We start from the raw sequence: 61,837 nt of genomic DNA, 5'->3' as shown, positions 1-61,837 counted from the left end.
CACACACACACACACACACACACACACACACACACACACACACACACTTTCAGACAACAACCCCGGTACAACCAGGTCAACTATGCAAAGCAGCTTGTTTTGTTAGGATGTGTATAGGAAGGTGCCTACCTTTTGTTCTGGGTTCTGATACACTGAATTCAGCAGTGGACAGGCTCAACACTACCATCCAAAAGATCCCAGTATCCCCTTAGGGCCTCAGTTAAGGACTGGAGTCTCTGGTCCTAGATAGGCCTAGAGAAAGTAGCCATTTCCAAACCCAGTGTGAGTTTTCCTGGGACTTCTTCAGGCTGCCGAGGGTGCCCTTGGTGCTAGATTAGGCCACATAAACTCTGTCCCCTTAAATTGAACCTTCCACGACTCTTTGTCAAGCGCCAAAGGCCACAGATAAATCACCTTGCAGCTCTTCCCCGCCTGTCAGCAATTTGGTTCCGAGGGGAGTCCTACTTAAAAAGAAACATCTTCTAAGAAGGTATCGGAACTACTGAAGGTGGGTGGCAGGAAACTAAACGCAGAGGCCCCTCAAAGAAAACTTAGCTGTCTCCTGCTCTCACCCAGATCTCCGTTGCCCCTTCTGGCCCCCTGCAAACGCAATGGATCAGGGCAGGCACCCGGGGAAGCGGGTTCCAGCCGAGAAGTCTTCCTGCCCTCAGGGTAAGAAGGTGGGAACGTTATACTTCTCCCACCCAGCCACAGTCTTCCAGCACCTGCCACAACAGAGCGGACAAGAGGTTTTCTGGCCCCAAACCATGGATGCTGAAGATATCTGGAAGAACCCAACCCCACCTCCCTCCTGCAACCAGGCTGATCACCTGAGAAGGGTCACCACGGACACAGAATGGCTCTAGTCACAGTTCCCTGCCCAGACTGATTTCCAAGGCTCTTTCAGGGAAGCTGGTTGTTTTCGATGTGTCGAAGACGGCCTCGACTCCTGGCTTCAGAAAGTTCGCTGGGGACATCAGGGAAGACCAGAGACAGGGAAAAGCAGGAACTAGGAGTAGGGGAGCCCCAGTGCTCCGGAACTACTGCGGCTCCTTTCCCCAACACTAAGGCCGCGTTTCCGAAGCCGAGACTGAGTTGGGTCAGAGGAACTTAAGACAGGTAGTACTCGACTTGTTCAGTCGCCTCACCTAGTCCGGGGCCTCCTTAGGCGCTGGGCTCTTCAGAGAAGTCGTAGAAGTACAGAGACCTGCCGGCCTTAAACATGGTGGCATATATCCGTAACCCCAATCTCTGGTCCGAGGCCACAGGCAGCACCAAAGATCCTATAGCGGGGAGGTAAAAACTAGGAGTGAACTCTGCCGCATAGAGCTTGAGAAGGTCATTGCGATCGGCCCCCTTCCACTCCAGTCCCAAGGCTCACCAGACTCAGTAAAGCGCTTGCCCGCCTGCCTCATGTAGCACATCCGCTCCTCTCTCGAATTTCTGGAGCCTTTGGAAAGGGTCTAACTATGGATTTCTCTTTCGTAGGACCCCTCATACCCAAGTGCTTCCATATAGCCACTGCGAACTGAAAGGATTACTTTGAGGAGACTACTTTGAGGAAACTCAAGGCTAGTGGTGCTCAGTGGCCCTCAGAATTCTCCCCACCCTGTATAGGGATGCTGTGACTGGGCCAAGTTTATCTCAAACACATTCACTGGAAATTGAGAAAATGTCTGTAATGTCCCCTTATCCAAAACATCAGAAACCTTAGTTCTAAAATTAAAATTAAAGTAAGAGAGTTCAGAGAGCTGGATACTATTTAAAACTTCCAGAAAATGGCCAAGTTTTCCCCCCATTTTCTCCCTAGTTTCTTATTTCGCTTAGCAGAGCCTCTAAGGTATTTTCCCCCTAAGAATACGTTATTAATGATGATCCTTTGTTCATTAATTTAACCTTCATAATTAAGTCTGTAAAGGGAACCGAAAGGAAATTTGAAAATAAGTCGAAGCAGCGAGACATAAAGAAAAAGAGAACGGAATCACTCCTCGAAGTCTTCAAGGGTTCTCTTCCCGAATTTTCCCTCGAAGAAAAAAGCACTTGGATAGGACTGAGCTCTTGGAAATGATTGAGGAGAAAGCAAAAGACATCTCCAGCATTCTCACCTTCTTTCCCATCCTGTCACCAGGAGGAGCAGGGAGAGATTGTGCAATTTCTTTTTAAACACATCTGGAATGTGCTTGCGCCGCATCCAAGATCCAGGGATTTTTTTACAGAGAGTTTATGACTGTGACAGAAAATTGCTCTTTTAACGACTTTACAAGCAGTAATCACGGGGCCTTTTTACAGTACCAGGGCAGCTCCACTGCTCTGCAGATTGCCTGGCATTTCCAAGACTCACCAACTGAGGGAGCAGAAGACGAACATTTAGCTGTTTGTCAAGAAGTCACAGGGAGCATCCCAGCTACTAAAATTATACCGAGCTAAGCTGAAAGAAAGTGGGAGAAGCAGGAGGAGAGGCGGAGGAAAGGGCATGTAAAAAATTAAAGTAATTAGCCCTTCCTTATTTTCCAGGGAGATTTCCGCGGTGTCCTTTGAAGTTGGTCTGGGTCATTTAAAGCTATCTTTGTGCTGGGTATTTGTTTTTTTCGGGGGGTGAATGTAAAGAATATAGGGAGATGTCCTTGTTAGAGTCCCTCCTGAAGAGGGTGGCATTTCTCCGTGGCCCAAGACCTGGAGAATAAACACCCTAGTGACTTAAATAAACAGTAACTTAATGATCCAAAACGCTAACAAGGGATATTGGGACCAGGAGCTTCCGATCCGAATGAACCTCTATGAATAAACTATGGATCTGTAATAGAAAAATGATTTCATAGATAAAAGTTACTATAACATGAAACGATTAAGAAAGACCCTTTTCCTCAACTACAAATAAATCATTTTCAGCTTCCAAAGAACTAGTTAGAATAAGAAGCTTTCATTTTTCATTTCCCCAAATTCATAGGAGTATAGATCTAGAGCTAGACAGAATCTTAAAGTTCATATCCTTCCATCCCTTCATTTTAGAGATGAAAGACAGAGGGGTCAAACTGGGTGCCCCAAATGATACAGTTAAGAGAACAGTAGAGTCTGGAGTTAAAGCCAGGTTCTCTGACTGCAAATTTAGCATTCCCTCCATTCACTGTTCTGCTACTCCCTTGGATTGCCCTCAAAGTCGGGAAGAAAACATACTAAATGAATATGTAAATGGTATTGTTTATGGAAGGGGGGATTGAGATTATGAAACTCAGGTCAGAGAACAAATAGGCAGTCCTTGAAGAACAATATTTTACAAATCAAGAACCAGCCAATCCAGTAATCTTGAGGATAATTTTAATAAATAATGCCACTCACTAAAATTTAAAACAGTATAAAGGCTGTATCATTTTTCCTCCAAATAAAAATAATCAAGAGCCTATATAATTACTGGTATTTTTCCAAGCATAGTCTTATAGTAAGCGCAAAAAGGTTTCTGCTCAGTGAACTTGCATACCATTCTTAGTAGATACATGATATTTCATACAGATTGATTTCTTAATTTTGTCGGATAAATTTTGGTACTGTCAGTCTTGCCAACAGGTCTGTTGACAAAAAGTGGCTGCATTAACACATGAATATTCTCAAGAAGAGCACTCCAGAAGCATTATTTCCAAATACTTTAAATAGACTATCTAAAAAGCTATGTTTACCTTTTTTTCTGTCATATGACAAAACCAGACCCTACAACTGCTTCAGATAATGACCTTTAAAGTGCTCTACAATCCAAACAATCAGGAGTAAGAAAGGCAAAAATTGTATGTTAAAAATTAGGATGACAGCAACACAGAAACTCACCTTTGAAAAAGAGAACCATACTCCTGATGCTCTGCTACGTTTTAATTTAGGCTGCTTTAGGTACAATAGAAAAGAACCCTGAAAAACACATGCCATTTTGGGTAACAAATACCAGGTCACCAGATTTATGGGAATACTTTTGCAAGCTAAAAACTAGGAATAGGAGAAACATTTAGCAAGAGTATACTACTAGATATGAAAGCATTGAAAGTATAAGAAGAAACATCCAGAAAACTGTGATACTTCACATAGATGCATTTCAAAAGTCCATCAAAAAAGAAAGAAAATCAGCAACTCCCCCCCCCCCCAAATACCTAAAAGTCCAACAAAAATGCAATGGTCACTTTCTATTTCTAACTGCCTTGTATATGTGCATTAAGACATTTAGGCACTTGATTTTCTAATACTTTTTTTTTATTTTAAACTAAATAGAAATCATTTAACACTAGATATGAAAAATGTAAACTTAATTTCCTCCCTCAAAAAAAAAGGTTTTGAGTATTTTTTCCCCTCTATTCAGCTTAAGAATTCAACCAAATTCCCCCAAAGGTAGAGACTCTTGTTTGCCTCAGACTTGTCTTTTTCCTCTCTCCTTTGAAAATGAATCATAAATAAATTAAAGAATTGAAATCCAACTAGTTTGTAATTCCTGTGGTTTTTTTTAACTTAATTTAAGATGATGGAATCAGTAGCATAAACTGGTAGGTCATTGAAGTTTTGTTAGTTTGGGGGTTTGCACCGGCACTTAGGGACAAGGAGGTAAAGGTAAAAGTAATAAGAATCAGGAAGGAGAGATCATTTCTTGAAAGCAGTGTTGTTTCTGTTACCCTTTTTAAAAAGGGTATTTGTGAAAGTCCATGTTTCCTTGATGCATTAAGTTCCCCAGATATGCACTGTAAAATTGTTCCTGTTCTATATTTACAAACATCTCTAGTTGCTGATCAGTGGATGCTTCAACTAGTTCTCCATGGGCCAGAACTACTTTTGCTTTAGGAGCCTAAGTCCACCAGGCTAGAGGTGAGGGGTCCGAGCAGGGAGTCCTGGAGCTGATGCTGGTGCCCCTGGAGGCTGTGGGCTGTCTGAGAAGCAGTTAAGCCGGTCAAGGAATAGTTTGAGCTTCTGGCATGGCTCAGGTTGCCTTGGAGTAGGAGCACTGAGTTCTGATCTGGACTTTGGGGAGGTGAGAATTCCTCTTCTGAGCTGGACATGAGTGGCTTTCCCCCATCCAGGGGAGAGAGCTGATTCTGCTTGTTGGAAGAAGTGTTATTGTTTTCAGTGTTCTCCCTGAGAAACAGAAAACAGTAGCATGTGGTTAGATAGAAAGATGGAGAAAGGAAAAGAATGAAAAATGAAAGAGGAAAGGAACAAGAAGAGGGAAAGGAAAGGAAGGGAAGGGAACCAAAGGGAATGCAGAAAGAGAATATGAAAAAGAAAAAGAATAATTGCATAAAGGAGGTCTTCCTTCACCCACCCCTTATCAGAAGTCATGAAAGAAACAAGAGGAAAAACATAGTGGAATCAGAGATGTAAGAACAATTCGAATACCCTACAAGGCCCTACATAGCCCTTGCTTTCCAAATCTTGCAGATTTCAGAAGGAAAATATTTGTGTAGATTAAAAAAAAAACTTTAAAAAAAAGTCTATCACAAGCTGATCTTCTGAAATAAACACTCACTGGTACCACATTTAAATAACGCTTAACTTAAACAATTTTAAGCCTTTCAAAGTTAGAAGGGAAAGAAAGAAAAAAATAGAGAACCTATAACCCAAGAAAGGTTTGTTGGTAAAGTCAGATACCCATTTTCCATAGTGCAGAAGAGAGATGTATATTACTAAATAACTACTTTTAGTATTCCTTTCTGGTGATTGTCATTAAAAGGGACAGGTCATGGGGAAGTAGTGCCCAAGGCACTTCAGTGACCTGAGTAAACAAAGGGACCCAGGCCAGTATTGCTGATTTCATCAGGGAGTGGGCCCTGAGGCCTGACTTAGAGGATTTTGTAACTTCAGCCTAACTGGAATCACAGAGTTTTTGTCCCCATGCCATCTCCCTCAGGCCCCACTGAAAATTCTCAATCCTTCCTCTCTCATCCCTCAAGAAAACCAGAGAGGTCATGTCAAGAAGTCATCACTAAGAATCGAGAATCAAGACCTGTGTGACTTCAGTGTGCGATGGGTGGACCTGTCCCAAGTCCTGTTTATAAGCTTGTTTAAGTTCATTATTTCACTGCTTCCTCTCACTTCCGACTTTCTGGTGTTCCCCCCCCCCCCCCCTTTATTTCCTCCTTCTTCCTGCCCTGCTGACCTCTTCCAACTGAACTTATATTGCTTCTACAAAGAAAAATAACCAGTCGAAGTGATCTGGTTTCCTAAAAAATACTGAAGGCTCACTAAACTCTCTGCTCCAGGTCGGAGTTATTCCGGCTGCCTCCCAGTTCTGAAGCTCAGCTCGAAACTCCGAAAAGAAAGGATGAGGGAAAGAGGTCAGGGGGTGAGTGGTATTGGCGGGGGGGCAGTTGCGGGAAGACCATAAAAAACGCGTTTCTGCTCTCTGGCTCAAGCACAGAGTGAGACTGCTGAGCTCGTAGTCTCCGAATGGCGGTGCCGACAGATACACAGCTTCCCTGGCTGTGGAAGTGCGAAAGGAAGGATGCAGCTTTGTTTCTGGGTTGTGATTAGAGTGGACTCCGACTTTCCACATAGCTCTCTCAGGATTTGTTTTAAAGCTCCACCCTCCTAACATCTAGAAATTTACAAGTGTGATATGAAACCGCCCGACCTTTCCCCCAAAGAACTTACTGGAGACTGAATGGTCTTAATGGGATTGTGTGAAAGTGAAGACATAGGGACCCAAGAAGTCAGCCCCATTCAACAAGGAAGGGAAGAGGAAAAGGTAGTAGTACCAGGGGTCTCTGCCACTCAGTAAAACACCCCCTCCTCCCAAATCTCTGGCTCTCTCCTTATTACTAATCTTGAAAAAAAAAAAATACACTCCCTTTCTAGTTCTCTCTCTGTCCTTTCCTTTCATTTCCCTTATCTTCTCGACTCTTCTCCCAGACACACTCCAGCCACTCATTCACAAGGGGATGAGAGGAGAGTGGGTCAGGGGTGAGAGAAGCAAACTGGCCGCAAATAATTCCTGAGACTCACACCCACTGAACACAATCTTGCAGAGGAAAAACAGCTAAAATTAGTCTGTCTCCTTCTTGACTACGCGGCAGGCTAAATGCAAGTTCATGAACTTTTTTTTATCTACCTCAGCTCGGAGAATGAGGTTCCTGACAGCAATGCTCTGACAAAAGGGTGTAAGGGTAGGGGCTGAGCGGGGTTGAAGAGGGCAGAAGGGTTAAAAGAGCAAAGAGAAACGCCCTGTGTACCTTTCCTTGGCTTCCGCTGCTCTGTCTCTTTGCCTCCGGTTTTTAAACCAGTTGCTGACCTGTGTGGTGGTCAGCCCAGTAGCCTCAGCAAGCTCCCGCTTCTCCCGTGGTGAGGGATAAGGGTTGTGTGCGTACCACTCTCGCAGTACACCTCGAGACTTTTCTTTGAAGCAATAGCTCGTCTCTTCCCCGTCCCAAATGGTCCTCGGCAGAGGGAATTTTCGGCGGACCCGGTACTTCCCCACTGCCCCGAGGGGTCGGCCCCGAAGCTTCTCTGCTTCCACGTAGTGAGCCTTTAGCCACAGCTGCTGCAGCTTCGGGTGGTTGTGGGGAGAGAACTGATGACTCTCCAAAATCTTGTAGAGCTCACGGAAATTGCCCCGGTGGAAGGCGACCACGGCCTTGGCCTTGAGGACGCTCTCGTTCTTGTGCAGATGGTCGCAGGCAGGAAGGGACCAGAGAAACCTCCCCAATCGCTCCAAGTTCCCCCCTTGCTGGAGAACCTCGCAAACGCAGGCCACTTGCTCCTGGGTGAAGCCAAAAGACGGCAACATAGACATGGCTGGCGCTTGGCCCGAGTGAGCAACCTGGGGCACAGTGGAGAGCGAAACGGAAAATGGGGGAGGGGGGAGCAACCAGAGCTAGAGATAGGGGGTGGAGGGGAGGCTTCCGACCCCCTCCCTCTTCTAGAAGTTCTCTTTCTTTCTCAGTTGCAGATGATGGGGTGTAGGGGGAGCTCAGCCGAGGAGTTTTGAGCGGATAGGAAGAAGGATGGGCAAGGAGAAGGAAAAGGAGGAGGAGGGAGAGAAGGTGGGGTGGATGGGTGGGAGCGCCGGGCACAGAGCCGCCGGCGTGGAGCAGCCTCCCCGGGCTCTCTCCGGGTGGATGCTGATTGTTGCTGGGGAACTTGGTTTCTGTTCTCCCTGCAACCAGCCTTAAAGCGCGGAGCGGACAGGGCGCGCTGATTGGCTGCCTGTGGCGCCTATCCCAATCTAGCCAGCCTCAGAGCTCGGCCAGGCAAGACAGGGGTGCTGGGAGGCCGAGCCTCCTCTGCAGGGGAAGAGAGGCCGGGACTGGGGGGTTGGAAAGGAGAAGAGGGGGAGGAGGAGGAGTGGAGAATGAGAAGGAGGGAAGAGGAGGAAGAGAGGGGGAAGAAAAAAAAGAGTAGGGAGAGAGGGGAAGAAAGAAGAGAGAGGAGGGAAAGGGAGGGATGAAAGAGAGAGATGGGAAGGGAGGGCGCGCGAGAGTGAGACTGACTCCTTGGCCCAGAGGTGGGGGGGTGGGGAGACACTTCAAGACCCTGCAACTTGAGCCCCTTCTCAAGTGTCAGCTAAGGGGAACCAGGCTCATCTCTGTACAAATCAATTATTACAGACCTTTTAAACCACCGCCCCCCCCCCCCCATCTCCTCTGTCCCTTCCAGACCTGCCCTTTGCCGGTGAGCTCATATTTAATTACATTAACATTGGGATGAATAAATAATGGTTTGATGAATAGCTTATGAAGAACGATAAATAATACAAGAGGAGAACCATAATTCCATGCTGCTGATGGTGCCGAAGCTTCGCTCTCCGGCCTTCATGTATGGGCTGCACTAAGCCTGTCCCTCTACCCTACTACTCACTCTGGAGACTTCAGCCACGACATTCTTCTGCTTTAGAGGGTAGAAGCAATTTAACTTTGGAGTAGGTAAATGTTATGTGCAGAGAAGAAGAGTTAGTTAGTCCAAGATGGGGGTGGGGCAGCCGGGGTTAATTTCTGACTAGGCTTATCCCTAGGTGGCTTAGGTTGACCCTTAGGGACTCAATGTACTTTTTTGCTCATAGTTTCTTACTAATACCTTCCTACCAAGGAATGATGAGAAATTTATTTAATTGATGTTAACAAAAATGCTTTGGAGACCTCAGATGAAAGGCACTAGAGGGGTGTAAATTAAATAAAACTGTACCCATCTCCAATAACCGGCCGGGTGTAATATAATCCTTGCCCAGCTATGCGAAGGACATTTCTCTCAAAACTAGAACGGTAGCGGCTCCAAGAAGATTAAATATGGAGTGGTGGGTTTGTGTGTGTGTGTGTGTGTGTGTGTGTGTGTGTGTGTGTGTAGACTGTAATGCAAGCTTGCTTTTACTGCTAGTGGAATTGAGAAGTGTTCTGCAATTTAAAGTCCCTCCTTTACTTTTTCTTGTAGGTGTGGGGAATGCTTGAACAAATTGCACAAACGAAACTATAATTATCTTAATCCTCATTTGCACACCTTGAGCTGAAGCAATTATTAAAAAGATTTTTGAAAACAATTAGCCTTCCTAAACAAAGATAATCTATTGACAGTAGCTGGGACAAGGCCAATGATAAGAACAATAAGTTGAGATAAGGGAAATGGAATGGTGGAATGGGAGTAACTTTATGACTATGCTTATCTTTGATTAGATAAGTTCAAAACAGAATTTTAAGTACACTTCAAAAATGCTTTTGATTTAAGTGAACCCTCTTAGTGGACGCTTAGGAGATCCCAAGGTTCATTAGAACCTGCTTGTCTTCATTAAACATGTCTTAGTTCATTCAGGTAAATGACCCACCAGAACTAAACTGCTCAGATGTTTAAATTTAAATAACAGCCACTGTGAGAGGGAATTGAATGTGTGTGGATTTCTCTTATTTTCTTTATAAACTAACAATATACACACTAATTACTACCTCAGATACTCTAAGAATTATCATCCTGCTTTGAAGAACTGGTTGAATCTCCCAGTTCTCTGAGAATTTCTAGTCTAGTTCTCTATACATTTTGCATCCCCAAGACTCCTCTGTATCTTTTACACATGCAATTAAATACTGGGAGCAGATGTTGAGATTGTCTTACCTTTAGGTTTTAAAAATGTTTTTAATGAATATGTGCAATTTAAAATAAGCCATTGCCACGTAGTCTGTACAATGACTTATTTTCTAAACTGGATGCCTGGCACTTTTGCATCCCATGACCATGTGTCTGGTAATTTTCCCTAGCCATTTTATTTTAGTACTTATGATGTTTCAGATGAAGTCTTAAAGAGCTGCAATGTCCTGCCAGAAGGAATGTGTCTACTTGGAACAGATCCTTATTGACAAGGCAGCTGTGTGGGGACCGGAACGGAGTCTTAAAGCCAGGTCTAAAAATCAACTAATACCCTAAAGTCTGGAGCAAGTGCGCATAATTATAATGTGTATGGGGGCGGGGGGGGGGACAGAACGTGGGTCGAAACTGCTAGGGAGGGTCTCTTAAAATAGAATGTTTGCATTCGAATACTCGTTTACTAAGTGAAGGCTTTTGAACTAATTAATTTACATGAGGAGGTGAGGGAGAGCTCTTATACATAAAAGCAGATATAGATTAAGAGGGAGCTGAGCAGAAATATCAATTTAGATTAATGCCACCATCTTTTTTTCATGTTTCTTATATTCTCTTCTTTCTCCTCCCTCTCTGCTTCTCTCCCCACCTCCGACCCCCATCTCTTCCAAGCGGAGCATACCGAAAGGGGTCTACAAGGAAGAAGATAGCACTGAAGATGTTGCCATTGGCACCGAATCTTACCAGAAGGATCCAGCATTCACTACTAAACACTTCAAAGCCCCAGTCCCAACTAACTGCTCTTCTGCTATATAATACACAAAGTTGCATAAATGGAAAAGAAAAAAAAATGGTTTTGCTCTGTAACAGAGAGGATACCTGCTATTTCGATCCCGGAAAAGGGAACCAATTGTTATAACAATGTTCATTATTGGCCCGGATATATAAGGTTTCCCAAAATGGAACCTTTCACTTTAAACCACTAAAAGAGGTAAAATATCATGAATTTACCAACCACGTAAACCAAATTATCTATTTTAACTCACAGAGAAAGGTCTTCTCTGTTCTGGTAACACAAAACCTTTCCTGTCAATGCAAATCACAAATTAGATACATTTTGGGTTGAGTTTTTGTTTTTGCATTTAAAGAAGGAAAAACTGTTTCTTTCCGACTCCCTCCCCCGTTGCTGTAAAGGCTTTGTGGGAGGCGCAGGCAAAATGGATTAATATGGCTATCGTGCATTAACTCCAGTTTCAGCTCATCTATGCAGGTAATTGATCGTGTCCTTTACTATTTGCAGAGGTGGAAAATGAATACTGGGGCGCAGGAATGGAAGGAAATGTCGACAGATGTTTGAAATGTTGACATAAAAGCCTTTCACTATGCAGTAAATAATTTCAATCTCCTCTACGGAGAGATGCTGATATCGTTTTTGAAGGACTAGGTTCGTTATGTCTCTGCCATCCAGACTAACTACTCCATGCTACAGATCCTCAGAGAGGCACCCTACTGTATGGAATTATTTTGAGGTTAGAGGGGGTCAAGTCAGACGCTTCTTCTCTAGTCTACTTTATGTGGTTATACAGGGTCCCCTCAATTCTATCATTCTAGAATAAAACCACGACCAAACACTGCAGCAAACCTCATGGCAAAACTGTCACAGACAAGTTAGGTCCAAAACTTAGATTCTTCTCTCTGGAAAGGAGCTCTCAGAGGTATGAATAAGATGAACCCTCAGTCAAAGAGATTTTTTACAGTGAGTGGGGAAACCCGAAACCAGTCCATTAGTAAATGAGTTTTGTGTTGTAAAGGTTCTTTCCCATCTACTTGCTGTTCTGAAAAAAATAGATCACATTTCGTTATCTTTAGTGGGAATCTGCAACGTGACACCGGATCTGCTCAGCTCTCCCTCCCACTGCAGGGCATAGGGGAGCCGGCCAGCTTCCTCGGTTTATTTCTAAACAATAAGGATTTGTATTTGTATTTTCTTCTAAAATAGCCCAGTTCCCCAACCTGGAGGAACCGGAAGAGGACTAGAGCAAGCCTACTTCCTAGGTGCAAATAAACAGCCTCCGGGCACCAAGACCCCCTGGAGGCATTTAATTCCTCCTATGAATTGCTCCCCCTTCCCCCCCCCCCACACCTGTAAAAACAAAGCTGGTTTGAGAAGCATCTAGGAGGGGCGGAGAGATTCTTTAAATCTGCTAGGTTTGTCTCCTGAAAATATGGTCTCTACCCTTTGTCTTGGATACACTTCGAGGCACCAGAAAAAAAAAAAAAACTTAACAAGGAAGAGAGAAGTTGAAGGAAAGATAGATTCCTGAGAGTTGGAAAAGAAAGAGGCTTCTGGGTGTCTATATGCGGGTGCTGTTTTTTAAACTTGGCTTTTAAAAAGTCTTCTTTCCTTTTTGATATTAGGTTGCTGTTTTACCTATCCGGGTCACGAGTATGTGTACCTGTGTTAAGTACTTCGGCGAGGAGTCAGGGGAATGGCTGGTGCTAGGTTTGAGCTCCTAGGTTTGAGATGAAGGCTCCTGCTTTAGTATTGCTTTCTAGTTGGGGAATGTTGCTTCCAATTAGGTAGGCTGGGCTGTTCTAGCGAAGGAAGATCTATAGGATCAAAGATTTGGATCTAGAAGGGACGTTAGATGTCATATAGTTCAAACTTCTCATCGTGAATGAACCCTAATCCCAAAGCCTATGGGACTCTCTCCTGAGAAAACTGTGGCCCAGAGAAGTAACGTGACTTGTCCAAGGTTATACAGGTAGCGACTAAGCTGGGATTTTTTACTCTTTGAATCCAAACACAGATCTCTTTCCGCTATACTACACCAACTAGGGAAGGAAAAAGGTCGCGTTCCCCTGAAGTTCTCCAACTGGAAATGAAAATGAAGAGAAGGGAAGGACGGACTTTAGAGGAGATTAGTAAAGATCTTGCCCATTCATGAAGTGCTAGGTTTTGACCTGGTTGACCATTCTACACATTTAAATACAAAGGGCCCTTTCTCGAGTTAGTTTACGGGAATAATTTCCCAAGGATTAGAGACACTATGAGTCGGACTTTATTGCACTTCTCTCTCTTCCTTACCCTTCCCTTTCTCCGCACCCCACCCCGCAGCTCCTGCCGCTTCCCAGGTTGGCAAGTTTGCAAAATGAAACTTTTCACATGTCTTTATCTTCCACAGTTTCCAATTAAAAAAATTTTTTTAAACTATTATACTTCCTGCACTCTGAATCTGTCTAAGCTAAAAAGAATTTCCTTTTTGGAGGTGAAAGCCTGCAGCTCCTCCTTCTCAGAGGAAAGTGCTAGTGATGATAATACAGGGTGACACTAAATAAACAGTTAAGTTGGGCTGGAAAGATGGAGTTAATTATCCAGTGAGCTGCATTTAAACCTAGACCATCAGGGGCCGATTTGTTTTGGCTCATAGTTCGAGGAAGGAGACGAACCACTCTCTCCTTGTCTCTTTGGGATCCCAGTCTTTAACGTCTTTTTTTTTTAATGGGATGCCAAGAAATAAAAATTTAAAAACTCCCAACAATCCTAACCAGGGTATCACATCTTTCATAAAAACTAGATTTCAGAATGTTCAGTGCCTCTGCCCACCAGACTGTCCCCAAATTCACACCCTGTTACCCCTAAGGCACAGAGCAAAGAAAAGAAAGTTAGAAAAATGTATCCTAAAGTGAAAATGTAGTGACTGAAGGGGAAAATCCTTCTTTGGGTCCTAATGGCTAGGAAACTAAATTATTCAGTCATTCACTCCATCTGTTCCTTACTTTCCACAGTCTTTGTCCACAGCAAACTTTGGTTATAAAGTCTGAGATAAATGATGGGCTGGATTTCCTTGTGACCTGTATTTTAATCACAGTTAAATTTTTATTCTCTACGCCCCTCCCACTTTTTTCCCTTTAAATAAGGCTCCATGAAATTTTAGATTCAATTAGATTTATTGTTTGTGTGATTCACTGACTATCCAGTTTCCTTAGGTAAACCTGCACTCATATATAAATCCTAGTAACATAAAACTTCTCTTTCCCCAACCCCCAACGTTCTGATATTAATAATCCCTGGCTGCCCCTCTTTCCGGGTCATTACGGTACCGATGGTCTCTAATCAATCCTAATGCGATGGCAATTGGAGTCCCTGATGAATGCATCTCAGGTTTCTTGTAATGGCTCTACCACATTTTCCTGGACCTCCTTCTTTAACCTGAGATGCCAGGGGAACGAGTCCCTTCTCAGCTGCTGATTACTTCAAGATGTGGAGGTCTAGTTTGAGCAAAAGGAGAGAGACACGCTCATAAGCACAGTGTGCCGGCCACTGTACAATCAGGAACGGGCTAGAATAGGTAGCCATTTAAACACTGTGGCCCTGACATCTTTGAACAACTCTCTTCTTTTTTCTCTTCCCTCTTTCTCCATCCCTTTCTTCCATTCCCACTCCTTTCCTCTTCGACAGGGTTGCATTTTCTGAGTGAGTTCTCCCTTCGAAGAGACTTTTGTTGACCCACCATCAACAATAGGTGGGCATCTACAACTCTAGCAAGTCAGGTCCTGCCATTTTCAAATGGATCTAAGCCATTTCTCCAGGGCCCACTCATTTCTGCAGCCTACTTTCACTCTATCCAACTTAAAGAACCTTTTCCACAGGGCATGCTTAAAGTTCCAGAATGATGGAAACTCACCCCACTCCCTTCTAGGGGGATCTCTCTTCCCTATCTTTACTAGAGACTCTTGTTCTTTTCTTAGGGAAGTATACACCAACTAAAGATGTAATTTTCATTCTTTCTTTCACCTCAACCAAAAAGTCAAAACGCCCAAATAGTATCCCAGATAAGAGAAGATTTCATTTGGGGATTTGATATGCCTTCCCAGAAGTCCCGTGGCTATGAAATATCACTGACCATTGACTTTTCTTTCAAAACCTTTAGTGCAGGGATTCTTAACTTTTTTTGTGTGTCAGTGACACCTCTGGCAGTCTGGTGAACTCTTTCTCCATAGATCCCATCTCAGATAATGCTTTTAAATGCATTAAAATGAAATACGTACGTCAAAAAAGAAACAAAATATATTGAAAGTTATACACACATATGCATATTTAAATTTTCATTGAACATCACATTATGAACCCCTAATTCAATGCCAGGGACAAAAACCAAACCACGGCTCAGAAAGAGCCTGCTCTCCCGAGTTTCCCTCAGAATATCTAGCGGCTGAATCCTGTGTCAGATTGTACCTGCTCTCAGACAGAGCATTTCACAGCCTGCCTGTTTCTGCACCCAGCATAGGCCAGGCCAGGCCAGTAAGATCCATTCGTTCAAAGCATTTGTATTCTTCCATTTCTCAGCATAATGCCATTTAGCATAACCGGAGACAATGGTAATTGCAGCGTCTCTGCCTCCAATACTTTTCAAATGAGATAATGTATCTGAATTGCGGAAGAAAGTGCTGCAGACAAATCAGGCTATGGGCTGCTAAAACAGAGGGCTCTCAGCGTTATGTGACTCAATTAGTGCATTTCAGAGGCCGGCCTTCACTATCCAGTGGTGTCAGCTAAAGCAGATAGAAACCTTGATGGTGTGGAGAGGCTGGGTTCGGAGGTAGTGAGTACCCCTCTAGTGTTTTCTATGTGTCCCATACATATTCCTTCGCCGTATTTGGAACCTTTCCTACACCCCCAAGGTGCAATATTTGAACATACTCCAAATAAATTGGATTTTCAGTGGTCCTTGGCTTTGGATTCAGGGTATCATGCATCCTCATAGTATATGTGGGAAATTCCCAGCAGAATGCACGGTCAAGGCTACAACCAGGTACCTCTGGGGTCCTGGTTGAGAATAGGTTGGGGTGGCATACTCCTGCCACTCACTCCACCCCATCTACTTTCATTCAGCTAACTCTCTCCATGGAATTTGGAACAAAATTTGAAACAAATGTGAACTAACAAATGGCATTCTCAGAACCTCAGTTCTGCAACAACTAGAGTCCTGGAAGCCAAAGAGTTTTTCTTCACCTAAAGCATCATTGGCAGCCATCAAGCTCTCTCTTCCCATTTGGTACAGGAAAACCCCCCATACCCCACATAAACACCAGCCCCCTTCTTCTACAAGGCGGGTCATTCCACCGCTCCTCTCTGATTTTTTTTTTTTGCAGGGGGGAGGGGAGGGCAATTGGGGTTAAGTGACTTGCCCAAGGTCACACGGCTAGTAAGTGTTAATTGTCTGAGGTCGGATTTGAACTCAGGTCCTCCTGACTCCAGGGCCGTGCTCTACCCACTGTACCACCTAGCCGCCCCCTCTCTTACTTTTGTTAATCTCAGCTCAGGCCTCGGATCCTCAATTCCAGCCTTCTGGAAAGAGGCCTCACCACTAAGCAAACCTAAGACCCCAACTTGATCTTAGGGGCTAGAAGCCAGCAGTCCCAATGCCTCCCAAGTTACTGTTTTATAGACTCATCCTGGCCTCTACGAGGTCGTTGGCTCTGCAGAGAGTTAGACCTAGGATAGGAGTGGGGAAGGAGAAGCGACTTCTTGCTTTCCCCTTTGGGGAGATTGGTCTGGACTAAGAAGAAAGAAGCATGGTTAGCTAAGGGGCAGAGAGACAGAAAGACGATCCGTGGGTGGAGTAGGGGGAGGGGGCAGTGGAGGTGAAGGACGGAGGCCATTCTACGAGGTTGAAAAGCTGGAAGGTAAGACTGGGAGAGGGCTGGGGCCGGGGCTGGGGGAAGGAGCTTTGAGGGAGAAGCCAGCAACCTGAACAATAAAGCGGGAAGAGGAGAGAGAGAGGAAGAGGGCGCTCTCTTACTGGCAGAAAGAACCAGGTCAGGCCAGTCAGATCAAAACTTGGAAAATCTTGCCCTGGAACACAAATGGGGGTGGGGAGGTGGGAAAAGAAGGAGGTGGTGTCGCGGCGGGGAGAGGTTCGGATGCGATAGGACTCACTCTCCTCCAACCTCCGGAAATCTGACAGGCTGAAGATCCAGAGCTTTTCTGCCTACTGGATCCCACTTCTCCTTCTTGAGCCCCAGAAGCTTGGCTCAACTCCGACTCCTGCAGCCGGGAAGATACAGGAAAGGACCCTCTCTTCCTTTCAACTCCCCTACAGTCTCTTTCTCCTCCCCCACAGTCTCTTTCTCCTCCCCCCCCCCTTCCCTCTTCTCTTGTAATACTTCCCTCCGTATAAGAAGCGAAGGCTTTTGGATCTAATTCGGAGAAAGGAATGTGGAGCACAAATTTCTACTTGTTGGTGATCTGCCCCGACGAGGGTGAGGGGAGGTGACAGCTGAGGGGTGAGTGAGAGGCGAGTCCCCCATAGCACCTGTTTTTACTGCCCTACTTAGAAACAGAGCACCCAGCACCCTCCTAGGTTCACTGGGGCGCAAAGGCAAGAAATCCCTGCCTCATATTTATACAGATCCTGAACACACCCAGTGTATCCATATCAGAAAGACGAGAGAAGAAATACCTTCATCTGGTTTGGTTATTGCCTCACCCAGGAAGAATTGTAAAGGTTTATATAAATATATATGTTTGTATAAGGTCACGGACTCACTCATACTTAAGTCCATACAGACACACCCTAATATCATGCAAATAATATTTACCGTTAATCCCTTCCCCCGAAAGGATGGGTTTTAACTAGGGAAAAATATCCCCCATCATAAATGAGCTCATCTTGAGACAACCCCCCCCCCCCAAAAAAAAGGTAGAATATGCCCTATTTCATCCAAAAAAAAAGAAAGGGGGGAAAAACCGGGTTGGAGTCATCCAACTTGATTTATAAATAGGAAGTTCAAGATTTAATACATATAGTAGTAACTCAGATCTTTGTACACAATAACTACCAGCGCACGCTACCCACATATTTTTAATATTCACATTTCCTGAAAAATCTTGATTCCTCAGTGTTGTCTCCAGTAAAGACCCTCACTTCCACGTTTGAAGGGAATGTGTTCTACAGCTCTGCCTGCAAGGACCTCCCCTCTACCTTTTACAATGACTCTCTTGTGAGAAAGTCTGTTTCTAGTCATCTATTTTTCTAATTTCTTAATGATCACTCTAAATATTTCTTTAGGAAGAAAATTGTTGGTGCCATGAAGTAACTGCAAAAGTTATCTCGATACCATTTCAAATACGTGAAAAAGATACAAGGAGTTTGCTTTAGAGGACGTTTATTATATTTCCCCAGCACATGTCCTATGTCAAGCTGTTATGTAAAAGGCAGTGAAGCTACCAGGAATCGCTTTGTCACGAACACTTTTCTATCCAAATGAAGCTTTTTTTTTTTTTTTTATCCCTTTAAGAAAGAAATACACACCTGGTTGGCTCAGTCTTTGATATATTTTGTAAACCAGGAAGAAATAAGTTGAATAGAGCCTCTGCAGAAAGACAAGTTTAATATAATACTCTGCTAATCCCTTTACCTTTTGAATTAGAGTTTGTTCTCCTATATCATTTGATTGTACATCCTGCCATTTGACTGGAGCAATATGCAAAATGACCTGTAATAAAAGTGTTTTGAAGCTGTGTATTAAATGCAATTAGCCTAGAAAAAAAAAACAAGTATGTGTGTGTGAAGGAGGGAGAATCCTTACAACACAGAGTTGGTGGGTTTCTGAAAAAGCTGCAAGAAAAGGACCTTTCACCTCTCATTAGTGATGCCATCGGTGCTTTGGCAAAGTGGAGCTGAGGTCATGTTACATATGGCGCACAGTCTGTTCAGCCCGTGAAACGTCAGCTTTGAAATTTTAGAGAGGGTAAAGGTCATCTTTAATAAGCTAAAGTCTGGGGGTTCCCAGTGCTCTTGTTGCAAACTGTGTGGGTGTCCATATGCTTCAAACTGCTGCACAACTTTTATTCCTCATTTAGTTTGCAATGTTTTAGCTGTTTTGTGCATTTCATCTCTTGAATTTATTTTTAATTATAGATTCTAACACACTGAAAGGGATCATCCTTACCCCCAGCAATGCTATCATCTTTTTTCCTTTTATGCAATCATAAAACTGTCTGTTCTGAATGATACCTTTTTATAACTCAGCTTCCCGGGAGAAATTAAGTCTATCTGTCTATCTGCATACATGAACCAGACATGCAGGATATAGGGTTTCCATTCTGAGTGGGTAAATTAGACCTCACTGTTGTACACTAGATCATTTAGTGGCCCTTCAAAACTTTTAATACTTCCATGCGTAATAAAGGTTCTTTGTCTGAAACTTCCTGGACAACGCTCAGAATTTCATTCTGGTTATTGAAATTTCACGACTTATTTTCTCCATGTGGAACAAACCTCCAGATCAGAATACATTTACTATTCTATAATGTTGAGGATTACTGACAGATGTGATGGCCATAATTTTCTTTTTAGTTTTAATGAAGTACTTTCTTGCTTAGAAATATTAAGAACATTTGTGAACAGCTAATCCTCAAAGTTGTTGAAAAAGTGAAACCAACCAAAGCCCAAGCCACTGCACAATTCTTAGGTTCCTTCACAGTCACTTAGAAATTTAGTAAATACATTTTTTTATGTAACTCTAAAATAAATTTCTCATCATTGAGTTGTCAGTTACTAAACTTTAGAGGATTTTTCTTTTAAAAATATTTTTATTGTGAACTCCATCTTCAATAAAAACAAACATTTCAATATACAAAAATAAAAGACATAAGCTGTGACTGTTTGCTACTGACATATTTTTTATAGAGGACTTTTTTTCCATATAGTCCTAGAGGAATAGTTTCAGCTAAGGTATTTCATACTTTCCTCCTGTAATTTTCTTCATATCCATCAATCTATTTATCTATTTTTAGTTATAAAACTAATTTTCATTTTTATTCAATTTTAACTGCTTTTTACAATAAAGGGCTATATTCCATTCATATTATCCAATATACAAAGTAATTTTAAAAAGATGCTTACCTTTAGAAATGAGACAAAAAAATCTGTTAAATTATATACAAACACAATATCAGATGGAAAAGATTGTCTGGAAAAATATTTGTTTCCTTTTATTTAAAATGAATGATAAGTGATTCAATATTATAACAGTTTTCCAACACATGTATTGGACCAACAAGATGTGTTTTTAAAAAAAAATTTATCACGTAATAGGTGATATTTAGATAGTGTCCATTTTTCCTTCATTTCAAGCAAGGATTTCAGAATCCTTTATTCTAATTTAATTTTTTTCATCAAGGATTTATTAAATGCCTACCAAATGGAGCCATATGTGTGTATTGGCCAGTGGGACAGACTACAATGATTCTACCACCAAGCATGACATTACCTAAATAATTCATATCCAAACACTTTTCCTACATTAAGGCTGGCTGCTAATGAGTTAGTGGACTTTGTGGGACTACAGACATCACAAAGCACTTGACATTTTTGATGATCCAAATGGAGAGTATGTCCAGTAGATTTAGTAGGTAGGGATCTTACTAAATAAGGATGGATTCTGTAGTCTTGAGATGTGTGTGCTGGTATAAAAAGAAAAAGGAGAGTAGTGGCACTGATGATTTTTTTAAAATGTACAAACATAAAAAAGCTTTTGAATCTTTTTAAAAATTTCCAAATAGATTAAATGAGGACTTGGTCCAGAAGGAGTATCATGCAGCAAGTCTGCAAGAATAAAAAGCATTTCAGAAAACTCAATTCATCACTGACAACCGGGTAACTAATTAAGCACCCATAAAAGGAATACTAATAATTTGGTCTTCTTATAACAACCTTTAAGAATGAACTTTGAACTTTTATAAGCATGAACTAATCTACACAGTAATGAAGTAGCAAGTAATATTGTCCTTATAACAAATACATAGCCAAGATATATAGTAATTTGCCCGTGGAAATAAACAGTAGAGGCAAGAGGGTGGGTAGAATCTTGTAAGTTTGACTGCTTTGCAATTGTTGTAAACAGTAGGAATCAATTGTTTACATGGGGCTCATTAGAGAAGGATTTAGTGGATCCTTATAAATTTCTTATCCTTTCTGAGTTATACATTATTTATAATTCAAAGTTAAGATTTGTGACACCACAAAAAAAATGCCTTTAAAGGCTGCCAAGGTATAGTGGAAAGAAAACCAGATTTAGAGGAAGATTAGGATTTGAGCTGAGTTCCAGAATTTTCTAACTGCATGACCTAGGACAAGTTGATCAACCTCTCTCCGAGTTAAACAGAACTATTTTCTCATCTATAAAACTAGGACAATAACCTTTGGACTACATGCCTCCAAATTGGTGGGAACATCTAATAAGATAACTGTGTTAAGCTATTACTATTTAAATCATTAAGGAATAGAGAAAGTAACATGGTGTGGTATAAATCCATTTAGTATTATATTTGTATAGTCTCCATTCTGTCTAGTAACAAGATATAGATGGTAGAAAGCACCATGTGGGGGGAAATACAAAGATCTTAATACTGCAGGGTAATTACTATAGCTTACCTGTCCTAGAAAGAAGCTATTAGCTGTTAATAAATATTATTACAATATAATGACACAAGTTTTCAGGTACATTGACCTTTCTGAATGTACTCAAAATTTCCTTTGGTTTAGAAAATATTGGAAGGAGGGAGGGAAAGGAATAAGGAGATGAAAGGACAAGAAGGGTTATAAAATACCAGATTGGTAGTATGTTGTGACAAAAGAGAACATTTATTAATAGAGTTTGTACCTCTTAGGCTGACACATAAAAAAGAAGAATGTACAGTATTCACTATGAAGTTTAATTTTCTAACTTGTTTATCTTTGCTCTGCTTTCAAAAAAAAAGCTTTTACTGTTTATTTCTTAAGTAGGAAAGAGTCTCTGAGCCTCTGAACAACTCTGGGATTTCAGTATTTACCTAGAAAGAAATTGTCCACAAATTGTCTTAATTTAATGACATGATTGCTGCATCTAAACTGATTTTACAGATTAGAGAAAGTGCATTAGCATATGTAGATGCTCATGGCAGCAAGACTTAAAAAAACTTCTGATGAGAACTCAAGCACCACTTATAAGAACTAAGCAAGTCACATGAATCAGAGTGGATATAGGTCATAAACAGAAGATAAGACATTGACTGCTGGATGTTCAGAAATTTATCATTGAACTGTACTTACCAATGGTTTTTTGCTGTTGTTGTTGTTGAGTCATGTCTGATTCTTCATGACCCCATTTGGGGTTTTCTTGGCAAAGACACTGGAATGGTTTGCCATTTCCTTCTCCAGCTCATTTTCTCAATGAGGAAGCTAAGGCAAAGAGGGTTAAGTGACTTGTCCAAGGTCACAAAACTAGTAAATGTGTGAATCTGGATTTAAACTCATGAAGATGAGTCTTCCTGATTCCAAGTCCAGTGCTTTATCTACTGTGCTACCTAGCTGCCCCTGCCAATGATTAGATCTCTTTTAATTTATTATTTAATTTAGATTAAGCTTATTATTTGTGAAATGATGGATGAGCAACAAGATGATTTAAGGGATAGAAAATGGAATCTAGCAATAAAAGTTAAACAGAACTATTTAACCTGGGAAGGGAAAGGAATTAATAACTATTTTTAATATGAATGAGTGTCATTATTTTCTATTTCTCGACAGGACAGAACAATAAAAAAACTTGATTGTAAAAGTGGTTTAATTCTAGAAAAGATTACTGTTGAGGTCTGTTTTTAAAATACTGTGAAATTACAGGGATGCCAATTATTTGGGAAATGGCTAAACAAGTTGCAGTATATGATTGTGATGGAATACTACTATGCTATGAGAAATGATGAACTCAATAATCTTGAAAAAACATGGAAAGACTTGCATGAAATAATAAACAGCAAAATGAGCAGAATCAAGAGAACATTGTTTACAGTAATGGCTACATTGTTTTAAGAACGACTTTGAATGAATAAGTCATTTTGTCTATTATATATATATATATATATATATGTATATATCCAGATTAACACTGTAGGACATATGAAGATGTTGTCTGCATCCAGAAAAAGAACTGATAAATAGAAGTATAAATAGAATAATTATGTATATGTACTTGTATATGTGCGTATATATATATTTGTGTCTAACAGTAGGCATCTCTAGGGTGGGGGGAGAGGAGAGAAGAAAAAAAGAAATTTACACGATAACTTTATTATATATTTAAAAGGTATAGCAAGTTATACATAATAGATTTTCAGTTTCATGTGCAATCATCTTTTTTTAGTTTTTTTATACTATCTTATGGAAATGCTTCTTTTATTCCATAAATTAAAAAATATTGTGGTCTGGAATGAAGGAACTTGGTTTTGGATCCTGGCCCTGGCACCTGTTGCTTCTGTGACCCTGGGCAAGTCATTTAATGTCATCACATACCACATACAGTTGTTATGAGAAAAGTACTCTGTGAACCTTAAAGCTCTATGTAAGTATAATTTATCTTTATTCCCTTTCTTCTCCCACCACTCAATATTTCAAATATTAAAAATATAAATTCCACACTTAAATAATTAAGATTGGTTAGGAATAGACTTACTAGAAGCAAGGGAGTAGACTAGATGATTTCTGGTCCTTTTATTTCTCAGATTCCAGAATAAGAAGGCCCAGACATGGATGGGGAGCCCAAATCACTATTCCTAGAGGATGGAAGACAGATGACATCCACTATACTGTATAAGTTAGATAGAGAGTGAGAAGAACTTTGAGGGGATCTTCTAATTACTTGTAGGTCAAATAGAAAGTTAAGAGTAAACTGTACCAGCTAAACTGCCTTCTCAAGTTTCCATTTTAGGCTGTTCTACTGTTTGCCCACTGCCTACTAGGCTGCTGGAGTTCACTATAGGAAAAGTAAATATTGTCATTTCAAATAAAGAACTGTTTATTATATAACAGAACAGAGGCTGCCTTCTATTTTTGAGACTAGGCTAAGTTAATTGGGGACAGTAGCCAAAGCAGCTGCCTAGGAGGCTGCACTTTTCAACAGTGACAAACCTTAAAGCCAAAATGACTTGATGTTTGTCCACAAAATGGCAAACACATTGTTCTTCTCAAGGAGTGATCTTTGGAACCCTATTATTCTTAAGTAAATGGAGGGATACTATCTCTACTGTATCTTTGTACCACAGGGCAGGAAGAAAAGTACAGGACTTAGAGTCAAGAGGGACATGGTTGATATTCTTAGTTCTGTCACTTACAAACTCTGTGACATAGAGAGAAGTCTCCCGAAATGATAATAAAAATAACAATAATGATACTTGAACTGTGTATCCCCACAGGATTGTTACAAACCTTAACTTACTATAAACACCATGAGCTACAGTTGTAGAGACAAAGAGATGGGTTAAGAAGAAAAAAAAGACTATAAGCCAATACCAACATGACTACATCACTCACCCCAGTGAAGAGCCTTCAATGGATCCTTATCACCTCTAGCTTAAAATATACACTCTTTTTTTTTTTTTAAGCAATCGGGGTTAAGTAACTTGCTCAAGGTTACACAGCCAGTTATTTCTGGGTGTAGCGCTGAGTATCTGAGCCCAGATTTGATCTCCAGGTCATCCCAACACTGGAGCCGGTGCTCTTACTCTCTGAGCCACCTGGCTGCCCCTAAGAAATTGGGGTTAAGTAACTTGCTCAAGGTTACATGGCCCAGGTGTTTCTGGGTGGGTGCTAAGTGTCTGAGCCTGGGATTTGATCTCCAGGTCTTCTCAACACTGGAGCCGGTGCTCTTACTCGATGTGCTACCTGGCCGCCCCAATATAGGCTCTTCTTGACACTTAAAACCCTTCCCAGCCTACCTTTTCTGGTGTATTTCATATTACTATCCTACAACATGTTCTACTTTCCAACCAAATCACCCAACTTCTTGCTGAGCTTGGCATTTCATCTCCTACCTTTGCACAGGTTTTCTCCTATGCATGAAATTCATTCTCTCCTTATTTCTACTTCTGTTTTTTTGTTTGTTTGTTTGTTTGTTTTGCTTTTTGGAGGGGGAATGGCAGGGCAGTTGGGGTTAAGTGACTTGCCCAAGATCACACAGCTAGTGTTAAGTGTCTGAGGTTGGATTTGAACTCTGGTCCTCCTGACTCCAGGGCCAGTGCTCTATTCACTGTGCCACCTAGCTGCCCCTTTATTTCCACTTCTTAAAATTTCTGACTTCCTTCCCGATTCAGCTTATGTGCCACCTCCTATGAGGGATCCTTTCCTGATTCCCCTAAGTCATCAATGAACTCTCCCTCCTCAAATACATATGATTACATTTTCACTTATCTGCTCATATGTTAAATCCACAGTGATAATAATAATATTAATCATAACTAACATTAATGTAAGGCTTACTTTGTGCCAGGTACTATAGTAAATGCTTTTAAATTATCATCTCACTGGGGCCTCACAACAACCTTGAGAGGTAGATGCTATTATTATGCCCATTTTACAGATTTGGAAATAGACAAACAGAGGTTAAGTGACTTGCCCAGGGTCACACAGCTAGGAAGTATCTAAGGTCAAATTTGAACTTGGGTGTTCCTGACTCCAGGCTTAGTGCTTTATCCACTCCACCTTCTAGCTGCCAATAAGAAAATAAATTCTTTGAAAACAATGGCTGTTTTTTTTTGTTTTGTCTGCATATTGCCAGTGCCTTATTAATTTTGGTACATGTGATGACCTTAGAGGCAGGAAAAGCTGGGTTCAAGTCCTGCCTTTGACCCATACTGCCTGAGTTACCCTAAACAAGTCACATGGCCTCTCTGTATCTCCATCCTTTTTCCCCCTCACCTCCTAGGCTCTGAACTCTCTAAAACTATAAATTCCAGAGCCATTACTGATTTGCATTGGTAAAGGGAGTTCTCCCGTATTACCAGCAAAATTACAGGTCAGGTCTTACATTTAGTGGATACTTAATAAGTGCTTATTGTGCTGAATTGGACAGATATAACTGAGTACAGAGTATAGAATATAGCACAGAAGGTTTTCATTCAGATTGTTTTTATTCACCAGAAAGAATAAGAAAATGATATCTAGGATGACAAGTTATTTGGGATTGAGCAGCAAAAAAAAAAAAAGATCTGGTTAATGAAAATATTTAACAGGACTACACATGATAATAGTGATAATACCTTACCTTTTCTATAGTGTCTTGTGCTTTTCAGTCCTAGAAGTCAAATAAGACAAATAGTGGGAGTTAGTTATCTCATGAGACCACATATTGCCATGAGCTTTTATTAAAACTGAGAGTGAAAGTATCTGCAGATCCTATACCTGATTGTATGCTGCCATGGGGGGGGGGGGGGGGGGGGGGAAGGGGAGAAAATTTGAAACTCAAAGAACCGGCGAACCTAATCTTGTAAACTCAAAATGAACCAACAAATTAATAAAGAAAAAAAAAGTAATGATACTTTGTGCATTGAAATTAACTAAATGAAATGTGAATACTTATTATGCAAGTTTAGTTGGTTGTATTGATGTTTCATATCGTCTTTAATAAAACATTTAATTAAAAAAAATAAAACTGAGAGAGAGGATTATCTTCCAAACTGCTTTATAAGCATGTGGCTGACCCATTGAGAAAATGATTTTTGACAGGGTAGAAATGTTCAAACCAATTCATAGATCCCGGTGGTGTTCATTTATTTCTACTATAGTTAGGGTAGTTAATTCTTTTCCCTCTCACCAAAGTATTTTTTTTTCCAGAGCACTATTTACCACTGGTTTCCTATCCTACTCTGATCCTTCTACTTTTAAATATCTCTGTTACATAGCTATAGTAGTTGGTTGGTTTGTAAGAGTGAAGCGATGTCTTGTGGCTAGATATTCTCAAAATCCTCTCCATATTTTGTTGGCCGGCTTCAGGCTTAAGCATTATTGGACTGTTTTAGTATATGAGATTCAGAATCCTCAAATAAATGACAGGATGAAATCTAACATCAATATGAAGCAAAGGTGCAAAAACTTGATGGGAAATGACATGTCAATGGAATTTGATGGCTTTGTTTTTCTTAGATTTTGTAAGTTCCTTGAGGGCAGGAACTGTTTTCACCCTTCTTTGTATCCCCATAATTTTACACATTGCCTAGCACATAATAAGTTTTTGATGGATATTTTCATGACAAGAGATACCATCCCTATTTTACAGATAAGAAAATGTTGGGTGGCTAGGTGGCTCAGTGAATAGAGTACTGGCCCTGGAGTCAGGAGGACCTGGGTTCGGATCCAGCCTCAGACACTTAAGACAAAAACTAGCCCTGTGACCTTGGGCAAGTCACAACCCCAATTGCCCTCCAAAAACAAAAAAAAGGGGGGGGAAATGTTAACATAGGTTAACTAAAGCATAGACTTTTTCCCAGTCACACAGCTAGTTAGGGATGAAACTAGCATCCCCAAAATTTGATATGAGAAGGAACAAATGATACATGACATATTTACATAATTCTCTATGGTTTAAAGAATGTTGTATCACAAAGGAGACTGCAAGTCTAAGTTTCAAAAACATCTGAAGATATGGGAAAAGCAAAAAAACAACTTTATCCATTGAGACATGCCAGAAAACATTATAAGGAGGGAAACCTTCCTAACATAGAAGATGGAATTAAACCAATTAACAACTGTACTGTTATGTGGAATACAATATTCCATCACAAAAAATGAGTCTGCATAGAGTACTGTACCCCAATTATCTGTCTGTAGCACTTAAAATCAAGATTTGGGTACAAGTAGGACAGATTGTGAGAGAAACATCCACTTTGCCTTATTCCCCACTATTGCCTCCTTTATTCCAGGTGTAGGTGGTTAAGTGAATAAAAGCCCTGGGCCTAGAATCAAGAGGATCTCAATTAAAATCTGGCCTTACACACTTAGTAGCTATGTGACCTTGGGCAAGTCTCTTAATTTCTGTTTGTCTCAGTTTCCTCAATTGTAAAGTTATTGTTCATTTTTTTTCAATCATGTCTGAGTCTTCATGACCCCATTTGGGATTTTCTTGGTAAAAATACTGGAGTGGTTTGCCATTTCCTTCTCCAGTTGATTTTACACATGAAGAAACACTCCCCCTTCCAATCAATTGTAAAATGAAGACATTAATATAACATCTTAGCACAGTTCCCTAGCACTCAGTAGGTGCTTATATAAATGCTTACTATTACTATTCTAGACTCTGAAAAAGAGATACTCCTTGTTCTCAACAAGACCAGCTACTCTACATGTACTCTTGACCTCATTCTCTCCCATCTTCTTCAGCAGATGATTCCCAATATCATCCCTTCTCTGTCTAATCTTCAATCTCTCCCCATGTACTTGCTCCCTTCCCTAGTTGCCTATAAGCTTAAGCAAGTCTCCTCCATCTTTAAAAATATTGTACCATTCCTGCTAGATAAATCTCTTCCTCAATCATACTCCTTGAAGTAGCCAGTTACACTTGATGCCTCCACTTCCCTGTCCTGTCATTGTTTCTAAGCCCTCTGTAATCTAGCTTTGACTTAATCACTAAAATGATACTGTTCCCTTCAAAATTTCTGATGACCTCTTAAGTGCCAAAATTAATACCTCTTCTCTGTCTTCATCCTTCTAGACCTCTTTGCAGTATTTAACACTTGTAACAAGATAGAATTGTTGCTAGACTCAGAAGGGTCAAGTTCTTTTTCTTCCAACTCTAGCTTTTTATGAGCCCACTCTGGAGCTTAAAGCTTAGGTATAGTTTATGTCTGGATTTCCCCAAAAGGGAGTAGGACAGTATTTAACATATAGTAAATCGGGTATAGGACAGCTATTTATTTCCTCCACATAAAATAAAAGTCAAAAACAAGAAAAGACTCATAAATATGTTTTTTAAACATTCAGCAGTAACTTGAAAGTATTCTTAATATCTCTGAGAGGTTAATACTTAAAACATCAGAACAAGAAGCATTTTCCTGGACTGCTGAATCACCATTTTAGCTTCAGTTCATCTCTACAGTGTCTCTCTCAGGATCCACATCTTCTGGTAAGTCAGGCCAGGGGTTGGGCTTCTTCTCCTGTCTTGAAGGGGTCATTTCTCCCTTCCAAAAGTGCTATCGTCATTGGCAGGCACCTCCTATGGCGTGCTGGCTGAGTGACCCAAGAACTCAAAACTTCTTAAACTCACAAGACTCAGGATTATCATTTAATCATCTATGCTCAAGGAAATAAATATAAACCAGATGAAGCAACTGAAGACCTAAGGCCTAGACTCAAGCTTACCTAGCTGAGCCTCTAATCTAAATTCTACATGCAAGCAGTTACCATTTAAGCTGAGGGTTGGGAAGAAAACAGAGAGATAGATAGACAGAGACAGAGATTGCTGTCATATACTATATGATTGGAAGGTAAATAGGAAAAAAGAGCCCAGAGGGCAGAGACACTCCTTTTTAGGTCTACTTGATAGATAGGTATCTTTTCCTGGCTCAGTGACCAAGCCTTTCTAACTCAGCTTTGATGCAACCCTCCCACTCATACAGAATGAAGGAGAACAAGGATTTTCTGTCATTCTAAAGTAAATCAGGGATAGGACAGCTATTTAAAACCTTTGACACTGGACCAGAACACACATAGCCCACCAGAAGTTACCCCAGATCCCACAGATCAGAAGCAACTAATCTGTTTGCCCTTGGTAGATCACACCCTCCTGCATATTGTCTCATTTCTGGATTTTCTTTACATTGCTCTCTCCTTGTTCTTTTCCTATTTGCCTGGCAACTCCTTCTCAGTCTTCTTTTCATGGCTTATCCATGTTATACCCAATATGACACATGGTTCTAACCTGGTTTCTCTTTTCTATACTCTTTCAGTTCCCATCACTTCAATCTTCACTTGATGACCTCATCAGTTCCCATGACCTCAATTATCATCTCTCTGCGAATGATCTCCAAACCTCTACATCTAGTCTTAGTTTTTCATCTGAATACCAGTTCTAAATCACCAATTGCCCTTTAGATACATCAAAATGGATAACCTGTTGGCCTTTTAAACTCAATATGTCCAACAAAAAATCCATTATCTTTTTACCAAAACCTATTTTTTTTTACCTTCTTCCAAAATTCCTCAGCACTCTCAAGGGCCACCATTCTATGAGTCATTCAGATTCACAATCTCAGTATTATCCTTGACTCCTTAGGCTTACTCACCCCACACATCCGACCAGTTCCCAAATCTTGTTGCTTCTGTCTCCACAGCATCTCGCATACATTACCTTTCTCTCTTTTCACATAGCTGTGACCCCAATTCAGTCCTTTATCACTTTTTGTCTAGACCTACTGCAATAGCCTCTTTGCACAACAAATAAATAAATAAACAAATAAAATTACCTCTTAGTCTCCCTGCTTCAAGTCATTTTCCATGCCAATCCATCCTTCACACAGCCACCAAAATGACTGTCTCAAAACACAGTTTCATCTCCACCTTTGACTCAGCAAAATGGAGTTTTCCAGTGGGTCTTTATTGCCTCTAAGATCAAATATAAACTCCTGTGTTTGGCATTGAAAGCCCTGGATTTTTCCTCCTTTCTAATCTTCTTAAATATTACTCCCTTCAGCAGATTCTCCTATCCAACCACATGGACCTATTTGCTATTCCTCACATACAGCATTCCAATTACCTAAGGTACTGATGTTCTTGCCCCCTGCCCCAATTAACTTGTATTCATTTTGTACACTTGTATGTATTCTATGTACAAGTTTAACTTGTATATAATTTGAATATTCTTATATATTCACATGTTGTCCTTCCCATTAAGGGCAAGGTCTATTTAACTTTTAGCTTTGAATCCCCAATGGTTAATACTGTGCTTAGTACAGAGCAAGTGCTTAATGAATGTTTGTTGATTTCTGGATTGATTAGAGGTCTAAGCAAATCTTCTCATATACCAGGATCCTGCGGAAGCTGCCAAGGATTGTAAACACCTTTCTCACTCTGGTCCATTTTCTTATCTAGCTTTGGGATCTGACATATAAATACTTAGTATATTTTTTAATATCAAATCTCTCTCTTTTTTAAAAAAAGCATAATAAAATTCTGAGGAAATAATAATAATTGCATGCATGACTTCTTAAATGTTTCCAAAGCACTGTATGTATATCATCTCATTGGACATGATGTCTCTATGAGGTAAGCACTTACTGGTATTATTATCCCTGTTTTAAAGAGAAAGAACCTGAAGCTTAGAGAAGTGTGAAGTGGCCTGCCCATAGTCCCATAACTATGTATCAGGTGAAGGGTTTTATCCAGATATAGTGAATGCCTCTCTGGCATCACTTGCTCTTCTACCCTATGGTGGGAGTGGGAAGGTGAGGGGGTTGTTTATAGAATGCTCTGTCGATAAAAAAGAAAAAACAATGTCTGTCATAAATTCTCTTTCTTCACATTGAAAAATGGAGAGAAGCTGGCCCTCTCTGCAGCATCATGACAGCTGGCACGTGGCAATTAATGAAACTGGAATTAAATGGTGGCCATGTTTACATCCAAGTCCCTGACTGACTTTTCTACTTTTGTTTTTATTCTTTTTTGATCTCAGATAGTTGTACCGGGTTTTCTCCATCCCCCTACCTCAAAGAAGTGAGCAGACTGGCCGGTTAGCTCCGCCCTCTCCCACTGGGTCTCCGCCCTTTCCCAGTCAGCTCACCTGCATAGAGGTGGGCAGGCTTCTGGGTCAGGCGAGGGAATTTCAAGGTGTGTACTGACCAATCACTGTTTTAGCCTCTGCAAGTTTCTGCTTACGTAATACCTAACTGTTGGCCGAGTGGGCTCCCTTTATAAACTGAGGTTTTACCTGAGATCGTTGCTGTTGCTGGCTGCTGCTGATACTGCTGTACCTGGGGGGGTGGGGAAGGTACCTGCTCAGCCTGCCATGTGGCCTGATCAGCCAACATAGCGTTTTAATAAAAAGGTCCATTCTAAAATTGTTACTTGGGTCTTGCGTTATTCAAGGTACAGCAAGATAAACAAATATCTATCCCAAGATGGTCATGTCTAGGGCTAGGGGCCACTATGTGAGTTCAAGAGGTCCAGAGGTCTTAGGTCTCATCGTGTCAGAGCTAAGCAGTATTAAAAGAGGGGTACCCACCAATTTGAAGAGGAAATCCAGATTGGCCCAAACCTGGACAGTTTGCCAGCAGACAAGTACTATCACTGTTTGGACTGTAATGTGAAGGGTAAAAATGTAAAATACCTTTTTTTTTTTTTTGCCTTTTTGGAGGGCAATTGGGGTTAAGTAACTTGCCCAAGGTTACACAGCTAGTGGTTTTTTTTCTCCTCGTGTGCTAAGTGTCTGAGGCTGGAACCAAACTCGGGTCCTTCTGACTCCAGGGCCAGCACTTTACTCACTGCGCCACCTAGCCACCCCAAGCCCCAAAATGTAAAATACTTAATTAGTAGTTCTGCCATCTGCTTTATGTTTTGATGAGCTTTAAATATTAGCAGATTATAACAACGATTATGAGTTAAGTTACCAAATCCTATTTCAAGTCACTCTGTTAATGTGCTCTGTGAGTTTATATTTAGCATTTACGTTGTGTGTAGGAATAGATTATTTATCCCATGGCTGATTCACATTATACATTGAGTACCTTTTTACTTTCCCTTTTTGGGAGGAAATCCTAGACATGAGCCATAGCCTAAGCTATAAATAAATTTGTCCCACCAGGATAGAGAATATAGACAAGAGTGAGAGAACAGAGATCCTAATGCCCTCCCATCAGAAACCAGGAAGAACTAAATAAATCATGCCTGGGTACAATACCGAAGTCCTTGGAGATCCTGCAACAATTCTTAATGTTACACCATTCTCTAGCACTCTTTTTCATTATTGATTGAATGCAAACTACTTGAAGGTAGGGATGGTATCATTCTTGTCTTTGACTAGCATAACATCTAGCACATAGTAGGCTTTTTGTCATTGTTGATTGATTACACCATGCTACGTTTGAAATTCAACACTATAAGTCATTTAAAACTAACAGGTTCATACTTTTGTGATTCTGTGGTTGAGGATTTTATGAAGTAAGGGAAATTTGTCATCAGGAGCCTATGGTTTTGAATTATGCTCTTTCTTTGATAGTTTTTTTCCCTCCTCCAGTCACTTGCCCCATGCTCTTTCTACCTCTTGTCCCATCAAAACCTTTTCTCAGAAAAGACCCTGACATAAATTCACACTATAGTATACATTACTTATGAGATATAATATTTTTTGTTGTTTAGTCATTTTCAGTCATGTCTAACTCTTTGTGTCCCCTTTTGGGGTTTTCTTAATAGAGATATTGGAGTGCTTTGCCATTTCCTTCTCCGGCTCATTTTACAGATGGGAAAACTGAGGCAAATGGGATTAAGTGACTTGCCCAGGATCACACAGCTAGTAAGTGTCTGAGGCCTGATTTCAACTTAGGTCTTCTGGACTCCAGGGCTGAAGCTCCATCCACTACACCACCTTCCTGCCCCCATGAGGCATAATATACCAAACCTCAAATTAGGGAAAGGTAACTTTGCTCCAAGGAAGCAATAGGGTGGTAGAAGAAGTTCAATGCTCCCTTATCACATTGCTGCCTTGGACTAAAATTCCCTTTCCATAAGGGACCTTAAAGGTTACCTAGTACATTTAGCCTTCCTAATTTTACAGATAAGGAAATTGAGGCTCCAAGAAGTTAAGTGACTTGCCCAGGGTCACACAAATACACAAATGTCAGAAGAAGGATTTAAACCCAGATCTTCCAAACTCTTAAGTCCAGCATTCTATTTCCTATACCATACCCTTACTGATTTCTCATATGTATTTCAAACTTAACATGTACAAAACCTTTCTCCCGATATTCCTATTTCTACTGAGAGCACCACCCTCCTTCCAGTCCCCTAAGTTTTTGACTTCACAGACATTCTTGCTTCATCATTCTTCTTCACATCTCACACTTATCTCCTTCTCTTTACTTGCATGGTGATCACCATAGTTTAAACCCTCATCACCTCTCACCCAGAATGTTAAAATGATCTTATTAACTGGTTCCCCTGACTCCAGCCTCTTACCTCTCCAATCCATTCTCCAGGCAGTTAAGGTGACATTCATAAAGAGCAGCTCTGATGATGTAATTCCCCTACTTAAGAACACCCAGCATCTCCCTTTTGCTTCTAAAATAAAATAAGAAGTGTTCTGTCTGGCATTTAAAATTTTTTCACAATCTGGCTCCAGCCAATTTCTTAGATTTTATTTATTTATTTTTCTACACTTATTCCACATTACTGCCACCTCACAATGCTGCATTCCAGTCAAATCTCCATACTTGCTGCTCCCTCAATATCTCCTCATAACCAGATCATTACAATAACCTGCCGATGTGACTGCCTACCACATTAGTCTCTCCCTATTCAATCTAGTCCATCCTCCATTGAGCCACCAAACTGATTTTCCTAAAACACTAGTCTGACCATATCACTCATGCCCCACCACTCAATAAATTCCAGTGGCTATTACCTCAAGGATCAAGTTTTTAAAATCCTGTTTGACATCCAAAGCCATTTATAATCTGGCTCCCTGATATCTCTAAGGTTTGCTTATACCTTACACTCCCAACCTCCACTTACTTTTTGATCCAATGATGCTGGACTCCTTACTATTTCTGGAACAAGATACTCCATTTCCCAACTCTGGCATTTTCACTGGCTGTCTCCCATGTTTGAAATTGTTTCCCTCTTCATCTCTGCCTCCTGCCTTTTTTGAATTACGTCAGGTCCCAGTTAAAAATCTCACCTTCTGTAGGAAGTCTTTCCCAATCCCTCTTAATGCTACTGCCTTCTTTCTGCTGATTATTTTCTATTTATTCTGTCTATAGTGTCTACATAATTGTTTGCCTGTTGTCTCCCCTTTTAGATCGTGAACCCCTTCAAGGATGGGGACTGTCTTTTTTCTTTCTTTGTATCCTCAGTCAGAACTTAGTACAGTGCCTGGTACTGTGCTAGGTGCAGTAGTACTGTAGAAGGTGTAATAGGTGCTTAATAAATGTTTAATGACTGACTTACATTCTATGTCACACCTCTGTTAGGATAGACTATCCTCCATGTCTAGAATGTTCTTCCTCCTCTCTTCCCCTTTTTGGAATCCCTAGCACTCTTCAAGTCTCTTTTCTGGTTTTTCTGGGGGTTTGTTGGGTTTTTTTTGGAGGGGAGAAAGCAGGGCAATTGGGGTTAAGTGACTTGCCCAAGGTCACACAGTAAGTATCAAGTGTCTGAGGTCAGATTTGAACTCAGGTCCTCCTGACTCTATTGACAGCATCACCTAGCTGCCCCTCAATTCTCTTTTCAAGATGTCACTTACAAGAGGCCTTTTTTGAGTTTCTAGTTGTTAGTACTTCCTCCAAAACTTAATTTGCATCTAAGTTGTATACATTTTGTATTTACTTACCTTTCAATGTGTGTGTATTATATCTTTCCATGTGTATATCCTCCTTGCCCCTATATATAAGATCCTTGAGAGCAGGGATTTTTTTCAATATCTCCAGCACCTATAACAGTAACTGGCACATCATAGGTACTTAATAAGGGCCTGAATTGAATTGATCACAAAGGACTAATTATGTCCTTAATATTCAATGTATTAGCTAACTATAAAATTCCATAGTTTTCCCCCTCTTTGCTTATAAAGTTATCATTGGCTTTAAAGGCTGCTGACATTGCTGACAGTGAGGTCTGTTCAAGCTTTTCAACAGATCCTAAGTTTAGCTGGGTTTACCATTATGCAGATAAATCTTGACCACAGCACCATGCTGATGAGAATCATAATTTACTTTTTGTTCAACATAGTATCTGTCATTTTCAGACCTGGATCTGAGAATCAAACATGAAAAATATTGTAGAGACAAAAATATTAGGGATAAGGATTCAGCCTGTGAATCCAATGGTGTAGAAAACTCATGGGTGAGAAAACTTCTGCCAATACCAGTCAACACTTTCCCTGCAACTTACAGTCCTAGAAAGAGTTGCCTAAAACACTGAAAATCTAAATGATTTGTTCAAGGTCACCCATCTAGTATGTGTCACAGGCAAGACATGAATCCAGGTTTTAAGGCTAGTCCCTCTATACCACAATGCCTCTCTCATAAAAATACTAGAGAGACCAAAATAAAGGATGGTTACTTTATCCAGTTTCCCATCTGACCTTTTGATATGACTTCAATTTTCTTTTCCACTTTTGTATTGACCTTTTAATCTAGTCAATGAGGCTTGATATCTCTTTTAGGAGATGTTTTTACTTCCTTGTTCTAACATAAAAGCCGGAATTCCATTTGGGAAGAAATTATGATAGACTTGATCAATAGCCTCAAAGAACAGAAAGAAGGAATGACTTCCTAAAACCAACTTAATATGTACTTGAAGTCAATGATTTGTGTACTTGTGTTAATTGTGGGATCATTAGTAATTGGGTTAGCTATTGTTAAACTGTTAATATTGATTTCAACACAAAAAAAATCATTACCTAGATTAAATTTTTAAATGTCATGAAATGGCCAGTAGGTTGAGTGTTTCTCATTGAGTTTTCTTCTAATTGTTATAGAAATCTGAGCTTAATTTCTTTTAAATGTTTTATTATGAAATTAACAAACAAAAGCAAATATGATCGTTTCAATATACAAAGGAGAAAAGAAGATTTTCCATGAAACTGTGTACTTCTGTTAAGTAGTTTGTGTTTAAAAGTATATACTAAATTTAACACCATAGTAACAAAACTACCTTTTTGGTCCGTGTCCCCTTCTGTCGTCTTCTGTGTATTTTTAAAATGTTTGGTTGGAGGTCTTTTCTTCTTTTTTTCATTACTATCATTACTCACTACTTTCAATTTCTCAACATAGAAAGCCCCCTCCCTGTAACAAGTACAAACAAAGCTAGCTTGATTTCTAAAGGATATGGAATGCCCCTATCACTAGAAATGCTTCATTGTTTATAGGGTCATGATGAAACAGTATGCAAAACTTTTAAGTTACATCATGCAAATTTGACAATACACTGATGTGAAGATGATCACAATATTAAATGTCTTGTACAAGCATAGTCATCTGTGGCTTTTAAGATGTGAAAATGTGGAAAGACTGGCAAATCTGGAAGAACATCTGAAGTTGCCGGTTTTTGTTCTCCTAATTCACTGATTTTGTACTAAAAAAAAAACAGGGCTTTCTTTCCTTGTTATCCCTGCCATTTAGGTTAGAGTAATTATTGGTGGGAGGGGGGGATCCTAAAGGAAGGAAAGCCATCACTGAGGCTTAATTGGTCCAAAGGGCTAAGGCTTGAATCTTCCAGGTCATTTAGGGCATAAAAAGTTAGCCCACAAGGAACACAAATGCCTGTCCCAACACATCCTACTGACCAAACTCATTTCCACATAGGGATAAAAGAGGTTACCAGGGGTTTCCTCTATGCTGTGTTCTTGTTGAATATCCATTTGATGTTATGGCTAAGTGAACAGCTTTGTTTGGATAGTCTACAAATGTTCTGATTCATTCCAGTCCCAAAGCTGAACCACCAAATTGGTATGAGTCAGGCCTGGTCTACAATACTTTTAAAGTTAATAAGACCACAGATTTAGGACTGGAAGGTACCTTAGAGGAACCTTGTTCTAGGTCAGGCCTGACTGACACAAGTCTGGCAGTTCAGGTTCAAGATTGGAATGAAAGGAAGCATTTTGGTTTCAGGGTGGCTAAGTAGTGCAGTGAATAGGGCACTGACCCTGGAGTCAGGAGGACCTGAGTTAAAATCCAGCCTTAGACACTTAACACAAAACTACCTGTGTGACCTTGGGCAAGTCACTTAACCCCAATTGCCTTGCCTTCCCCCTTCCAAAAAGCAAAAACAAACAAACAAACAAAAATGTGGTTTCCTTGGCCATCGTAGATAAAGGACAATCAGCAAAGATACAGCATTGATTCCTTGCCTCAGTGTTCCCCATGCTAGTCTGCCAGTTAGAAGCTTCAAGCAGGAGTTCCTAATTTCCAATGCTTTTTGTTATACTTAGACTACCAGGAAGCTATACCAATCAATTAGTCCCCTGGGCCAATTAAGTTTTTTTTTTTTTTAAAGCAATAGGGGTTAAGTAACTTGCTCAAGGTTACACAGCCAGTTATTTCTGGGTGTGGTGCTAAGTAGCCCAGATTTGATCCCCAGGTCATCCCGATACTGGAGCCGGTGCTCTTACTCGCTGTGCTACCTGGCCGCCCCCACAATTAAGTCTTGAGGATAATTTCATTGCATTTTTTTTTGGAGGGGGGAAGGCAAGGCAATTGAGGTTAAGTAACGTGCCCAAGGTCTCACAGCTAGTTAAGTGTCAAGTGTCTGAGGCAGGATTTGAACTCAAGTCCTCCTAACGTCAGGATCAGTGCTCAATTCCATTGTCTTTTAAGGAAAACCTAACCTAGACTATATGACAGATATAGTGCTTATACCACAGAGGTCTCTGAATCCAATGCCCTTGTTTCAAGTTAGGAAACTGAGATGCAGAGAGATGAAGCTATTTGCCCAATAAATGGCAGAAGCAGGTTTTTGAATCTAAATCCAGACTCAAAATCATCCCTCTACTACTTCTACTTCTTTGTTGAAGCATATTCACCATTTATGATGGTGAAGTTATAGATTATTAAAGTAATCTGGCAAGAAGAATTCACATGTTAAGTGGCACTTTAAGATTTACAATGCTCTTTTCTCACCACAATTCTTGGAGGTAAGTTATATAAGCAATATTCTCCGCATTCTACAGATGAGGAATCTGAGGTTTAGAGGGGTTAAATGACTTGCCCACAATCACAGTCAGGAAGTTTCTTTCTTTTTTTTTTGTCTTTATTAATTTGTTCATTTACTTTTAGTTTACAAGATTCAGTTTCCCATTTCTTTGAGTTTCAAATTTTCTTCCCTTCCCTCCTCTCTCCCTAGGCCCCCTCCCCCCCCATGGCAGCATACATTCAGGTATAGGATCTGAAGATATTTTAACGTTAGCCATTGGTAAGGTTATAAAGAAGGACTGTATTGGATGGAATGAACAATGGGAAAAAGGAAACAAAACCAAACAAGAAAAAGAAAGAGAGCAGGTAATTTGCTTCAATCCGCATTCAAACTCTGTTCTTTCTACTTCTTTCTCTGAAAGTAGATATCTCTCTCCATCATGAGTCTTTTGGAGTTTACTTATAGCCCTGCATTTCTGAGAATAGTTCAGTCTATCAAAGTTGGTCATCACACATATGTTGTATCTGTAATTGTGTACAAATTTTTCCTAGTTCTGCTCTCCTCACTCAGCATTAGTTCATAAAATCCTCTCCAGGTAAATATGAAGTCCATCTGCTCTTCATTTCTAATGGCACAATAGTATTCCATTATATTAATATACTATAACTTGTTTAAACATTCCCCAATTGATGGGCATCCACCAATTTAATTTCCAATTTCCAATTCTTTGCCACCACAAAAAGAGCTGATATAAATATTTTTGTACATATGGGTCTTCTTCCCACTTCTATGATCTCTTTGGGATACAACCCTAAAAGTGGTATTGCTGGATCAAAGGATATGAAGTTACTTATAGCACTTTAGGCATAGTTCCAGATTACTCTCCAAAATGGTTGGATCAGTTCACAACTCCACCTGAAATGTATTAGTGTTCCAATTTTTCCACATCCTCTCCACCATTTATCATTTTCCTGTTTTGCCATCTTAGGCAATCTGACCAGTGAGAGGTGGTACCTCAGAGTTGTTTTGATTTGCATTTCTCTAATCAATACTGATTTAGATCATTTTTTCATATGCTTATAGATATCTATAATTTCTTCCTCTGAGAATTGACTGTTCATATCCTTTGACCATTTATCAATTGGAGAGTGATTTGTATTCTTATAGATTTTATTCAATTCTCTGTATATTTTAGAAATGAGGCCTTTATCAGAGACATTGCACTTCCCTCTTAATCTTGGTTACATTGGCTTTCTTTGTACAGAAACTTTTGAATTTTGTGTAATCAAAGTTATCCGTTTTGCATTTTATAATGCTTTCTAATTCTTGTTGGGTCATGAAGTATTCCCCTCCCCATAAATTTGACAGGTAAACTATTCCTTGCTTTCCCAGATTACTTACAGTATCATCCTTTATACCTATATCATGCACACATTTAGACTTAATTTTAGTATATAGTGTTAGATAATGATCTATGCCTAGTTTCTGCAATACTATATTTCAGTTTGCCCAGCAGTTTTTGTCAAATAGTGAGTTCTTATGCCCAAAACTGGGGTCTTTCAGTGTATCAAAGAGTAGATTATTATAGTGATTGACTGCTGAGTCTTGTGTACCCAATCTATTCCATTGATCCACTGCTCTATTCTTCAGCCAGTAACAAGCAGTTTTTTTTAGTGTAAGAACTAGATATTTTTTATTATAATTTTTTTCCATTTTTCAAATACTTTATTAACTTCTGATTTACATAATTCATTTCCACCAGATTTTGAGTTACAAATTTTCTCCCCGTTTTTCCCCTACCCACCGCCCCAAAATAGCAGGCCCACAGGATACCCCCTCCTCCAATATGCTCTCTCCCATATTTTCTCCCATACCCCTTTCGACTTTTCCAGTAGAGCCTATGCCCCAGTGCCTGTATATCTTATTTCCCAATTACATGTGAAATAGTATTGATAATAGTATATATATATATGTATGTATGTATGTATGTATGTATGTATATATATATATTTAAACATTTGATTTTAAAACTTTGAATTCCAGATTCATTCCCTTCCTCCCTTGTCACCCTCCCTTACTGGGAAGATAAGCAGTTCAGTATAGGTTGTACATGTGTGGCTAATGCAAAACAATAACATAGTAGACATATTGTAAAAGAATGACTATATTTCCCTCTCTCCTATCCCACCTCCCACTTGTTCTATTCTCTACTTTGATCCCGTCCCTTTTCAAAAGTGGGTGCTTCTAACTTCCCTCCCCCCCAGCCTGCCCTCCCTTCCATCATCCCCCCTCTCATCCCCTTCCCCCCTACTCTCCCGGAGGGTGAGATACTCTATTTAGTGTGTATTTCATTCCCTCCCCAAGCCAAATTCAATGAGAATAAGGTTGACCCATTCCCTTTTGCCTTCCTATTCTTCCCCTCCATTGTAACCATTTTCCCTTGCCTCTTCTATATGAGATAGTTTACCCCATTCTGTCTCTTCCCATCTCCTCTCATTATATTCCTCTCTCACCTCTTAATTTCACCTTTTGAGTATCATCCCTTCCTATTAAATTGGTCCTGTGCCCTCTATCTGTGTATACCTGTAAACATATATACACACATTCATATATGTATTCATATGCCCATATACCCTCATATATAGACATATATATAATTCTATTGCCTTCAACTATTTTCATACTGAGAAAAGTTTCATCAGTTACAAATATTGTTTTTCCATGTAGGAATGTTAATAGTTCAACTTTGTTAAGTTCCTTATGATTTCTTTTCCCTGTTTACCTTCTCATGCTTCTCTTGCTTCTTGTATCTGAATGTCAGATTTTCTATTCAACTCTGGTTTTTTCAGCAAGAATGCTTGAAAGTCCTCTATTCCACTGAATGACCATATTTTCCCCTGAAACATGATACTCAGTTTTGCTGGGTAGGTGACTCTTGGTTTTAATCTTAGCTCCTTTGACCTCCAGAATACCATATTCCAAGCCCTTCGATCCCTCAGTGTAGAAGTTGCCAGATCCTGGGTTATCCTGATTTTCTTTCTACAATGTTCAAATTGTTTCTTCCTGGCTGCTTGTAATATTCTCTCCTTAATCTGGGAATTCTGGAACCTGGCTATAATATTCCTAGGAGTTTTCTTTTGGGGATCTTTTTTCAGGAGGTAACTGGTGGATTCTTTCAACCTCTATTTTGCCCTCTGGTTCTATAAAACATCAGGGCAGTTTTCTTTGAGAACTTCCTGGAGGATGATTTCTAGGTTCTTACTTTGATCATGGCTTTCAGGTAGTCCAATAATTTTCAAATGATCTCTCCTGGATTTTTTTCCAGGTCAGTGGTTTTTCCCATAAGATACTTCACATTGCCTTCTATTCTTTCATTTGTTTGGATCTGTTTAACAGCATCTTGATTTCTCATAAAGTCATCAGCTTCCATTTGCTCCACTCTAATTCTGAAGCAATGATTCTACTCATTGAGCTTTTGAGATTCTTTTTCCATCTGGCAAATTTGGCTTTTTAAGGCATTCTTCTCCTCATTGCCTTTTGGAGCCTCTTTTGCCATTTGAGTTAGTCTGTTTTTTAAGATGTTATTTTCCTCAGTCAGGTGGTTGACTCTCATTTCATAATTTTCTTGCATCGTTCTCATTTCTCTTCCCAATTTTTCCTCCACTTCTCTTATCTGCTTCTTAAGGTCCTCTATGGCCTGTAACCAGCTCATATTTTCCTTTGAAGCTTTTGGTGCAGGAGTTCTGACTTCACTGTCTTGCTCCTGTTCCATGCTTTGCTCCTTTTTGTCCCCAAAACAGGAGTCTAATGTTGGAATCTTCTGTCTGCTTTGTTTCCTTTGCCTGGTCATGTCGCCCCTCAGTTACTTGACTGTTGGGCTTTTTAGCACAGTAGCACTCTGCCACCAGACAGGGGAGTTTTCATCCAAAATTCTGGGGTTTTCTCAGATGCCAGAGGTATTAGACAGGTGCCCTCTCTGAGGCCTCCACACCCTCTGGCAAGCTGGACACATACCCCAGGACCTCCACCCTAGACTGCAATCCAGATCCAAGCAGGTTAAAGAAAGAGTGAATACCCCTCAGACTGGTCACTTGGTCCCCCTACAGTCTGCAGGCCAGGAGCTGAAGCTGTCACATGGCACTGGCTGGCTGTGCCAGGTGTCTTAGTGGCTTCTCACCCCAAGGGCAAAAGCCGACGCACTCTCACTTGCTGGGTCCCAAACTCCAGACTGCAATGACCTCTCACTTTGTCCTTCACATCTATGTGTTGATAATTCTGGAAACGTCCACAGCTGCTGCTGATCTGGAGTCCCTCAGGCCAGTGGCTGGTCAGACCCACCCTGGGGCTAAAACCTCTTGTTCTCACAGGCCTGGGCTTCCAGAGTGCTGCACTCGCAGATACCTGCCGACCTGCCTGGCTGTCCTCAGTGGGGGGGTTAGCTTCTCTGTGTCATGTTGTGGGTTCTGCAGCTCCAAAACTGGTTCAGAGTCCCCTTTTTACCTTGACTGGGGAAGGTGGAAGTCAGAGCAGCTCAGAGGTCCTGCTTCTTCTGCACCATCTTGACTCCGCCCCCCAGTACCAAGCAGTTTTGATGACTGCTGCTTTATAATACAGATTAAAATTTGGTATAGCTAGGCCACCTTCCCTAGCATTTTTTTTTTCATTAATTCCCTTGATATTCTGAGCCTTTGGTTCTTCCAAATGAATATTGTTACTACTTTTGGTACTTCTATAAAGTAATTTTTTGGTAATTTGATTGGTATGGCACTAAATTTGTAATTTAATTTAGGTAAAATTGTCGTTTTTATTATATTAGCTTGACCCAGCTATGAGCAATTGAGGTTTTTCCAATTAGTTAGATCTGACTTTATTTGTGTGAAAAGTGTTTTGTAGTTGTGTTCATATAGGTCCTGGGTTTGTTTTGGCAGGTAGATTCTCAAATATTTTATAATGTCTACAGTAACTTTAAATGGGATTTCTCTTTCTATCTCTTGCTGTTGGGTTTCATTAGAAATATACAGGAATGCCGAGGATTTATGTGGCTTTATTTTATATCTTGCAACTTTGCCAAATTTATTTATTGTCTCAAGTAGTTTTTTACTTGATTCTTTAGGATTCTCTAAGTATATCATCATATTATCTGCAGAGAGCAATACTTTGGTCTCTTCTTTGCCTAATTTGATTCCTTTGATTTCTTTTTCTTCTCTAATTGCTACTGCTAACATTTCTAGTACCAGATTGAATAAGAGGGGTGATAGTGGACACCATTGTTTCACCTCTGATCTTATTAGAAATGCTTCTAGCTTATCCCCATTACATGTAATACTTGCTGATGGCTTTAAATAGATGCTCCTTATTATTTTAACGAAGGCTCCATTTATTCCTATACTTTCTAGTGTTTTTAGTAGGAATGCATGTTGTACGACAAAGAACTTTTTTTTTTGTACGACAAAAGCCTTTTCTGCATCTATTGAGATAATCATGTGGTTTCTGCTAGTTTTATTATAATGATGGTTTTCCTAATATTAAACCATCCTTGCATTCCTGGAATAAATCCTACCTGATCAAAGTATATTATTTTCATGATACATTAAGTAGCTTGCCCAAGGTTACATGGCTAGTTTTTTTGGGTGGGTGTTAAGTGTCTGAGTCTGGAACCAAACTAGGGTCCTCCTGACTCTGGGGCTGGAACTTTACTAACTGTGCCACTTAGCCACCCCTTGCTGTAGTATTTTTGCTAATATTTTATTTAAAATTTTTACATCTATATTCATGAGGGAAATTGGTCTATAATTTTCTTTCTCCATTTTATCTCTTCCTGATTTAGGTATCAGTACCATGTTTGTGTCATAAAAAGAATTTGATAGGACTCCTTCACTAATTTTCCCAAATAGTTTGTAGAGTATTGGAATCAATTGTTCTTTAAATGTTTTATAGAATTTGCTAGGAAATCCATCTGGCCCTGGAGATTTTTTCCTAGGGAGTTCACTGATGGCTTGTTCAATTTATTTTTCTGAGATGGGGTTATTTAAGTAATTTACTTCTTCAATTAATCTGAGCAACTTATATTTTTGTAAATATTCATCCATTTCACTAAGATTATCAAATTTATGTGCATATAATTTGGCAAAATAATTCCTAATTATTATTTTAATTTCCTCCTCATTGGAGGTAGATTCACCCTTTTCATTTTTGATACTCATAATTTGGTTTTCTTCCTTCTTTTTTTATCATATTGGCTAAGGGTCTATCAATTATATTGGGTTTTTTTTTTCATAAAACCAGTTCTTAGTTTTATTTATTAATTCAATTTTTTTCTTAATTTCAATTTTTATCAATCTCTCCTTTGGTTTACATTATTTTTAATTTAGTATTTAATTGGGGATTTTCAATTTGTTCTTTTTCCAGCTTTTTCAAGTGCATGCCCAATTCATTGATCTCCCTTTTCTCTAATTTATCCATGTATGCACTCAGGGATATAAAACTTCCCCTAAGAACAGCCTTTGCTGCATCCCACAAATTTTGGTATGTTGTCTCATTATTGTCATTCTCTTGAATGAAGTTACTGATTGTTTCTATAATTTCTTGTTTGACCCACTCATTGTTTAGTTTCCAATTAGTTTTTAGTCTATCTTTCCATGGCCCTTTATTACATATAATTTTTATTGCATCATGATGTGAGGATGATGCATTTGTATTTCTGTCTTTTTACACTGAATTGTGAGGTTTTTATGTGCTAGAATATCGTCGATTTTTGTGTATGTGCCATGTACTGCTGAGAAGAAGGTATATTTCTTTTTATTCCCCATTCATTTTTCTCCAGAGATCTATCATGCCTACCCTCTCTAAAATTCTATTCACCTCCTTAACTTCTTTCTTGTTTATTTTGAGGTTGGATTTATCAGGTTCAGAGAGGGGGAGATTAAGGGCCCCCAGTAGTATAGTTTTGCTATCAATTTCTTCCTCTAATTCCCTTACCTTCTCTTTCCAGGAATTTGAATGCTAATACCACTTGGTGCATATATGTTAAGTAATGATATAGCTTCATTCTCGATGGTGCCTTTTAGAAGGATATAGTTTCCTTCCTTATCTCTTTTAATTAGATCAATTTTTGCTTTTGTTTTATCTGAGATAAGGATTGCTACCCCTGCTTTTTTTACTTTAGCTTAGACATATATTTTACTCCCGCCTTTTACCTTTACCCTGTGTGTATCCCTCTGTTTGAGATGTGTTTCTTGTAAACAGCATATTGTAGGATTGTGATTTTTAATCCGTTCTGCTATCCACCTCCATTTTATGGGGGAGTTCATTTCATTCACATTTACAGTTATGATTATTATCTATTTCTTTCCTTCCATCCTATTCCCTCCCCTGTTTATGCTTTTATTTTTCTTCCCTTCTCCCTTCCCCTCCTTAAGAGTTTTCCTTTTGACCACCACCTCCCTCAGTATTCTCTTCTTACCAATCCCCCTCCCTTTTCCTCCCCTTCCTCCTTACTTCTTCCCACCCTTCTAACCCCCCCCTCTTCCTTAGCACTTCCCCCCCTCCTACTACCTGTAGGATATGATAGATTTTTATACATAATGTAGTGTGTTATTTCTTCCTCAAACCAAGATAGTCAAAAACAGATCTCATGTAAAACTTCTCTCCCTCCCCTCTTTCCCTCTATTATGATACATTTTGTGTCTCTTCTTGATAGAGTCCTATGCTTAACTGGTCGTGTTATTTCCTCCTTGCAGCAGAACCAATGATGGAAAATCTCATATAATACTCATCCCCCTCCCTTCTTTCTCTCTATTATAGTGTTTTTATGCCCCTTTGTCTGGTATAGTTTACCCTTTTCCACTTCATTCTTTCCTCTTCTTCCACTGCAGTGCCTTTGTAGCCCTTAATAAGGTTTTTTTAAATAATCATTTTGTGTAATTTATACCCATACCCTCTACTTGTCTATAAACAATTTGCTCTTATTTCATAATAGGGTGTGTGTGTGTTTTCCTTGTTTACCTTTCTTTGTCTTTCTTGCATCTTGTAACTGGAGGTTGAATTTTTCATTGAGCTCCGGCTTTTTCCTCAGGAAGGTCTGGAAATCCATTATATTGTTGAATGACCATCTCCTTGCCTGGAAGAACATGCTCAGTCTCACTGGGTAGGTGATCCTTGGTTGTAACCCAAGCTCTTTTGCCTTGTGGAAAATCGTATTCCACTGCCTCCGATCTTTCAGTGTAGAGGCTGTGCAATCCTCACTGTGGTTCCGAGATATTTGAATTGTTTCCTTCTGCCCACTTATAGTATCTTCTCCTTTACCTGGCAGTTCTGGAGTTTGGCCACAACATTTTGAGGACTTTTCAATTTGGGATCTCTTTCAGGAGGTGAATGGTAGATTCTCTTGATTTCTATTTTACCCTCTGGTTCTAGTATCGCAGGGCAGTTTTCCTTGATGAGCTCTTGGAAGATGTTGTCCAGGCTCATTTTTTCATCATGTTTTTCTGGTAGGCCTATGATTCTCAGATTATCTCTCCTGGATCTGTTTTCCAGGTCAGTTATTTTTCCATTGAGATATTTTACCTCTTTTTCTAGTTTTTCATTCTTGATGTATTGTTTGACTAATTCTAATTTGGTTGATTCTAGTTTTTAGTGAATTATTTTCCTCGGTTAGTTTTTGGAGCTCCTTTTCCATATCACACATTTTTCTTTTTAAGGAGCTCTTTTCTTCATGTAATGTTTTTCTAATTTTGCAATTTTGATTTTAAAAGGATTATTCATTTTATCTTCTCTCTCTCTCTCTCATTTGTTTTTCAAAGTTCCTTTTGAGTTCATCTTGAAAAAAAGAAAGAAAGCTTTCTGTGCCTGAAACCAGTTCCCTGTTGAGGCTTCAGCTGTGGGTGTGAGGTCATCATTGTCTCCTTCTGAATTTGGTTCCTCCCTCTCAATATAGTAGAACTCCAGAATCTTTGTCTTTGCAATCTGCTTTTTACCCATTTTAAGGCAGGGTCCTAGCAATGCCCTCTAGGGTTCCCAAGGCTTTACTGTTTAAAGTTTTGCCTTGGGGCAATAATTACTTTGTTTTCAGAGTAGGGGGGGGATTGGAGTATCTGGGGTTCACTCTGCCATCCTGGTCCCTGGAAGTCCAGATAGGGGCTTTTTAAATTTGTAGGCTGTGGATTGGTAGTCCCAGGAGTAGTTGCTGCCCCTGGCAGGGACCCTGCATTTGACTCTTACCCTGCTCCATCCAGTCCCAGCCCTGCAGTGATAGGCATGGCAGTGGCCCTTGTGGTTGGTGGCTCAACTTGCCACCAGGTTGATCAGGCCTCTGCGTGCAGAAGCATCTGGGCCTCTACGCCACCCAGGGTCATCTTCTGGCCCTTTGCAATCAGGAAGTTTAGAGTTAGAATCTTGTGGTGACTAAATCTAATACTCTTTTAATTGTGGCATGCTGCCAAATTTTAACATAACTAAGCTTTTCCATGAATTTCACAGAGTTCATCTGAGCTCAGAACTGTAGTTATGAGCAATTAGGAATTAACAATTCAAACAAGAGGAATCCTTTAAGTGACAAAATAACCATGCCTACTTGCCTATTTGTCAGCCTTCACTTTTGTTAAATCTGACACCTAAATTTCATTTCATTTAGATTATACAGTATGTCAACATTTACAACCATATTCAAAGTAAACTCCAGTGGCTTCCTACTTCTCCCAAAATCAAATACAAAATGATTCATTTTGGCATTCAAAGCCCTTCATACCTAGCTCCTTTTTGCCTCTCCAGTCTTCTTACACCTTACTCATGACATATACTCTTCAATACAGTAACACTAGCCCCCTGGCTGTTCCACCAACAAGACATTTCTTGGTTCCAGGGATTTTCTCTTGCTATTGTCTATGCCTGGAATACTTTCCCTCCTCTACTGAAATTTCACCTTCCACAGAAGCCTTTCATGACCCCTTTTAATTCCAGTACCTTCCCTCTGTTCATTATTCCTATTTATCCTGTATACATCTTGCTTTTTAGACACTTATTTGTATGTTGTCTGCCCCATTCGACTGTAAGCTCTGTGAGAGAGTCTTTAGCCTCTTTTTGTGTCCTCAGTGCTTAGCATAGTACCTAGGACATAGTAGGTACTTGATAAATGTTTATTGATATACTTGTTTCCAAAGGATCATTTGGCAATATCCTGACCATCAAAGCATTTGTTTTGTGGATCCATTTTCTTAGTCAAAAAATATTTCAACTTTCAATTAGAACTACCTATTTCAACCATTTTGTCAGAAAGAAATACTCTATTAATCCATTCAAATGCCAAATATTTTATTTCTTCTTTGTGCTAGAAATGTTTTGTGAGAATATTTGTGTAGTTAAGATAACTTAAATATTTCTTTCTTTTTTTTTTTTTTGCAGGGCAGTTGGGGTTACTACTTGCCCAAAGTCACACAGCTAGTAAGTGTATCAAGTGTCTGAGGCCAGATTTGAACTCAGATCCTCCTGACTCCAGGACCAGTGCTCCATTCACTGCACCACCTAGCTGCCCCTTAAATATTTCTTTTCTTTTCTTTTTTTGCTTTTTGGAGGGCAATTTGAGGTTAAGTGACTTGCCCAAGGTCATACGGCTAGTTTTTGTGTTAAGTGTCTAAGGCCAGATTTGAACTTAGGTCCTCCTGACTCCAGGGCCAGTGCTCTATTCACTGCACCACCTAGCCTCCTCCCCCCTTAAATATTTCTAAAAATACCATTGCAAGTAGGAAACACTCCAATACAAATTTTAGTCAGTATAGGCAGAGAATAGGTTTATGCCTTATGACCATGTGAGTTATCAATCTGGTTCCAATGGTCATTGTCTACTCCTCATTTACCTTCTCCATCATGGACTCTTTTTTTTTTTGTCTTTTTGGAGGGGGGAAGGTAGGGCAATTGGAGTCAAGTGACTTTCCCAAGGTCACACAGGTAGTTTTGTGTTAAGTGTCTGAGGCTGGATTTGAATTCAGGTCCTCCTTACTCCAGGGGTGGTGCTCTATTCACTGCACCACCTAGCCGCCCTCTTATGGACTCCTTCTAATTATCTTATAACACATACTTGGGTCTCCTCAACTCCAACAAAATAAAAACAAAGCAAAACAATGAAAAATACTCCTTGACCCTTCTAGTCCATTTAATTACTGTCCCATTTTTCCTTCCTCTCAGTGCTAAACTTGAAAAAGTTGTTGAGTTGTTTCAGTTGTACTGTGTTTCCCCGATAATAAGACCTATCCCGAAAATAAGCCCTCCCCTTACTGTGTAAGATTCCTCTAAAATAAGCCCTCCCCCGAAAATAAGCCCTATTGAGATTGCTACTGTAGTGAAGGTGATCCCCTGCGCTACACGCTACATTACGGTGCCCTCTGTATGCACCGTCCACCCCCCCCCCGTGAAACGCACGCCGCACTCCGAGCTGCATCCAATCAGAGCTGCAGCAGTGAGCACATCATCCTGTTCTTTATTGAATTCATTATTGAATAAAGGTACATTTTTTTGTTCACATTTACCTGTTTATTAAAATTGCTGTCAATGTTCATTAAAATAAGCCTTCCCCTGAAAATAAGCCCTCTGGTGTTTTTCTGTCCAAAAAAATTAATAAGACAGTGTCTTATTATCGGGGAAACACGGTATCTGACTCTTCATGACCCCATTTGGGTTTTCTTGGCAAAGATACTAGAGTTTTTTGCTATTTTCTTCTCCAGCTCATTTTACAGATGAGGAACTAAGGCAAATAGGGTTAAGTGACTTGCCCAGGGTCACAGCTAGTAAGTGTTTGAGGCTGAATTTCAATGAAGATGATTCCAAGCCCAGTGCTCTATACACTGGACTACCTAGCTGTCCCCTTGAAAAAGTTGTCTACACCCAAGGTCTCCTCTTCCTCACTAACAAACCTCATTATGAGAATCTGAGACTCTCTCCACAGCCTCTTGATGTTCCACCGTCTGACCAAAACTAACTTTCTCTAACTTCCAATAATCAAATCCAATGGCCTTTTTATTGGGGCTTATCATCTTTACCTCCCTTCAATGTCTGACACCATTGAGTATCACTTCCATGTGTTTACTGCTCCCTTAGCTTCAGAAATGTTACAATATCTTTGTTCTCATCCTGCCTCTATAATATCACTTTCTCTGTCTCTCACTGACTTCATATCATCTTTCTTTCTTATTTAAAATTTATTTATTTACTTTTAGTTTGCAACATTCCGTTCTAGAAATCCTTGAGTTCCAAATTTCCTCCCTCTCCTCTTCCCTCCCCCACTCATGGTGGCATGCAATCAAATATAGGTTCTACAAATACCTTCACATTAAACATTAGTCAAGTTGTAAAGAAGGGTTATAACCAATGGAGTAAACAATGTTCATCTCCTCTTTCTAATCCTTTAGTATTGGTGTTCCCAAAGATTTTGTCTTTAGACCTCTTTTCTTCTTCCTCTACTTTCTCTCCTTAACTCCATATTTTAACTACCATCTTTTTTTTTCATTTTTTTCTTCTTTTTTCTTTTTTTTTTTGGAGGTGGGAGGGTAGGGCAATTGGGGTTAAGTGACTTGCCCAAGGTCACATGGCTAGTTTTTGTGTTAAGTGTCTGAGGTCGCATTTGAAGCCAGGTCTTCCTGTCTCCAGGGCCATGCTCTATTCACTTGGCCACCTTGCCGCCCCTTTAACTACCATCTTTATACAGATGAGTTCCAAATCACTATCTCTTTTCTGAGCTCCTGACATGCATCCCCATTAGAGGTAGCATGGAGCAATGGAAAGGATACTGGACTTGAAATCAGAGAACTTGGACTTGCTCCCAGCTCTTTTTACTACTATTTATATAACCTTGGGTAAGTTTCTTGCTTAGCCTCAGTTTCTTAATCCATAAAATGTGGATTTGTGATTGAATTGCAAGATCTTTTCATATTCTAATTCCTCTAATTTTAACTGCCTCCAAGACATATCTACCAGGATATCTCAAAGACAACTCAAAACCTCTACAAAACCAAGCTCTTTGTTTTCACTCTAGACCTGATCTTTCTTTTGAATTTACTAGTCTATGTCACCATTCACCCAGTCTCCCATGTTTGCATATAACTTTACCTTAGCTCTCCCTTATAAAAACTTGCTAGGTCCTATCTATTCAATTTCTATAATAGCTTTAGCATCTGGCCCTCCTCTTTATTATCACCCCCCTGTGATAGTAATGGCAATTAAAGATTCCCCTGTATTGGCTTGGTTTTCAAATTGATTGTGTTAAAACCCAGAGCTTGTTAATCCCACCTGTGGGATGGACTTGTTGATGTGAAAAGAAAGTCCTGAACTGGGAGGAGCTGGTGACGTAGATTTGGAGAGACACTAGAGAGAGGCGGAAGATCTTTTTGGAAGCAGCACCTCGTGGAGAGAGAGAGACTAAGAGAATTGCTGGTGGCCGCTTTGAATTGCCCTGGACTTTTGAGACCTGCCCCCTGAGCTGCCAAGGACTGAGGAGACATGGCTGTTTTGCTGGTACTTTGTCTGTCTGTTTTGATGTTGTTTTGCCAGATTTGTCCACTGGTGAAAGACTGTCCTTTTGTTGAAGAAGTCCTGGAACCTGGCTGTTCGCTAAGAAGCCCTGAGACTGTCCTGCAGACAGAGAGTGAATACTGTCCACTGATGAGGGACAGTACTGTTGTTGCAGGGGTCTGGAGACTGTCCTGCAGACAGAATGAATACTGTCCACTGGTGAAGGACAGTGCTGTTGTTGCAGGGGTCTGGGAGCCTTTCTGTTGGTTCAGAAGCCCTGAAGAAGGATTTTCTTGTTGTATGTTTACAGAAATCCTGGGAGAGGGCTTTGCTAATGTGTTCAGGGGTTCTAGGACTGTTCTACAGACAGAGGATGAATTCATGAAGGGACTGGCAATGTATCTTATGGCCTTGATAAGCCTCGTCTCCCCAGGAACTAAGATTGCTGAGAACTTGCCTCCTGTCAAGATGAAGAAAAGAGCTCCATTTGGGTATTAAGTGCTGTGTTTAAACTTGATGTAACTCTGGGGTAGATTCAATTGTGATCCAGGGGGTGGGGAACTTTTGACCTTATGTTTGGAAACTAATCTCCATTTGAGAAGAGGGGCTTTGTGGTGGACTTAATTAAGGTATAGCCTAGGGGTGGAGAAGTATTTAGAACAGAGACTTTGTAATTGATTGAATGATTGGAAGGTCCTGGGGTGGGGTAGTCCTTGGAGATTATTTAATCACACTTAGTAAATGCTGTATTTTGAATGATGTCATGTTTTGATCTTCTCTGTTCTGGGTTTGTTACTGAATAAAATAGAGAGCACCTATGCTGGTATTTTGAACCTGGGAAGTTGCCTTTCTTTTGGCATTACATTACACCCCCTTAGACTATTGCAATAGCCTTCTTACAAGTCTTTTTTATTCTACTCATCCTCCTTCCCATCTTTCCTTCACACTGTTAACAGAATAATTTTTATTCCACAAAGATCTGGTTGTGTCATTTTAGGGAAAGGGAAGTGACCTGTGATTCATTCCTACAAAGAACTTCCAGGTGAGGAAACTGTCTCTGCTAATGCATACTGTCACTTTCTCTACAACTTTAGTATCTTACAGAGTTGTCCAGAGCAATGAGGTTAAGCAACTTGCCCAGGGTCACATAACAAATATATGTCAGAAGTGGGATTTGAACCCAAGTCTTAACAGATTTAAGGATGGCTGTCTAACCCCTACACCAAGTTGCTTGTAATTTTGTTGCTCCAAAACTGACAGTGGTTCCATACTGCCTCTTGATTAAAGTTGAAGCTCTTTTGCTTGGTTTTCAAAAGGCCCCAAGAGAATCTGTCCACCAAGTACTTTATGATCCTCCCCAAATATACACTATGTTTTCAACACTGTTCCTCCATGAGCTTGGAATATGAGATTCAAAAAATCAAAAGATAAAGGCTTACAATCTAGGATAAACTATTCAACAAAACTAAGTATAATCTACAAGGGAAAAAATGGACTCATCCTTTGATAGGTGAGTTCCTGACCAGCACCACGAAGGCTAGTTCATGCATACTCATATCTTTCCTGACTTCCAATATTTCATCACCTTGTTCTCCTCTGTACCATCCTCCACACTCCTACTTTCCAACTCTTATTCATATATTGTCTTCCCCCATTAGAGTGTAAGTTAAGGGTGCAGATTGACTTTCCTTGCTTTTATTTGTATCCATCAAAACTAATCTAGTCAACAAGTTGGTTTGCCAGCCAAAAAGAATGAATGACAGGGTCATGACAATGAGATTGCCACTTTATAGGAAAATATCATGCCACCATCATCAGCGCCTGTGCTCCACCCATGACAAACCCTGATGAGGTCAAAGAAAAATTTTATGAAGACCTAGAGACCCTTATCATCAATGTTCTGAAAGAGAACAAGCTTATGATTCTAGGTGACTTTAATGCTAGAGTGGGCTCAGACTACCAGACTTGACAGGGAGTCCTAAGGAGGAATGGAGTTGGAAACAGCAACAGTAATGGCCACTTACTACTGAAGACTTGTGCATCTCATGACCTTCTCATCACCAACACTGTCTTCCATTTACCTAAATGCAATAAAACTTCATGGATGCACCTGTAGCAGCAAGCACCCCAAGCGTCCTCAGAGTCACTGCCAACACAGGTTCTTGGATCTGCTTTGATAAAGGAAAGCAACTCAAAATGAGTTAACAAGCTTACTTTAATCAGTCAAACATGTATCGTTTACCTAGTTCAAGGGAAAGAGGTCAGCACCCTGAACTTCAGAATATACAGACAGAATTATCAAGACAGAAACAGATCAAGTAGACAGATTTCAAACTGTCCAACCATTACATCCATACTCAATCAACATCTGGGTTTCAACATCTGGGTTTTTTCAAAGCTGAGGAGGGGCTCTCAACAACAGCTTCCCAGAATCCAGATCAAATGACAGAACACTTCTCAAAGTGAGCCCCAAAACAAAGCCTCACATCAGGGCTTATATAGCCTTCTCCTGGCTCAGAGAATGTAACAACCTTATTGACCCACTGGCCAATCAAAAAGTATCTACTGAAAAACAAGCCTCCCACCCCAGGCTCCAGGTGCACTTTAGCCTAGGGGCAGGGAAGATCTTTAAAATTTACATTCCCATTACAGCACCCTTATAGCAAACATTGGTATCTAATAACCTATGTGACTGTAAGAAGAAGAGATAGACAAGATGTGAGAGTGACGAAGGCAATGTGTGGTGCAGAGTGTTGGACTGATCATAGACTTATCCTTTCCAAGGTAAATGTTCAAATTTATCAGAAGTGGTGCCCCCAAGGCAAAATGATTATCAGAAGAATTAATGTCAACAAATTAAAGCTCTTCTCTGAGTGGAAACAGTTTGTTGCTAACTGGGAAGGAAAGTTGAGTTAACACACAGTTTTCCAACAATGGAGCAGAAAAGGAGTGGGCAGCTTTCAGAGATCTGGTATATAGCACCACATTGCTCATCTGGGTCAGACCACTCACAAACACCAAGACTGGTTTGATGAAAATGATGTGGAAATTCAGAAGCTGCTAAATGAAAGATGAAAACTCCACAGGACTTACCAGCAGGATAGCGCATCCATCTCTAAGAAGGCAGCATTTAATTCCGTCAAAAGTAAAGTACAAGCAAAACTTAGAGAGATGCAGGATTTATGACTCAGTAAGAAGGCAGATGAAATTCAGTTTTATGCTGATAGTAACAATCCAAAGTGCTTTTATGGTGCCCTGAAGGCTATTTATGGATGGAAGACCTATGGGGCATCTCAACTACTCAGTACTGATGGATTCACATTGATTAGTGATAAGGACATGATCCTAAAGAGATGGGTTGAATGGTTTCATAGCGTTCTCAACAGATCATCATCAATGCTGAGGCCATTGACCATTTACCTCAGGTTGAAGTCAATTCCTCCCTAGCTAAAGCTCCAAGTGAAGAAGAGGTTTTGAATGCCATTAGTCTCCTTTCATGTGGCAAAGCATCTGGTGCTGATTCTATTCCAGCTGAGATTTCCAAGGTAGGGGGTCCATTTCTCATACAAAAGCTGACTGAATTTTTCCACAGTGCTTAGCACACTGCCTGCCTCACAGTAAATGCTAAATAAATGATCTGTCTATCTATCCAGCTATCCATCTTATGGTATAGAAGACTTTGAAGTATTCCAGGTGAAAAGGCTAGAACTGACAATAAAATTTGAAATTAAAATGCGAGCATCTAAGAGAAACATGTGAATTTGTTTAACATAATGGTTGTTTAATGGACATATGTGGAGATTGATCATTTACATGTTAATAGGGGGATAAGAAACAAATGTCTTTTCATAATTGGAATATCTCCTAGTGTCATAGAGAAAATTAAAAGTGACAGAGTGTAGGTGATTTTGTTTTTTTTAATCATCTTAGGAGAATACAAAAGTATGAGGTACATAAAACAAAGAAAGAAAAGAGGAGAAAAAGATGGGAAATCACTATCACATAATAATGAAAAGTATATATATATATATCATGGAGGAAATGGTAGGAAGGAATGAGAATCCCAATAACTGTATTTTTACCTGAATCAAATAAAAGGTCATGGAACACAATTACACAAACACATAGATTTCAGTACAGAAATACATTAAATTCAAAAGGGAAATAGGAGAGGACAGAGATAAAGGAGGGAAACAGAGGGATCTAAGAGGGAGGGCAGGATAGGTAACAAACTAAACATAAGCAAAACAAACTTGAATATTGGAGAAAGGTATATAAATGAGGAATCAAAAGGAAAGGAAGAAAAGATAAAATCTGGCAGCAGGGGTAGGGTTGCAATAGGACTGAAACAAGCTATTTTATCTACTGATCACAAGTATCAGTCAAACTCCTCCTTTACCATCTTATTTGTAAAGAGGGAGGTGGGAGCAAAGAGACAAAGAAATATAAGAGGACAGAATGGAAAGTACATATGTGACAATTATGTTGAATCTAAATGGGAAGATCTTACTCATAAAATAAAGATAGCAGAATGGGTTAGAAAACAGAATCTGACAATATTTTGCTTAGAAAAAACGCACTTGAGGGGTGGCTAGGTGGCACAGTGAACAGAGCACTGACCCTGGAATCAGGAGGACCTGAGTTCAAATTTGACCTTACTAACACTTACTAGTCGTGTGACTTTGGGCAAGTCACTTAACCCCAATTACCCTGCATTCCCCCATCCAAAAAAAAAAAAAAGAAAAAACACACTTGAATCATAAAGATTCACACAGACTTGAAATGAGGGGTTCTGGCAAATCTATTAGGCTTTAACTGAACTCAAAAAAGCAAGGGCAACAAATCACAATTTTAGATAAGGCCATAGTAAATATAAATATAAGAGATAACCAGAGAAATTCCATTATACTTATAAGCACTAGAGACAATGTGTCAACATCAATTCTTCATTCATATATATACACATATGTATATATACATATATATGCATTAAATACCATAACATCTAAATACTTAAAAGAAAAGTTAAACAATGTGGAGACTAGGTGGCACAGTGAATAGAGCACTGGACCTGGAGTCAGGAAGACCTGAGTTCAAATCTGGCCTCAGACATATAACACTAGCCATGTGACCTTGGGGAAATCACTTAACCCCAATTGCCCTGCCTTCCCCCCTCCAAAAAGTGGGGGAAAAAAAGAAAGAAAAAAAGTTAAACAAATTAGAGGGAGAAATAGATGCTACTGTAATAGTAAGGGACCTTAACATTCACCTTTCAGACTTAGACAAATAAAATTAAAAGACAAATAAGAAAGAAGAACATAATTAGAAATTCAGAAAAATTATAGATAATAAATTTCTGGCAATAACCAAAACTGAAATTAACATACTTCTAAGCTGTACGTGACACTTTTACAACAGCTGACCATTTATTGGGTTACAAAGAGCCCTCAAAAATAGAGAAAAGCAGAAATGCTAAGCATATTATTTATTGGTTACAGTGAAACAAAAAGTATATTCAATGAAGAACCCTTAAAAAAGAATTGAAAGTATTTGGAGTTTAACATAATTCTAAAGAACTAGTAGATCAAAATTATAGAAACAATAGAAAATTTCATAAAAGAAAATTGCATTAATGAGACAGTATATCACAATTGATGTGATGCAGCAAAAGTATTTCTTTTATCTCTCTCTCTCTCTCTCTCTCTCTCTCTCTCTCTCTCTCTCTTTCTCTCTCTGCTTTTTAGAGGGGGAACATAGGGCAATTAGGGTTAAGTGACTTGCCCAAGGTCATATGGCTAGTTTTTGTGTTAAGTGTCTGAGGCCAGGTTTGAACTCATGTCCTCCTGACTCCAGGGCCAGTGCTCCATTCACTTTGCCACCTAGCTGCTCCTATCAAAAGCATTTCTTAATGGAAATTTTATATCCTCCCCCCAATTTTCATTTACAAAAGAGAGAGAACAAATCAATGAATCTGGCACACAACTAAAACAAAAAACTTGAATGGCAAGAAAAAAAAATCCCCAGCTAAGAAACAGAAGAGAAATTCTGAAAACTAAAGAAGAGATCTGTAAAAATTAAAAGCAAAAGGCCATTAAATTGATAAATAAAACTAGGGGCTTATTTTTTTAAATTATCTTATTTTTTTATCAGTAAAAATCTACCCTTTTTCCCTTTCATCTCAACCCTCCCCTTGAGAATGAAAAAAAAACAAAATCCCTGTTAAAAAATATGTATATTCCAGCAAAACAAAATTCTGCATTGACCATGGCCCCCAAAATGCCTCATTCTACACTCTGTATCCTTCACTTTTCTATCAGGAGGTGGGTATCAGGTTTCATCATTGGTCTTCTGGAGTTGTGGTTGGTCATTATGTTAATTAGTGTTCCTAACTCTTTCAAAGTTGTTTTTTCCATATTGTTGTATTTTGTAAAGTGCTCAGAAGCTGGGTTTTTTTTAAACTAGTAACAGTTAGCTAAGCTGATTTATTAAAAAGGGAGAAGGAAACCAAATTGTTTATTTTTTTTTAAAAAGGAGAACTCATAACAACTGAAGAGAAAATAAAGGAAATTATCAGAATCTTTTTTGTCTAATTGTATATTCACAAAACTTATAACTCATAGAAAATGAATAAACATTTACAAATATTTAAAATACCCAGGTTATCTTTTTTTAAAAAGACCATTTAAATAACCCAGTAACAGAAACAGAAAACGAACTAGCCATTAATGAACTACAAAAGAAAAAACCCAAGACCAGATAGATTAACAAGTGATTTCTTATCAAACATTCAAAGAGCAAGTTCAATATTATATAAGCTGTTTGTAATAATAAGAAAAAAAGAAATCCTTTCAGTCTCTTTCTATGATATGTAGTTTTATTTTTCTGCATTATCTCTTCCTGGTTTAATCAAGACCATATTGATAATTATCAGAAATTATCACTGATACACAAAATTCTAAATATTAGAAAGTAAAATACAACATATTAGAAAGATTATGCAATATGTACACCATTATACAAAGCATACATTATATCAGGAAAACAAAGTTGGTTCAATACTGTAAATGTAATAGCATAAATAATTTTAAAAGACATAAGATTATATCAACAGCTGCCAAAAAGACTTTGGACAAAATATGGCACCTGTTTCTATTTTTAAAAATTCTGAAGAGTATAACATGAAGTGGACCTTTATTTAATATAGTAATATTTAATATAGTCAATAACATTTACTAAATACATACCTAAATCCAAGAGCAAAACTTATATGTAATGGAACAAAGTTACAGGCCTTTCAAAGTAAGATTAGGGATAAAGTAAGGATGCCCATTACTAGTACTACTATTTGATAGAAATACTAGATGTAACAATAAAATCAAGATGGAGAAACTGAGGGAATAAGCATAGGCAAAGAGGAAATAAAATTATTGCTTTTTGCAGATAAAAGATGCTTTAACTTAGAAAACCCTAGAGTTAACTAAAAAATTAATTGAAACAATAAATTCATGAAAACTACAGCATATAAAATAAATCTACACAAATAATTAGCATTCCTATGCCAACAAAACATAGAAAATATGGAAAGGGAAATTCCATAACAGCTGCAAAAACTATGAAACATACAAGTGTTTTTTAATATATAAAGATATAAGATGTAAAAAAGATATAAAACATATATCAATATGCACCTCGGAACTATGTGAATACAACTGTAAAATACTCTTTACAAAAATAAGGCATACAAATAATTGAAGAAATATTAATTGCCTGTTTTGCTAGACTATGCATGTTTGTGATGAAAGTTTTATTTTTGTTTGCTTTTTTTGGTTGTTCAGTAGGAGGTAGTAGGATGTATAAATTACGTATGTAAAATTAATTGTTTTTTTTTAAAAAGGCTATTCTTTTCTGTTCACATTATTTTTAATGCCCAGATGCCCTCCTTTCCTATTTTCATCTGCTTATCTCAAATACATTCCTTAAAAACATCTCCAAAAATGTGGGAAAACTAGGATGCTAGGTGCATTGTTGGTGGAGTTGTGAACTGATCCAAACATTCTGGAGAACAATTTGAAATGATGCCCAAAGGGCTAAAATGTGTGCATACCCTTTGATCCAGCAATACCACTTATGGTCTGTATCCCAAAGAGACCATACAAATGGGAAAAGGACTCACATGTACAAAAATATTTATAACAGCTCCTTATGTGGTAGTCAATAATTGGAAATCGAGGGGAATGCCTATCAATTGGGGAATGGCTAAACAAGTTGTGGTATATGAATGTGATGGAATACTGTTGCTCAATAAGAAATGATGAGCAGGCTGACTTCAGAAAAACCTAAGAGATTTGAATGAGTTGATGCTGAGTAAAGAAAACAACCAGGAAACACTGTATACAGTAACAGCAACATTATACTATCACCAATGTGGATAGACTTAGCTCTTCTTAGTGATGCAACGAGACAATTCCAAAAGACTCATGATGGAAAATGCTATCCACATCCAGAGAAAGAACTATTGAGTCTGAATGGAGATCAAAACATACTATTTTCTCTCTTTTTTTCCTTTGGTTTTTTTTTTTCCTTTCTCATGGTTTTTCCTTTTGGCTCTAATTCTTCTTTACAATATGACTAATATGGAAATTTGTTTAATATGATTGTACATGTATAGCCTATATCAGATTGCACAGTGTCTTAGGGAGAAGGAGGAGGAGAAAGTTTAAAACTCAAAATCTTACAAAAGCAAATGTTGAAAACCAAAATGAAATAAATAAATATTTTAGAAAAAAGTCTCCAATGTCACCATCTTGAAGTCCTACATGATTGCCTTAGGATATGGATATTATCCTCCTAGTTCCCTATACACCACTTCATTTAAAAATTGTATACTGTATTTTTCATGTAATATCACATATTATAGCTATATATATTAGGGTTTTATCCCCTACTGAATTAAATACTTAGTGATTCCCTACTACTTTCAGAATCAAGTTCCATGAAGACAGATACCCTTTTTAATCTATGTTATTTCCTCCACACTATTTCTTATTTCTGCCCACACTAGGTACTTAATGAATGCTTTTGATTGCTTGATGCCAGTAATTGAGAAAATGGTAATAGTTTGCATGGATTCTAGAGAACTCCATTGTGCAAAGTATAATGAACTGGTATAATAAGTTGAAAAGAGTGGAGGATTGGGAGTCAGAAGATTTGAGTTCTAATCTCAGTTGTACTACTAATGGCTATTTAACTTGGATCATCATATCTTCCTTGGGGCTCATCTAATGTAAGCGATTGTTCCTTTCCAACTTTGGGAAATTCACAAGATACAAGGGACAAGTTAATTTTTTTCTTTTTTAATAATTTAATTTAATTTTTTTAAAAGATTCTATCATTTTTAACTTAAATACAAAAAGACAAAGAAAGAGCATTTCCATGTACACAGTACAACAAAGAGAATTCAATATAAAACCATGAATTTTCATTTCAGACTATTTACTTAAAAAAAAACCCAGCTATGTAATAAATATTACACATTGTTTTCAAAGTTATCCTGCTTTTCTGTGCTTCCTTCTAAGTTTTCTTTTATTCTCTGATGTGTATTTTCTATTTTTTTCTCCTTCCTCCCCACCCCACCCTAGAGAAGGCTCTAATTATGTGTATATGTAACC

General features: G+C 39.4%; 1 protein-coding gene and 1 long non-coding RNA gene across 2 annotated transcripts; one reads left to right on the top strand and one right to left on the bottom strand.

Moving 5' to 3' along the window:
* Window positions 1-3,843: 3,843 nt before the first annotated feature.
* Window positions 3,844-8,155, bottom strand: SIX1 (SIX homeobox 1). The gene is made up of 2 exons (XM_069092045.1): window positions 7,194-8,155; window positions 3,844-5,100 (listed from the first exon to the last, which is right to left on the bottom strand). Exons 1-2 carry the CDS (start codon window positions 7,751-7,753, stop codon window positions 4,806-4,808), a joined length of 855 nt encoding a protein of 284 aa, XP_068948146.1. The 5' UTR covers window positions 7,754-8,155; the 3' UTR covers window positions 3,844-4,805.
* Window positions 8,156-16,231: 8,076 nt separating this feature from the next.
* Window positions 16,232-19,312, top strand: LOC138164343 (uncharacterized). Its single transcript, XR_011169038.1, has 3 exons — window positions 16,232-16,710; window positions 16,992-17,310; window positions 18,096-19,312. It is a non-coding gene; the product is annotated as an uncharacterized lncRNA (long non-coding RNA).
* The last annotated feature ends 42,525 nt before the right edge of the window (window positions 19,313-61,837 follow it).

The sequence above is a fragment of the Petaurus breviceps genome, unplaced genomic scaffold, assembly GCF_028583685.1.
Source record: "Petaurus breviceps papuanus isolate PSGF00001 unplaced genomic scaffold, PetGlider_PUasm1.0 189, whole genome shotgun sequence".
Classification (NCBI taxonomy): domain Eukaryota; kingdom Metazoa; phylum Chordata; class Mammalia; order Diprotodontia; family Petauridae; genus Petaurus; species Petaurus breviceps.
The sequence above is the reverse complement of the archived record's forward strand: the minus strand, read 5'-3'. Positions and strand labels throughout refer to the sequence as shown.

What these genes read in the sequence shown, in the direction of transcription:
- SIX1 (XM_069092045.1), bottom strand. Translation starts at nt 7,753, where the DNA reads ATGTCTATGTTGCCGTCTTTTGGCTTCACCCAGGAGCAAGTGGCCTGC. An exon ending in GCAGCGGAAGCCAAGGAAAG is followed by an intron (nt 5,101 to 7,193) that starts GTACACAGGGCG and finishes TCTGTTTCTCAG; the next exon opens with GGAGAACACTGAAAACAATA.